At 45.3% G+C, this 72,089-nt stretch overlaps 1 pseudogene; it reads right to left on the bottom strand.

Annotated features, from left to right (window-relative positions):
• Nucleotides 1–59,120: 59,120 nt before the first annotated feature.
• On the bottom strand, nt 59,121–59,291 carry LOC126523115 (U2 spliceosomal RNA; annotated as a pseudogene).
• Nucleotides 59,292–72,089: the final 12,798 nt, after the last annotated feature.

Below are 72,089 nucleotides of genomic sequence, written 5' to 3'. Positions count from 1 at the left end.
CCGCGCCTGGGTCGACTGGCCACTGTGGTTCAGCACCAGGGACCGAATGAAAAAATACGAAATAACCAAGGCTTCCTGCCTGGCTCGCAGAACCCTCCCACCCCTTTCCCAGGTGAAAATTTGTAACTGGTATTTAACTGGTGTGCAACTGGTTCCAGTTCAACTGGTTTAAGGAACACATTCCCAGTCAGTAACTGGGACCAGTCGTGATCTGGGACTATTTGGGATCTGGGACCAGTTGGAATCTGGGACCAGTTGGGATCTGAAACCAGTTGCCACCCGAGACCAGTTTCCAGCTGGTCCTAGTCCCTAAACCAGCCCCCGTCTGTGCCAGAGTGTCCATGTAAAAAAATTATGGGGTTTTACGTGCCAAAACCACTTTCTGATTATGAGGCACGCGACTGTCCATGTACTCCGCTAGCTTAAATGATCTTGAACTTGCGAATAGTGGTCATCCTAGCACTTCAAACACTCTAAAGGATTCAATGTAGCAAAAATAAATTTATTAATATGACAATTAAATCACTAGGGCGTCGTTGCTCTCCCTTGAAGTAGCAACGTCGTCATGGTCTCAGGGTAACAAACCTCTCCGTCTTACTGCTTTGATAAATTTTTTTATCTTTTCTGACAGTATGTTAGTCAAGTTTCCAGCTGCCGCTGATGCATCAATGTCAGTTACCCGTGACCAATGGGACAGGGTTACGGCAAAATCACAAGTAATTGTTACATGCGTGTTTCATAATAGCCATATCAATTTATATGAGATATACACAGCAGGCAAACCTTCAACAATGTTGACTTTCTCGGGTGTCAAAGCAGGTTTTGGAAGCTCGCCAAGGTTCTTTTTTCTTGGAGCTACGCCACCTTTCACGCTGCGTGCCGCCAAAACTTTTTGCGACCATATGGCCTGGGCTGTTTTCTTGACCACTAAATGGGCTTCTTGTGATTCAGTATTCTTTTTGCCTGTATTGACGTCAGGCAAATGCCTATCTGAAGAAGAAACTGTAAAAATCAATGAAGAGTGAAGCAACATCTTTCTATGATACTGCTATTGGCAGACACTATGCAAAAAAAGTGCTACTTAGCACTAGTAACATAAAATTTAGCTATCCTTAAACTTTTTGCAAGTGCAGTTACACCAAGGTGTGTTCGCAATATGTCTAGCTACTAAAAATCATAGACGCAAGTATTTCAATACAAGCGGCCTGCACTCTCTCTACAAGCCATCATATTACATGCACTGTATAGCTGCATTTATTTTACAGCACATTTCACAGATTTATTAACATGTTAGCTTTTCTTAGCTTGTTTCTCAGTTTTGTGCCATTATCATTGGCAGCATGCTAAGATGCCGCACACCGATAAGTGATAGGAGCAGCTTAGAGCAGTTCTGCAGGCACCTGCTTTGACGAGGTTACTATACCTGTTTCATTGGCGAACAGGCATAGCACACAAAAATAATAGCACCTTGTCATTGAGATTAAACAAGTACTGTGACAAACAATGTGGTGTTAAGCTGGACGTAAAGAAGGTTTCGTAGAGTAGCAAGTGGCACATAACAACTAAATCCGCTTAACTGAACACATCTGCGAAAAATGATTTGCTCTCACACCACAGCTTATGCTTAAACAGTCACATTACAGATTAATAATTGCCCTGTGAACTTTTTTAACCATCTGGGCTCCTTCCACAATTGCTGGTGTTAGCAGATAACATGCTACTAATCCTACTGGCGTCTACAGATTGGATATTACAACATTTACTGTTTGCTCACTTGCATTCATTACTTTCAAGGAACATAACCTGCTTGTTTCGACCACAGGGCGCTAGAACTTCCCAGATTAGATGCAAAGTATATACTTACAGAGCCAGCACGCAAGTATGCGAAATCCTCCCCAGAAAAATATTTACAACATTTGTGAAGGGTGCAGTGTAATAACGTTCCTACAATTGAAACATGCAAACATTGCTACCTGTCACAGATGGGTCGTCCCCAGCTCCACTTCCTGTGTATGGTGCATACAGAAAGCGGAAAATTTCATGTTTTGCAACAAATGCTGCACATAAGCATTTCCAGTAACTCACAAGTTATCACTGAAGCTGATTCCTCTATGAGGGCTGTAACTCAATTATTCATATTGTTATTACACGTAAAAAATGCTACAAAAATGAAAACTTACCCTCAATGGGTCTTTTTGAGTGCAGACTGTCAGTAGCTGTAATTAGGTACGGAAATTCTAGAATTTAGCTCTCATACCCATAGCAACACATACATCCCTCAACTTACTTTGTGCCAAGGGTGTCGCACTTCGCATGGCCATTTCTTCATCTTTCTCCATGGGCAAATCAGCTCCAAGTGCAATATGAAGAAAATGGTGTAGCCTCTTTCAATTTCATTCACATGCAACATTCCACTCACTTCACATAAGCATGCAAAATTAAATAATATCTATTTGCAATACCCATGGTTTTCATACAAATTTGCAACTTTAAGATAGAGAATCCTTATTTTTTGCCACTAGTACTGCGAGAAAATAATAAAAAGCACCAAAAACTTGAATAAACCTTTTTCTTGATATTCATACCGGGTGCCTTTTCCTTACTACAAATAATTGCTAAAAATTACTTGTAACAGGTAACATTAAAATTAAATTATGGGGTTTTACGTGCCAAAACCACTTTCTGATTATGAGGCACGCCGTAGTGGAGGACTCCGGAAATTTTGACCACCTGGGGTTCTTTAACGTGCACCTAAATCTAAGTACACGGGTGTTTTCGCATTTCGCCCCCATCGAAATGCGGCCGCCGTGGCCGGGATTCGATCCCGCGACCTCGTGCTCAGCAGCCTAACACCATAGCCACTGAGCAACCACGCCGGGTACAGGTAACATAATTCTAGTGATTGAGTTGGACTAGTCAAAAAGTCTGAACATTTCTTGCATAAGAAATTGAAATGACAATTAACAATCAGCCAATTGACAAAAAGTTACCAATCAAATTGTCTAATTGATTACTATTATTATGCACATTGAAATTTACGAATTGCAGCTGGTAGATCCTAATATGCATCTCCTTGAAACAAATTTTCAGGATGGTGTCATTTTCGACATATTCACTCCCAAAGTGTGTGACAAAGTACATGGACACCCCAGTTACTTTTGCTTCATTGCGTAAAATGACATTTGTTAAGAAAGTGGAACAATAGTGCATTTTTATCACAAGTTTCATGGCACACACCTTGAAACGTGCGTGATCCTTACAATTTGTTCCAAGTGGATATGCTTTGCTAACTTACCGGCGACAATTATTAAATTGCTGTGTTTTGAAGTATCTTTTAAAAGTTAATGAGGTAATATTGTTAAGCAATGTATCATGCGCTTTGATTTCTCATGCAAGTAATGTCTGCCGCTTCAGGTAATCTAGCTCAAGGACTGAAATTACGTTAGCTACCTCAGGTGAGTGTCAATTCCGTAGAGTCTAAAAAAAGAACCCTCCATATGTATATATAGGCAAGAAAATCAACATGCACCGAGGTTCGTCTTGGCCCTCGTTGTCTTCTTATTGCTTGTACAGCTGAGGTTTCAGGCTGTCTGCTGTGCAGCAGGTCATCAACTGTTAAAATGTTTAACAAATATTCAACAGACATCCCACCTTCATGATTGGAATGAACAGACTGACAAAAACATATAAAGAACTTTCTGAGTTTATGTACTAATAAGGAAGACTATATATTAATGTACTTACATCTCCAAAATTTTGAATTGAGAAGCACTTGCTGCGATCTCACTTGTTCTTGAAGGAACATATTGTCTTCTCGGAGCTCCTTGCACCTTTCTTTCCAAAAATTTGTTTTTCTTCTTTTCTTCGTTTAATTCTGCCTAGGATACGAGGGAGTCATCTGAGCTTGATTACGACGAACTCACCCGCCTTTTCCGCTGCATAAAATATTTTTGTGCTTCACTGAAGCTTCAAAGGGGGAAAAAGTTTCAGTTACCAAGTATTCGCCAGTATGCTCACAATTTGTTCCGAGATTTTTGGGAAAGCCTGGTCCATCTGCTTCTCTAGTATCTGCTCATACCATTCTTTCTTTGCTGCAGTTCGTTCGACAATTGTTTTTTTGTTTCTTTCTCCCTGCTAATTTTAGAATACACATGCTCCAAATATTTAGACAATATCTATTTCATTAATCAGCAGTTAAAAGAAAAATACAATTAAGACGGGACAAACGCTTGTGATCGAACTCGTCCACGTACAGTGGTCTCTTTGGGCACAGATTCTTCATCATCGAAGTCTTTATCGATGATCCTTTTAGGGATCGGGATCCTTTTCGGTGCTTCCCGAGTTTCTTTCTCGGTAGCTGAAAGTGTAGGTGCGAATATTAGACTAACTCATCGATCAGGGCAGACGATTCCACTTACCTCCACGTCGAAGTATTTGCGCTCGGTAATCGCCAGTGTTGTCGCTGTCAACTTTGTCCTCTTAGTATACAACATACACTGCTTTCCTGCCGAAATCCGTCTTGTGCTCTGGATGAAAATCGCGGATGTCATCCACTCCTACGACATACCGGCGAGTGTCATGCGTATGGTCGTGATCGAGAAACCAAACTAAGGCATACATTGCAAAACAAATCGCAAGTATACAACAATCTAAAATGGGTGCTGCACGGACGACCGACTGGCAAGACTAGGACGGCGTGGATTGTGGATTGCTCAGCTCAGCCACGGACAGCCATCCAACCAAGCAGTCAAGTCAAGGTTTCCTGTTAAGACCTGAATTTGTTTACGCACAAACTGAATATACAGTGATAATATTATCAAAGAGTAGGCCTAAGTGAGTGAAAATTTTAACGTAGATTTGGTGCTGGGTATCAAACTAAAAACATATAATGCTGTTTAGTCGCTTTTGTTATTTAGCCGCTTCATAGCCGACGCAATCCAGATCTTAAGGCATTTGCGCTTATGTTTACACTTTGTGGCCTTAAATATTTTAGCTCAAGCGCACACGTCGTCTCTTTTTTTAATTAGTTCGCAATGTTTATATTGTAGTACGAATTGTAGCCTGTTCCGCCGTCATGTCTAAGCGGCGCAAGCTCTATTTAGAGCCATTCTTTGAAGGGAACGAGCTGCCGAGATCAACGCGGTACAGGGCGTCTCGCCCCGTGGCGAACACCAGCGAAGTGCAAAGCGTGATGTCGCACGGCGTTCCTGCTGCAGACGAACCCACTGGGAATTCAACAGTTTGCGTGAATGACTTGTCAAACGAGGAAGTCGACGAGTGCGAAGATTTTGGACCGAGCGTCCATGAGGAATGCCATGGGCAGAACGCAAATGAAAATCGTGAAGGTGAAGATAGCGGCTTCGAGTCATTTCCTAGTCTAAGCTCCGATTTCTCGGCAGAAGACATCGTGACCCTAGTCATGGACTTTGCGGTCAACTTTGATTTATAGTGGACACAAGTAGCGCACTTGGTGAAGCTAGTCAGTTTTTTACAGAAAGGAAACGATCTCCCAGACACAAAGTTCCTTTTCAAGAAGTTTGCGGGGATCTCGACTGAAAACATGCTCTTTCATTTCTACTGTCCTGGATGTGTATGCCTTCTTGGCGAATGTGACGGAGACCTCAAGAAAAAGAAAGAAATGAAAGCAACATGTGCACAATACAAACAGCTGTATACAGAACATACCCTTACGCCGCAAGGAAGTTTATTTGTCAGTCTTCCCAGGGGGAACAGATCGCTTCAATTCTATCATCTGAAAAAATTTCCAAGGCGCTGAAAAACTCTTTAGATGGACTGTCACATCGTTCAGAGGCTTCCTCCATGACAGAGATTACAGACAGAAGTTTGTATCGGCAGCAACGCAAGGATCTCGGTCTCGGTGCTATGGACTTGACCATGACGATAAACTCTGATGTAAGTCCGGTTTTCAACTCGTCAAAGTTTTCAATAGGGCCCGTTCAGACGATAGTTAATGAGTTGCCTCCAGGATTGCTGTTCAAAAATGTTACAGTTGACATGCTGTGGCACGGCCAATGCCATACAGATATGATATTGGTGCTGGAGGCATTTGCCAAGCAAAGGGACTCTCTCGCGGAGACTGGCATCAACTGGACGTGTGACAAAGAGACCTTTCCCTGAAAAGGAAGTAATTCCTTCTATTTGTTTTTGTAACTTTCAACCAGAAAATGTATAGGCACATTATCTGTCCCTACACACAATTACACAACCAAAAAGAAGAAGAAACACATTTAAGAAGTGTAAGGACAATGCGATTGATAATACTTATTGTTGCACTAGCTTTTTTTTCTTTTTGGGAGCGCCATTTGTGTAATCTGATTTTGGCTGCTGTATAACATGTCAAAAACTAACCAACTTACAAATGAACTTTTTATTTTTAAGTTCAGTCGCAACATTGAAAAACAATTCTTTTTTTACTTAGGTTATTCCAATGAATAATGTTATTGTTGTCAAAAGACCAATTGTCAACACAGTACCTTTTGAGCCACGTGTAATATACCAGTGTCACACGCCACTTGCAATTGTCATTGAGCACGATTCGGATAGAAATTCTGGACCACAGTTGGCACCCTCCCCGCAGCTTGCGCAAATGAGCCAATCTCGACCGAGAAATTCTATCCGATCTGGGCTCGATCGCAATTGAAAGTGCACCATTTGAAAACCATATGACACCATCCCACTTTTACATCAAAGACCTTGTTTTCCTTTTTCGGTCTTTACAAGTATACTGTTTCACAGATACGGCTGATGCCCCAGCCAGGGCTCTGATGCAGAACACGGTCCAGTATAATGGATACTTTGGGTGTGGCTGGTGTTTGCACCCTGTCAAGTGCATTGAAGGTAAGCCAACTCACTTTTATACAAAAACATCTAGTTGACTGCATTTTAATCTGTGTATGGGCTTTACCATCACTATTTTGCCACTGTAATTTGGTTTAAGCATTGATATTTCCTCTACACAAATTGGTGTTTTGAGCATTTTCCTTGCAAAGTAGTTTTGCTTCAAGTAAAAGTCAGTGTGCATTCATAAATACCAGCCTTTGTTTTTATTTTGCTTGCACAAACTTTTCGAAAGCTTAATGGAAACTTCACATCAGCATGCACTGACGCAGCTGTTGAGGGTGTCACATGTATGCCGGAATATTAATACAAGTTGGAGTATCCATTATTCATTGCAGCAAAGGTTTATTTGCCTAGCGGTTAGTTTCGTACTTTATTTCCTTTATATCTATTCGCAGGAACAGTCATGTATCCTGTCAGCGCCACAGCTCTGCCCAACAGGAATGATTGAAGACATGGCTGAAGCTCACAGAAATGGAATGAATGTTCGGGGAGTGAAGGGGCCATCCCCACTGATAAATTTGTTAGGATCTGATATTGTGTGGGGCTTCACCCCTGACTACATGCACTGTGTTTTGCTTGGAGTGACACGCCAGTTTATGGAGTTGTGGTTGTCTGGTGTGGGGGCTCCGTATTACACTGGATCATCTCAATGCGTTAGGACAATTGATAAACGGCTGTGTGCCGTAAAGCCATCACAGTGCATCACACGCCTTCCGAGATATGTTCAACTGAGAAAGTTGTGGAAGGCAAGTGAGTGGCAGTAGTGGCTTTTATATTTCAGCTGTGTTGATGGAATGTTGGCAGGTAAGTACATCAAGCACTTCAGCCTGCTGGTAAAAGCAATGTACCTTCTACCTGCAGATGCCGTCTCAGCTGAAGATATAAGGCAGAGCACTGAATGTCTTGTGCAATTTGTTGTTAACGTTCAATTCCTTTATTCCAATAAAGAAATGATATCAAATGTGCATTTATTGCTACACCTTGCAAAAAGCGTTACAATGCAAGGGCCACTTTGGGCACACTCTTGCTTTGTTTTTGAAGCAGGAATATGCAAGAATAAAACATTCATTACTTCTGGAAAGGGGGTGCCTCATCAGGTGATGAGCAGAGTGCTAATGGCCAATAAAGTTGGTGCATACAACGCAACTGCATGTCGCCAAGCTAAAGATTTTGTGTGCTGTGATATGAGCAAGGACGAATCACTAGCCCTTTTGGGCAAACCAAGGCTTGTCAGTGGGTCTCTTCGTAGAATATTCGAGGCACAGGTCCCTCAGCAGATCACTGGCCCTGTTGAGGAACATAACAGAGTTCGTATCTCTGGGCATGTGTTCCACAGTGAACAATACCAAAGGCCTGACAGAACCGACGGCACAGCTGTACGACTGCCAAACAATATGCATGCAAAGATATAGCATATTGTCTCAGTGAGCTGAAGCGACAGAAAGAGAATTTACTCCGCATCAAAGAGCTATGTTAGTTCTCTCTCTTTTGGCACAACACACATTTCAAGCGTCGTTCAAAAGTGGATAGTAGAGAAGGTCATGGACACTGACAATAAAACAGCTGCATACTTCGGATTGAACGTGATGGAATGCAATTTTTTGCAATCTCGTCAATCATTTCCAGTAATAAATTTTGTACTTAATTTTTGTTTACATTTTCCTTTTTATGAAATAACTCTATATATAAGCACAATTTGTGTGTATGATTGCTATGAGCTGTATACATATTGTTACCGAAAAAGATCGAAGTGCCCTTCCACTCTGTGAAGAAGGATGACCAGCGAAGCAGTGTATGCGGGTCCCTTAATGGCAAACGGCGCCTCCGCCGTGCGTCGGCCCGGCATTGCACTATCTTCAGAATCAACCCACATATGGAGAGGGCTTAATGCCTGCGTCACCTCCGCCGCGGGTCGGCGGAGGTGATGCTTCGAACATTTAATGTCATGATTTTCAGGCAATTCGTATTCAGCAAAGCTTAAACTAGCTACAACACCCCATTTAAAAGTTAAAATGTTTGCGTTGTTCAGTTCCTTAGTATAAATTGGTAAATGTTAATAACAAACGAGTGCTACTTCCTCTGGTATCTTTTAACGTTACTAATAAAAGTTTTTGAAAACATCCTTTAGTACAACGCTAAAGGCCACGCGGCTGGCGACTTCACAATGTAGCACCTTTCGGCATTGATGTCACCAACTTGATGAGTTCTGTGGCTCTGGGGCTTCCTGTGATGTCCCCCGAGCTCTGTTGCCGTTACCGATCGAGATGTTGGTGCATAGAGCATGACGGGAGACGATACCACTTCGTTGCCAGGCCGTTTGCCAGATGCAGTTACCAGGTGGCATGCTGAAGAGATTTCGCTTTTCACCTTTATTTCAGACATGTTACTGTGACTTATGAGGTCTCAACATAGAAAACTGAATAATAATTGGTGCGCTTACTGCCTACAACATGAATATGTCACTGACCATAAATCTGAAATAAAATTCTATCACTAGCATTAACCTAGAACAAGCTTGTAAAATCAGTGACATTAAAACCATGCTGCATGCTTAGGAAATGCATATAAATTTATATGCTTCGACTCTTTTCCTCGAGTATGCCACTGCGGCATGGAACTTGAAAACTAATAAACTATTTAACTGGAAGCTATTCAGAACCGCTTTCTTACTTGCAACCCGCCGTGGTTGCTCAGTGGCTATGGTGTTGGGCTGCTGAGCACGAGGTCGCGCGATCGAATCCCGGCCACGGCGGCCGCATTTCGATGGGGGCGAAATGCGAAAACACCCGTGTACTTAGATTTAGGTGCACGTTAAAGAACCCCAGGTGGTCGAAATTTCCGGAGTCCTCCACTACGGCGTGCCTCATAATCAGAAAGTGGTGTTGGCACGTAAAACCCAATAATTTAATTTTAATTTTTTTTTCTTACTTGCATGTAAAACAGTGTCTTATTGTCAGGACCATTTCAAAGGTCACTGTACTTTTTCCAGGGTAACTCTTCGATTGAATATTGTGTCAAAATACACGATTCCTGGTTGTGCTATATTATGTCCTCCTAGAGCTTGCATTCTCTGTTATTGTTTATTAATTTTTTTCTTCGTTTGTACAAGTCTACTTTATTTTGCATGATCACGTTTGCTTTGTTGGCATTATTTTGTGTTGTTTGTGTATTCACGGCGGTATTTTGCATTGTTTAATATTTCATGTATTATTGTTTCTTTTGTTTTTTGTTCCTGTCGTGGCCGTGTAATAATATAATTTGTGTTGTCTGCTACCTGAGAGGATGTCCCTCTAGAGCTTTATGCTCAAGGAACTTCTATATCTTCAATTTTATGACACATGTTAGTAGCTCAATAAAGCATCATTCTGATTCTGAAAAGTGAACATATCTAAAGCCACCCACATGCATTTCCTGGTAATGTCAGTGCTGTACATATTAACGATAGTTCTTTTTTCTCTCATAGGATAAACAAATAAAACAAACTTCTGAAGTGATGTTTGTGCCCCTAATAATCTTTTCCCTGAAGCATTCAGAAACCTCGTGCTGCAACCAGTGACATGAATATTTGTGGTAGAACAATCTAAAACACTTCTTGAACATTTTCTTTTTCTTTGCTTCCAAGTTTCTTTTTTGTCAGTGTTTGTTCTTTGTTATATTATGTTTGCATTGAACAAACAGTGTTTTGTTAATCTGTTCCTTATGTATGAACAGCCTTTAGGCACAGTCTCTATTGCATTGCATATTTTTGTATGGATTTATTCATGTAACCCCTGCTTATGTGACTTTGGATAAATGTAGTCATATAAATAAACATTTTTGGCTGTTCATCTAACACGTCACATGCTTTTTTCCTTTCAAACACAAAATAAAGAGCGTGAAGCATCTGATGTCAATGTGTAGACAGCTTCCATATAAACCTCACAAAATTATGCAATAAAAATGTTTCGCCAAATCACTGAAGGAGTAGCTATTTATGAATTGTACATATACATTGTAATTACTGTACTAATCAAAGATATGTTGGCACATATACAAGGACAGACATATAAGCGCATGTCTTGGCACGGGGCTGGCCCATTCTGAAATTTGACAGATACCTAGCCTTCGATTATACTGACAAAATATTTGCGCCCCCTGTACTACTATTTTGCTTGCTTCCGCAGAAGAAAAACTGCATACAGGGGCCTTGACAATGCGGGTTCCTCTGCAAATATTAGATATAACACCTGGCACCCTCTTACCCCTCTATTCAAGAACTCAACTTAAGTTGCAGCCCATGTTTGACTTGATTTAAATGATGCCCGTCGCGAATACACCAGCGGAAACGCAGTGACCGTCCTAAACACGTTTATGCCAGGCGACAAAGTCAAGCATGGGCTCCAACTTAAGTTGCATTCTTGAATGCGCGGTTTGTGTTTCACAACAAAATAATATGCACTTTTTCTCAATTCGAATATGCTGAGATCATTCAATGGCAACTTTCATAGTGCATGTGTCAGTTCCATGTAGATGCATGTAGAATACTACTTTCATTATAGGAACAAGAACTATATATTTTGAGATTCATAAACGGAAGTTACAGGTTAACTGCTTCATGTAAACTGTGATACGATACGCCCACTTGGCTCCCAACCTGGGACATTTACTGCGCACCTGGTCTGTACCTGAAAATTTCATGGCCAGTTGGTGTCCAACTGTCGAGCCAGTTGATTTCTACTGAGCCTCCAACTGGTACCAGTTGCTCACCAACTTGTCTGTACCTAGAAATAACACGCCGAGTTGGCTCATAGCTGGAACCAGTTCACTTCCACTTAGCCTGCAACTGGAACCCGTTGATTTCCACTCAGCCTCCAACTGGAGCCAGTTAGTTACCACTTTGCCTCCAACTGGGATCGCTTGCTTCCCAGAAGGCACCCAGTATAGTACCAGTTGTATTTTAACTGGGACCAGTTGATTGCCAGACGAAACCACTTAATACCAGTTGTAACCACTTGAGTTCCCAGTTCAGGATTTTCACTAGGGTTGCTCGGGGCTGAGTCGAGAGCAATCCGTTTTATTCAGACAGCTGCAGACGGGCTCACCCCCAGACCGTCGCTGATGCACAGAATGTATCCCGAGACGCACCCGACAGACAAGTGCAGAGGCTGGCGAAGGAAGACGGCCGGCTTCGCACACATGCTGTGGAATTGCACCAAGTACCAAGAAGAAGCCAAGTCTGGGAGGATCCCGCCTTGACTCGAAGCAGCCGCAGGGAGCGACAATAAAAAAGAACAGCTCTAGGCTGTCCAGCAGGTCATCGAGGCGCCGGCCGGGCAGGGACCCAGCAAGCCGGCAGCGGTGAGCGAGGACCCAGGTCGCGCAGTTAGCGCCCAGAGAATGACGTAGGCCCCGTCCGGAGCGCGTGCGCAGGCGAGTGCTTCACTGCAGGCTCAAATAAACGTCTCACCAATCCAATCCAATCATACTCGATAAGCACGGAGACTCGCTGTCAAAACGCTGGCAGAGAGAAAGAAATTGAGCAAGAGCGGACTTCCATAAAGCCTAGCGGCCGAATCGACTGTAACGCACCAAGCCGCCAGCATTAGACAGTTTTAGCAGAGCGTTTGCTTGCGCTCCGCTCCGCACACGTTTCACGCGCACCGGTGGCTGCACAGAATGCATTGATTTCGCTTATCTAACAAGAGCGTCTTCCAGAGATGCCACTGACGTGCTCTCAGCATGGCGGTAAAACGATTACGAAAGCAACTACACGCTCCCTGACGCAGCGCTAAATCAGTTTCCTAGCCGAACGTGGTCAGCGTCCCACGTTCCGCTGCCGCTACGTGTGCTGTGCGCACGCGCGTCAGTGTTCCCAGTAGCGTTTTGCTGAGCGGCTGCGTGCCAATTGTGATATTCCGGTCTGAGCGGAGCGGACCGTAAACGCTCTGCTAAAGCTCCCTAATAATGAACGAACCACACTTCCGGTTTCGGTTTAGGTCGCGCCCATTTATAACGGCAGGTGGAACGCGCTCACCTGCGTGGCATTTTTTTCCCCTTCTACTGCTGAACCGCGCGTGGTCGTGGTACGGAATCTTTTGTAAATTAGTAAAAACTGATCGCGAACGATCCCTACAAGCCTCCATCGAATTTGTGCCACCTGTAATTTCATAAAGCAAACGCAAGACGCCTTGTGAAATGAGGAAATGTTTATTTTGCTCTACATAAATACTTGTTCCTGGCTTTTTCTGCATTCATCCAACTTTGTGGCACCGCGTAATCAGAAGTAGTTCCCATACGAAGCTCCACCGGACGACATCCGCTGAAAAAAAGGTAAATCTCAAGCATGTGTCATTTTAGTATTTAGACCTTGCAGGAAGACGGCGTCTAGAGGCGAAACGTGTCAAAGTGGTGAATGGGCCGCATTACAAACAAAATCAATTCCCTTTAACATACGTGTCGTAGAAATTACCTGACTCATGCCAAACAATATCATAAATAAAACATTCCCGGACCTTATTTCCTGCGCTTTAAGAGCACAAATGCACGGGCGACTGTGCGTTTCCAAAACAACCTGGCCTCAGCTGACTCGATGGTACGCTACGTACACAGAAGTGACCACAACACAGGCTTTCAGCCAAAACATGCTAGACGCTCGCAGAATGCCTTCTACTTGAACTCAAGACAAATGCGTGGGTGCAAAGCCTGTTTTACGCCGGTCAGAAGACAAAATTTTGGTGTTGCTGGTTTTTGAGCTCCTCAGCGTTACCTTTCGCGCGTTCTGTCGGCGCAAGCAACTCACTCCCGAGTTATCACGCTTAGCAATCGCTCGTCCCGTTTTCAACAAGCATGAGTACCGAAAGAACGTATATGTTGTTGCGGGCCAAAAAGAGCATCACAAACATGTCTCATAGAGAAAGGAATTCGACAAAAGAGGACACTCGGCGAAAACTGGCAACAAGAAACACGACACGCCTACTTGTCACCCCATCCGTTACCTGACTCGGGCATCGGAAAAAACTAAGAATGTGAAATGAATTTACAGACAAGGTCCTATTTTTTTTTATTCTTTCTCGCTAAAACTAAAAAACGTTCTGCTTATAAATGAACTTATACTTCGCGACTTATTTTTTTTGCGTTACCTAGTAATAAGCCAGCGGCACGCCAGGCGCGCCAGATGCATGCCTCATGCGCCAGACACGCCACCGAAGTGAGCGAGGCCGGCTGCGCATCTGAAGTTCGCCTGTTCGTCCTAAATTGATTAAAATTCCTCGCCGACTGTCAAACAAAATTTCTCGCCTAGCCGTAGTCCAATAGTTCAGCGGTGCCGTGTCGAAGTGCAGAAAGAATGCGAGAATACGCAGAGAGCCCAACAAATCAGGCTGCATTCAAAAAAAGAGAAGAAGATAGGGGTCGCGAACACGAGAACTTCACATGTGCAGCCGGCCACGCTCGCTTCGGTGGCGAGTCTGCCGCATGACCAATGCGTCTGGCGCATCTTCGTGCCGTTAGCTTGTTGCTGAGTGACGCACGAAGAATAATTCGCAAAGTATTAGTTTATTTAAAGGCAATGTTTTTTTAGTTTTAGCCGATAAGAATAAGACAAAATAAAAGAAGCACCTCAACTTCATTTAACATTCCTTTTTTCAGATGCTCGCGTCCGCCAACGGACGGCATTAATACTTGCGTGGCGTATTTCTTGTTGCCAGTTTTCGCCGAACTCTTGTTGAATTTCTTTCTGTATGACGCTGGCGTGAGCAACGCGGCAGCAGCAGCGAACGAAGTGACCATCGTGCGGTCTACCGCTTCAACGCAAGGACAACGGGCCCACAGCGGGCACAAATGTATTGGCCGTCTGTAGATCATTTTCAAGATACGGCGTGCGCAGCAGCGCGCAGCCGTACAACGTACACACTATAAAAAATCGCCCCGCTCCCTCCCTCCCGCGCTTCCTCCCACTTGCCTCCACATATGGCACGCGAGATTGAGCCGCGATCATCAGTAGTTCCCCTTCCACCGGGTCGCGAACTGCGCTGTTGCTGCCGGACCACAACGCCGCCTCCCTCCCGGCCTTCCGCGCGACGGAAAACGAGGCGTTTTCTCTCCGCTTTCTCAGTTCGCGCTCGCCAGATTTAGCAGCGATCGTCTGCTTCCCTCGGGTTCTTTTACTTGCACGTTAACCATACGACGCGCAGCGACGGTGTTATCGCCCTTGGACTTTATGCGGAATACCGCGGTGGCGGCGATGGCAAAAAATGCACTTGGAGTGCTACACGCGTGTGATATTTGCATGTTTGAACGAGGTGCGTGGGCGCCATCACTCGAGAAAAGAGGAGCCAGAACAAACTGGGCTCGCGCTGTGAATCTAACCAGTCAGCGCTGCAACCGCTGTTGTAAATATAACCTGTAAATAGTTACTCGTCTTACTGACCCATCCTTCGCGTAACATTGTAGTGGAGGTGCTCCATGTCTAACTAGCGGTGAAGTTGAGGAGGTTAGAAAGGCTTTGCAAGACATGTACCGGACAAAAGCGGCAGCGAAGATTGAATAACAGCCGATTTCCTGAAAGATGGAGGGTATACTTGAAAAGCTTGCGGCTCTTAATACCCGTTGCCTCGCGATTGAAACTGCACTAGAGAGCTGGAAGAATGTCAATATTGTTAGTTAGTTCATATACACAATCATACACACTGATTCATTAATTACGTTGAAGACTTTTCACGTGAAAGCCGAGTGTGAACACCTGTAAAGTGATGATAAGGTTTAAACATGATAACATCAAGCAAATACGGCAGATCAATTAGGTTTTAGTGGGTACCAAGCCATGTTGGTATACCGGGTAATGGAGCAGCAGATAGATGTGCGTCAATGGCAGCGTACAAATACACAACAAACACAACGTTTCCATATAAAGATAGCATCACAGCGATTAGGAAGGCCTTGATGTGAAAATGGCAACAAGACTGGGACCATTGTATAAGCAGCAACCTGCATCTTACTAAACCCGTAATTGGTGAGTGGAAGTCGTGCACTCAGCAGCAGCGGTTCTATGAGGTGACCCTGTGTCGACTTCGGATCTGACACACATATCTAACACACAGTTTTCTCCTCCGAAAAAAAAAACCCGCCGACTTGCGAAAAGTGCAATGAACCTCTTACAGTAATTCATATCCTTATGACATGTCTACACTTTGAAACACAGAGACGGAAGCTTTTACACAACCTATACCTTTACGCCCTACCATATTACTGGCAGATGACCCACTAGTGCCATATACTAACTTCTTTGACTTAGAGACTATTGGTTATTTACATCAATTATAATGCAAGGCAGGTTTACCTGCTTTAACATTGCGTTGCGTTGCGAACTTGCGACTGGCGCAGCATGGCCTGAGTAGGCTTTGCGCCAATAAACCCCAACTGACTGACTAACAACATTGTTGTAATGCATAACAAGAGAGACGTTAAAGAATTGAAGAACTATAGGCCCATTTGAGCTTGCTTTCAGTATCGTACAATGTATTCGTCAAGGTAACTTCCAATAGAACTAGGGCGACACTTGACTTCAATCAAGCAAGGCAAGAAGGTGGCATCAAGGAGTATTCTGCAATGAATCACATTCACGTCGTCAATCAGGTAATTGAGAAATCGGCGGAATACAACCAGCCTCTCTATATGTCTTTCATAGAGTTCGAAAAATATTTGATTCGGTATAGATGCCAGCAGTCATGAGGTATTGCGTAATTAAGGAGTGGAGAAAACATACGTGAACGTCTTGGTAAATACTTACAAAGACTGCGCAGCTAGCTTAATTCTTTACCATATGAGCGGCGAAAATACCTTTCACGGAAGTGATGAGGCAAGGAGACACAATCTCCTCAGCGCTATTGGCTGGATGATTACGAGTGCAAGTCGACTATGCAAGGGTTACGAGTGATGATGTACAGCGAATATGTCAACAACCTTCGGTTTACAGATGGCATTGTCCTGTTCAGCAATGATGTGGACAAATTTTAACAAATGATTGAGGACTTTAGCCAAGAGGTACAAGAGTAGGGCTGAAACCTAATATTAGGACGTCTCTGTTGGAATGACGTTTATTTGGCACGCATACTGGGCATCGAACCAGCAAAGGCACACACCCGATGATGATGATGGTCCCACGGCACTGAAGACGAGGATGTATCAGCATAGGATGAGGATGATAATAGGTGGTGATCGCCATCGGTTGCGGCAGTGACGAGAGACGTGGCCGATGCGACAGCAGTGGAAGCAGATCGGCCGGTCATCAGGGGTACGCCACTCGGACGGGTTGCGGCGAGATGTCGCGGAAAAGGACTGCCGTGGACGAGGAGGGCCGCTAGAGAACTGGGGAGCGCTGGGCTGAGACGTGGAACACACGGAGTTCAGACCCATTGTCTCAAATTCCTGTCGGACGACGGCCTGAATCATCGCAATGGTGGTTGCTGGCGGATCAGGAGGCATCGTGGAGAAAGCTGGCTAACAGGCGGCCTCGAGTTCGCGGCGAACAATACGAGTGACGTCGTCACAGGTGTGGTCTGACGTGGTCGACCCTCACATGTCGACGTAGCAGCAGTGTTGGGTAGCCGCGCGATACGGTGTGTGATACGGCGGCTCGTAGCTTGTTCGAGGCGACGGCATTCTTTAATGATGGCGTCGATAGTCGAGACGTTGCCGAAAACAAGCAAATTGAAAGCGTCGTCGGCGATGCCTTTTAGAACATGTGACACTTTATCTCCTTCGGACATAGCATCGTCAGCTTTGCGGCATGGAGCCAAGACGTCGAGGATGTAGGAAACGTACGGCTACGTAGATGACTGAACACGAGACGCAAGAGCCTTTCTCGCTGCAGCCTTGCGCCCAATGGAGTCACCGAACAGTTCCCGTAGCTTCTCTTTGAAACTGTCCCAACTGGTTATCTCGTCGTCACGCATTTGATGCCACATGCGTGGGGTGCCGCTGAGATAAAAGATGACAATGGCGAGCATATTCGTTGGGTACCACCTGTTATTAGAACTGGCGTGTTCATAAAGCTTTATCCAGTCGTCAACATCCTGTCCCTCCAGGCCAGAGAACACACCTCGGTCGCGATGTGGGGCGACCGTGACGATTGGAGCAGTGGGACACGCCGAAGCCGTTGCAGAGGTAGGCGCATCACCGGGAGGCATGGTGACAAGCTCCGTGTGCCGACCACTTCGGAGTTCCGTAGTGAAGATGGGGATCGCTGACCTCCACCAGAATGCTGCGTGTGGAAAGACACAGACAGAACAGGCTATTTACAGGCTATTTACACTGGACTCAGGCAGCCAGGCCGACACTCGCTCGCGCCAAGCGCACCGACCAACTTCATCGTCGTTCTCCCGGCGGCTCGTCTCTTGAGCATAGCTCGATCATCATCATGATCATCAGCCTGGTTACGCCCACTGCAGGGCAAAAGCCTCTCCCATCACCAACAACCCCGGTCATGTACTAATTGTGGCCATGTTGTCCCTGCAAACGTCTTAATGTCATCTGCCCACCTAACTTTCTGCCGCCCCCTGCTACGCTTCCCTTTCTTGGAATCCAGTCCGCAACCCTTAATGACCATCGGTTATCTTCCCACCTCATTACATGTCCTGCCCATTTCTTTTTCTTGATTTCAACTAAGATGTCATTAACTCGCGTTTGTTCCCTCACCCAATCTGCTCTTTTCTTATCCCTTAACCTTAGACCCATCATTCTTCTTTCCATAGCTCGTTGCGTCGTCCTCAATTTAAGCAGAACCCTTTTCGTAAGGCTCCAGGTTTCTGCCCCATGGGTGAGTACTGGTAAGACACAGCTATTCTACCCTTTTCTCTTGAGGGATAATGGCAACGTGCTGTTCATGATCTGAGAATGCTTGCCAAACGCACCCCAGCCCATTCTTATTCTCCTGATTATTTCTGTCTCATGATCCGCATCCACCGTCACTACCTGCCCTAAGCCGATGACCATCATGAGTCCCTCACCACTTCGAGTGCCTCGCTACCTATTGTAAATTGCTGTTCTCTTCCGAGACTGTTAAACATTACCATAGTTTTCTGCAGATTAATTTTTAGACTAGGCATAGCTCGATGATATCGTAATAACATTCAGATGAATAATACGTGCGTATTAACGCCCACAATATGCAGAAGACAAAAGTAATGCTCAATAGTGTAGCTGGAGATCAAGAATTCATTACCCTCCGTCAGCCTCTAGAACAGCTACAGGAATACCTTCATCATAAAGGTACTCCTGAAATCCAGGTCAATTATTCATAGGAGACCCTGTTTGTGAGAAGGAAACTTAGAAAATAATAAATGTGTCTAGCAGCGCATACTGGCGGCTTTACCAAGTTATGACCGAGAGCTTACGTGTATTGTCGAAAAGAAAAGTGCGATCATTGCATTCTACCAGCAACATATGCGGCAGAAACTGGGAGGCTAAGAAGGTAGTTCGAAAAGCGCGAAGAGCGATACCTTTAGGCGTAGCGTTAAAAAGACACAAAAAGAGCGGTGTGGATTAGCGGGGGAACGGCGGTTGCCGATATTCTAGTTGATTTTCGGAGAAAAAATGGACCTGGGCAGGCCATGGTTAGAGCAAATACCCAGTGATACATTTGAGTTACAGAGTGGGTGCCAAGGTAAGGGAAGCGTAGACGAAGATAGCAGAAAATTAGGTAAGGTGAGGAAATTAGGAAATTCGTAGGCACAAGCTGAAATCAGCTACCACAGGACATGGTTAATTTTAGATCGCTGGAAGAAGCCTTCGCCCTGCAGTGGGCATAAAAATAGGCTGATGACGATGACGAAGTGACATCTGCAGTTCGCACTATGCCCATATATCAACTGCAAAAGGCTGAGGTCAGTCGAATACACATAACGCCAAACAAGTATATATTTGGCGCCGCTTCGTTTGCAATTGCGGAACACAGAGCCCATCATTAATATTGCAATTCACGGAAACATGGTGTTTATTATGTTGCCTCAATGTATACACGTTTATTGATTTTAGGAAACGTTCCGTGAGTTGCAGCCCCATCTCTGGTATTTGATTTCAGGTATTCAATGTGCAAACACCGCATCAGATACGCATCACCTTATTTCGGTGTACACGCGGTCAGTTCCCCGCGATGTCAAAAGTTATGTTGTAAATAGCAACGAAAGCATGCACGAAATAGCGAAGAACAAGGGAGGTATTCCGTAAGTGTCCACCTTGTGGACATGTTCATTTCGCCTGCTGCAGAAATGCTGGTTGGCTGGGAGCGTCTGTCTCCTCTGACGTGTACCCCAGCCCAGCCAATCAGAACTTCGGCAGCAGACGAAATGAGCTTGCCCACCACGGGGAGACTTACAGAGTATCCCCGCAGTTCTTAAGACCTGACATAAAAGCTGCTGTCGCACTTTCCAGCTGACTGCGGCTAACCGTGACCACCAATGGATTGTCATTTACGCGTCGGAATCCTGCCGGTAAGCGTACACTGTAGTCATTGCTACTGAGTCGCCTACCGAGCCCATATGTTGCTTCAGGAAGTTAAACACCACAATTTAAAACAAAGGCATACGTGCACATGACTTCACCCAGGGAAGCATGTGATGCACTACAAGAGAGAGAGAGAAGTCATAAGGAAAAGGTAGGGAAGTTAACCAGGCTCAGCACAGTAGGCTAACCTGCACTGAGAAAGGGGATTGAGAGAGGAGAAGGAAGTTCACAGTTTGCACTCTTACATACACAAGCGTTCATCGCTGAGTCAGTCGAAGGTGGTCATACAGGCTGGTGCATTTCAAGAAACGCACTAGCGCCTTTTGTGGCCTTGCATAGAGCAGACGCACTAGGCCACGTGACGAAGATCTTCTCCTCTTTCAAAGGCTGGCCATCTAAGTGCCCCAAAACTGCCCGAAGGGCACTCCTCTTATCTTGGGGCAGTCACAAAGGAGTTGTTTGGCCGTTTCTTCGACACCACATGTGCTACAGTTGCGACCGTCCATCATTCCAATTAGGAAGAAGTAGGCGTTCGTTAAGGAAACTCCTACTCGCAAGCGGCACAGTAACGTTTCTCCCAGTCTGTTATAAGCAGGTAAAAGTTGTAATGTCATATGTGGGTCCATGGTATATAGGGGCTGGTTGGTGAACTCCAGTGTGTTCCATTTCCTTAGAGTAATAATATAGGCAAGACTGCTGAGGTGCCACGCTACATCCATTCTCTACAATGCTATTGAGGTCCCTACATTCACTACGAGCCTCACGACAGCTTTGTTGGCACTTTCACTGCCAGTAATGTTGCAATGACCAGGTAGCCACTGAAATGCAATGTCGTGGCCTCTGTTTACCGCTTGATGGTTCGGTAATTGTACCTCTGCTACCAATTGTTCATGTGGGATGCGGCACAGAACTGATAAGAGCAGTTCTGCCTTTGAGTCACGGAATATATCCCAGTGATTTGGTGACGGTTGCTGCACATATATAACTACACTATGGAGGACTGAAAGTTCAGACCCTGGCGATGTTATCACGTGATTGATCTTGAACTTCTTGCAGACACACGTACATGGAAGGACTACCACACCAGTAGAGCTGGCTAGAGTCGATGAGCCATCTTATAAATGTGAACTTCATTGAGTACGAATCACGCAGCTGATGTGGCTTGACTCAGGGCAAAAGTTGGCAAGCCGGACTTCTTTCCAACTCCTGGAAAGGGCACCCGCATTTGTGGCTGCCGGAGACACCACAAAGGACAAGGTGATCTCGCTGTAGGCATGAAATCGGATGGAAGAGAGGATTGCAATTTGTTAGTTAAGGGCAATATGCTTAAGGAGGTGTTCACACGGCTGCCCAACCATGACTTAGTGAGTTAGAAGACGGCTGTTTTAAGTTGGTATTATTCATGACCCCGTTTAGCTCACTGCAATGGCTCAATGACAGAAAGCTCCGATTCGATGTGCTGTTATCACTTCGCAGGTTGATGATGGTGGGCTCCATCTTGTCACTAAACCCACGCATCTCCCAGAAGTATGTTTCGACGCCCTTCACATGCTGCATAGTCTTGATCCAGTTCTCCGGCGTGACTTTCACCACTTCAGCAAGGAGGAGGTTGTGCACATCCTTGGTCTTGAATGTAGTGTTCATCACTGCCACTACGTTCTTAATATGTGCCCCAATAAGTTCTATACGGTTAAACTCCCTGTGATATGGAGGGAGCCTGAGGACAACAAAGCCAGCCCTATCAGTAGCTTCGTCAACCCGGTACTACATAGTCTTGACGGTGGCCACAGTATCCAGCAGCTGTTTCTTTGTCATGGTGGCATGGCACGGGAACGCCTTCGAGGCCACCCAGTCTCGGATCTCTGCTTTCCGCCATGACATCGACGGAATTTCCTCCAGGTGCCTGGAGTGGTAGGACGCATTGTCCATGATAATGACGCTTCGTGGTGGCAACCTATCGATGACCGAACTGAACCACGTTTCAATACGGTTGCCGTCCATTTCCTCGTAGTAGTCACCTGTTTTCTTTCTCGGGAACACATCCAGGCAATCATCAACAAACGCGCCCTCACTACCGAAGTCAAAAACAGTCAGCCACTGTCCTTTTTCCGACGGTTGCTGAGCACCGTTCTTAAGCCGCGCAAGCACGCGTCGTGTGACCACCTGAATGTCCTAACAGCCCAGAACTTACTCCCTGTGTGGCCACAAGCGACCCACGTTTCATTAAGATAGAATATCTTGTGTCCTTCTTTCCTGTACCGAGAAATCTCGTAAAGATACTTGTGCTTCCACCGCAACAATCTTCGCGCTCGATGAGCAAGGAGCTTCTCCCATGTTTCTCGCTCTTGAAGCCGATGTCCAGGAGGAGACGGGGGATGGCTCACGGCTGAAGGGTCTGCAGATCTGTGTTCACGGATACTAATTCCACAGTGATCAATGGCATTCTGCATTGTTAGGATCTCGTTGCGGCGGAAAAAGCCATGAACGCAGTTTCTTAGTGCCATCAGTGTGAAGCTGTCATAATTATATATGCGCTTCTTACAGCCTTCACTTCTATGACGCTTCCGTGGAGGCGTCCATAGTTCTCCGCCCATGTTTTTGGCAGTGCGCCTAATATCAAAAACATTGCGCAAGCTCGCACCGGTTAGCTGACACCCCTATCGCAGATCTTCATGTTAAGTACATTCGGTCGCCCTTTTCATAGCTTCATATACACATTTGGCAAGGTTTCCTGAGCGCCACTGCAGAGGGTATTTGCACTGCTTTTTCTTCTGAACAACTGGCTCTGCGTCGTCGGAGTTGTCTGGCACTCCTGAGGCGCCCCTGATGAAGCGCTGTGGATGAAGGCGAGCTCGATGAAATAGGAACGGCAGATGCATAATCGTGCTCAGCCAGAAACGCTTCCGCAGGAGAGACGACTATGTTTGAAACTAGAGTATGCCTAAGCGCCGATTTGTTTTGTGCAGACTAATTTTCTTTATAATCCAGTAAACGATAGTGGTAATTATTGGATGTAAATGTTTATTGTAAAACGCTCAGTATTTGCAATCTTGTGCAAAACTTGGACCAATTGTGGGTTTTTCTGCATGCGAAGATGTGTGACACATGCCGGGCTTTTTGTTGCAAGCGTATTAGTTCAGTTCAATAAAGAATTAAGCTTTCACCGTTCCACTGCAGTAGATGAGTGAGAACGTATAAAATTAGGCGCTTGTCACTTTAGTTTTGTGGTTAGCGCATTATTTAGTTAACAGGCAAGGTATTTTAAGTACAAACTATTTGCAGCCTCGCGGAGGAACACATCTCAGTTATGAGGGCGTGGGTGGAGCTTCACTGTAGACTTAAGTTGCATTGGACTATAGCTAAAAGCAACAAATTTTACGGCGATCGACATCAACCTAAAAGGGCACCGAGGCCACAGCGAAGGCGCTTTTGTGCGTAACAGGATACATTTTAGCGATAGTGAAGCAACAGCGGTTGCAGGTCGATTCGCGGCACGGGCTCTAACTTGTTTAGCGGTGCTCCAGGCAATCAGGAAGGAAGATTAAGTATTGAATGTAGTGACGCATCAGTGAAGGGCAGCACTAGAACACAAGAAGTTACAAAAGGACGCACAGTGGATAAGAATAGACAAGTCAAGATGTTTTACAGAAACATTAAGAGCAGTCGCAAGCACGGAAAATGGCTGAAAATTAAAACGCAACTGAATGACGAAGCAGTTAGCGTGTACGCTTTGACCGAAACGCATGAGATTTCAAACAGCTGCCTGTTATTGTCAATGTTGTATGGGAACGGTGCAACAGTATGACTGGGTCAAGGAAAGGCGCAAGCGTAGGAATTGGGAAGCGTATAATTGGGCGAAGGGTGAGAAAGACATGTAAGGAGTGTTTATATATTAGCAGCACATGGCGAGGAAAAGATACATGGCTTGGAGTAGCCTACCTCTCGACAGGCAGTGATAGCAGATAATAGAATAAGGAATTTATTGATTGCATTAGAAGCAATATTAATTAGTTCAAGAATTTGGGCCACGTGATATTAGTCGGAGATATGAACGCGCACATGGATGAATTCGATGGATATACTGATTGCAACGGTTCTCTATTGCTGGATCTGTGCGATTAACAGAACCGTATTGTAGTTAACAGCGAGAACAAGTGTAATGGTACCGTGTCAGCGCGGAAATAGGCGGTCATGTATGGATTACGCCTTAGTCTCAGAAAACGTCTACGAATGACTAGACCAAATGATGATAGATGAACACGAAAAAGATAGCCTGGGTAGTGGTCATAAACATGCCGCCTTATAATTTGGAAGAGATACTACCGCAAAACACAAACCAATAGCACCAGATTTTCTAAAAAAAATAATGAAGAGCAAATACTATAGATTGCAAAACACAAACAAAATGGAGGCGTTTCCTACAACAGTCTGGCAATATAAGGAACTAGTATACGTTCTGCACAAGGAGATAAGACAGACAAGGAAAAAAACACTGTTGTATTGGAAAGAAGAAACCACGCAAGTGGTGAAACAAGGAAATAAAGCAAGCTGTAGAATAGCGTAAGCAGGCGTCTAGGGATCAAGGATGAGCTAACAGGTTGGGATAACATGAAGAGGTGCTCTTAAGATAGAACAAATACCGAGAAAAGAAAATGGTGGCGAGTGAGCTCGCGCAAGAGAAAATTAAATACCCAAGCGAACGTTGGGTCCATAACATTTGCAAAGGATACAAAGGCGCACTAAAATGATTCTGGAACCATGTATGAGCACTCGTAGCTCCAAATGAACATTTGCAGATGGCTATAAGGGATGAAGACGGTAACAACTTAGAAGGATGCGATGAGCTGCAGTACATCACAGATACTGTTAGGGCTAACATTGGCACAAAATAAAGCACTGGTTGAGACCCAAACAGATCCAGCGTGAACCTGAGAAGCCGGAGAGATCAAACTTTTACTGCAAGAAAGCAGCACAATATTTCCCTAATAACACCACCGCAAGACCATATAAACTACCGATAGAGCTCATCAAAAACCTCGTTCCAAAAAGCAAGGCACTGCTGACTGATGTCGCTGAACAAGTGATTAAAACTAAAAAAAGTCCAAATGAACAGCGTGAAAGCAAGATGAACCTTATCTACAAATGCAAAGGTGATAAGAATAGGACCAGCTCGTACAGGCCCGTTACAGTAACAGCGGTGCTATATAGAATGGAAACGCAAGCCATAAAATTAAAATTGTCGAGATGGGCGGAAACAAATGATGTACTTGGGGAGCTACATAATAGGTTCAGACAAGGCAGACGCTTAGAAGGATAATATTTTTGTTCGAACTCAGTGCATAGCGATTTCAGTAGCTCAAAATATACCTTTACGGATAGCATTTCTAGATATTAAGGGAACCTGCGACAGCGTATGGAGTGAGTTGTTATGGGATGTTCTCAAGCAAGAAGGTCTAGATGACGATTTCGTGGAATTTCTAGGAGGTATATAAAGACAACCAAATAAATATTGTATGGGAAAGCAGAAATTGCGATGATTAAGTGATGGAAATTATCCAAGGACTGAAGCAAGAATGCCCTGTGTCTCCATTGTTGTTTACACTTTATGTTAAGGGCATAGAAAGACAACTGGAAGACAGTCAATCAGGATTTAGTTTATCATACACGTGTACTGGACAAATTGCGCAACGGACTGATGTGTGTCCCCGGACGGATGTATGCGGACGACATCGCTACTAGTGGACAATGCAAAAAATTTACAGACATTGGCCAATATGTGTGGCAACACAACTACAAATATAGGCCTTATATTTAGCCCAGAGGATTCGGGAATTATGACCTTTAATGAAGAGTCGAGTAACTACGTTGTGTCGATTCAACAGCAAGTCACGGCCGTAGTCAAGCAATATAAATACATCGGCGTATACATAAACGAAGGAAAGATTTACTCAAGGGGCCACCAAGATAAACTGAAAATACAAGGAAAGAGCAATGCAACAACAATGAAACAATGGACACTTTGGGGCCTCAATAAATGTGAGGTGGTGCGTTTGATCTGCAAAGGAGTCATGGTGCCGGCGCTGATGTTCGCAAATATCATTCTGGGCCAAAAATTGGTTATATTGTATAGTCCGTCACTTAAAAAGCTTCTCTACACAACTTACATTCGTCCGTCACTTGAATGCGCATCATCTATCTGGGATCCCGGTGATACTACTCTGATAAACGAACTTGAAAGAGCGCAGAATCGTTCCGTTCGCTTCATCTTATCCGATTATGACCGCACAGCCAGCGTTACCATGATGAAGTCACTAAACATTCCAGAACTTACAATTCGGCGTAAAATAGCCCGGCTCGCTCTTTTTCATAAAATTTACTATCACAACAATAATCTCCGCAATCAGTTCATTAAATTCCCTCCTTTCATTTCATCTAGAATTGACCACCTCCAAAAAGTTGATGTTCCTCGTTGTAGAACTGTAACCTATTCACATGCATTTTTACCTAGAACCACCTCCGAATGGAATCGCCTGCCACAAGCAGCTACAGCTATCACGGATACAACGCGATTTAAGGATTTCTTGAATAACATGCTTAACATTGCTTAATTATTTGTATTGAATTTGTTCTTCTGTTTTTCGCTTATTGTTGTTTTAGCTGTAGATGTTCAAATTACTCTGCTTTAACTTGGATGCGACTGTTTCAGTTCATTTTTGTATTAAGTTTGATTGTTCATGCTTCTTATTGTGATTGTATCAACTGTTTTTCCAATTTTCGTCTGTAATATGCCCCTGCCCCCTGTAATGTGCAAACCCTGAGGGTAAAATAAATAAAAAAATAAGTAAATAAATAAATAAATAAATAAATAAATAAAGATCCCATGGATTTGGGGGAGCCCGCAGCAAAACCACAAACGAGGCAGTGCAACGGGACCTGGGTTGGGCCTCGTTTGAACTGAGAGAAGCGCAGGGCAAAATTAATTTTGTGGAAACATTCAGGAACATGGATCGAAATAAATGGGCGGCTAAAGTACACAAGTATCTGTACCTCAAATACGTGGAGACCGAATGGAAGAAGAGATCAAGAAAGTTTGAAACCAAGTACAGGTAGTTGAAGCTGTAAACAGACAACCAGGAGTGATCAGAAAGTCAGAGAAACAGAGACAGCGAATCGGATGCAAAGAATGGAAACGAAAGATACCATGGCGATTTTTAAGAATGGGGAAAAAAATGAGAAGAGAGAGTCTGTGCGATAACACGAAGGGAAGTGCCTTGCTGTTTGAGGCTCCAGTTGTTCGACTAAGGGCAAAATATGCCGGACAAAATATTCGCAATTATACGAGACATGTGTATGCTGCAGCGAAAATCCGTAAAACAACCAGCACACCCTAGTGTAATGCGAAGGAATTCATACAGCGAGACCAGTACGCAACGTACAACATCGAGACGCGCGTGGGTTTAATGTAAACGGGAGTATCGATCGGACAGCAGTCGACATAAGCAAGAGACGTTTAGAGTATTAGTGGAAAAAAAGCAGGGGTGAGATTGATGCGACTAGATCTATTACAGGCGTAGCCAGCGGTACAAGGCCGATAGAGAAGATCAAATAGATGTATACAAGAATACTGGAAGGAAAACCATTTATAGCATACCTTAATAACTCAGGCATGCTAGGTGACGATTTGTCCCCGCCCTGTTTCAAAGCTTGGTCAATAAATTGTCAACATTATTGCACGGTACACAGGTGCTTTTGCATTTCTCCCCCATCGAAATTCAGTCGCTGCGGCCGGGATTTCATCCCGCGACCTCGTGCTTAGGAGCGTAACACCATAGCCGCTAAGCCACCGCGCCGGGCCACGATCATGTGAATGCACAAATCAATAGCGTACATCAATACATAATCCGTTGCGCGGTACCTCCGCTGTGCTTGATGCCTCCAAAGTGTCTGTTCCATCCCTTTGCTGCTCTCAACTTTATAACACCTAGCTTTTGCATATTTATGGGCCTGATCACAACATGAAGTTCGTGCCGTAAAGTTAAGTATAATAATAAGGAAAAAAAAGAATATTAATGTTTACTTAAGACCCGTGAGATCTGCGTTAAAACGCGATCAGTTGTTTGCTTTCAGTGCATTCTCGGGGGTGAAATGTATACATGCAGCTTCGGCAGTGGTCAAAACATGCTAGGAGCTCATGTATAGTCATACATTTCATTTCATAGATTAGGCTCAAACGAAAGCTTTTATTTCTTTTTTTTTTCTACACACAGCGCAGATGGCACCGAGATACGTACGCTCACGAATCATAGCATCTCATTCATTCTGACCTGTTCGAAAATTACGGCCCCTCAAGTTATATCGGTGCCTGATCGCTACGACTGGCCTTATCACACACACGCGTCTATAGTCTCGCAAGCAAGGTGTACTGCTAATCGCGTAGTAAACCACAGAAACAGGCACAAACAATGGGGTCCCTTTCCCTAGAAAAAGGTGAGCCGACTACTTCGCTGTTTTTAGGCGCAAATCTTTATTACACCACAACAAACATGGCAGACTTCCATGGGAAAGCAGCTATTCTTCACAGCACACTTTGAATTCCGAAATTTTACGTTCCAAAACCACAATTCGATTATGAGCCGCGCCATATTTAGGGACTCTGGGTTAATTTTAATCACCAGGGGATCTTTAAAGTGCACCCAATGCATGAACACGGGCATTTTTGCATTTTTCCCCTGTCGAAATGCGGCTGTCGCGGCCGTGTTTGATCTCGCGTTTAGCAACGCAACACCATAGGCATCGCACAATCCATCAGAAATCACCACGTGGTTGACGTTCGCAACTAAAAAAGGGGCAGTGTGGCCAGATTTTTCTCACGCACTTTAACACACACCGATCTTTTCCGACACACGATACTTCTATCAGGCTGACAAGAAAATTATGGAGGGTCACATAAACAAAGAAAGCAAGCATCCACGTGGCGCTCACTTACACGAAACACTACGGGACTGTACCACGTAGATGTTTTGCCAACCAGGGTAACTGCACTTGCACCGGCGACGTCATGGTGTGACGACGCCGGCGCGGTGGGACGTTTCTAAGAGAGGTCTGTTAGTTGGGAAGCGAAAATGGGTAGACTCCAGTGCCGTTTTGCAGAAACTGTCCGAGACAGAGTAGTTTTCGCGGCAGGAACATCAAGACAGGTGAGCGTATGCACGCTATGCCTCCATTTACAGTGCGAAAAGAAATAAGAACATAAGAAAATTGACCGCCCTTACGCTACTGTGAAGAGGCGTGCAAGCGAAGCTCGGGATCCGCGGCTCTTTGTTGCCGTAACGCCTCGGCTTCGCGCTCCCTCGCAGCGAGGTCGGCACGTCAACAACGAGCTCTTTCTCGAGTGAGTTCCGGGCGGCATTCATCAAACGCCGCCTGTTCTTCGTCCAAACGCGCCACGCGCGACCCGCAGGCGTTCCTTCAACGCCAGCTTGCTCTTTGGCAAAACAAACCACACACGGCCTCCCCATCTGACTGCCGGGTGTGGACTGGTGGGAAACGGCGGGCGCGAGGCGAGCAAACACGCGTACACACCCTTTCCTTCCTTTAGAGAGAGGGGACGCCTGTGATTGGCTCGCGTTTTGGGCTGGGTCTACTTCTTTCATGCATATAAAACCGTGCTTTAAAGGCTGCCCGTGATGAACCGACAGTGGCTGAATCGGTTAGCGTGGTGATCGCGCAACCCGGGGTCGGTGGCTCGAATTCGCAGCCCTACATGTAAATTTTATTTTCGCGCGGATTAGGTTTTTTTCGTACGGCAACACTGACGCCAACCCGAGTGAGGCAATACAAGCTTCGCTTGAATATGTGATTATAAAAACGACTATAGGTACAACTTGAGCAAAGACAAGAGTAGACGCAATAGACAACAACATTTATTCTAAAAACGGTGCGCAGCATATTCATACACGTAATCACACCTGCAGGTCAAAATGCTGGCGCTACATCATGCATAATTCCACCAGACTCCATGTATGCACACAACCACGCCGATAAGTGGTCACTATAGCAACGAAACCTTCCATGGAATGGAATGTTTGCTGATAATTCCCATAACAGAAATTTAACCTCTATCAGATAAAGCTATATATAGGGTGCTTACACATACATCATCCAACTGCGCCAAGTTTACCGCCTCGATGAATTAACTTGTTGAGCGATCCCTGCGCTAGCTCGCAGCAGTGCACTCGTTAAACGTGGCGAGCATTTGCGTGATCTACAATGAACAGCTAGCAATCTTTCATGTGCGCGCTTGGCAATGCAATCATGCTCTCTCGATCTATCGCTGGCGCAGCCAGCCCGTATGTCCAACATAAAACTTTCCACGTATGAGGGCAATCTTATACACAGCATTATACAAAACATTATTGCACGTTGCAGTCCCCGAACGACTGGTGGGCACGCTTTGCTTCATCTTGTTTTGCTACTGGAAAAGCAGTAAAGAAACGGCCTTCGAGGTTTCCTGTACCTTGGAAGATTGCGATAGCTTGGCACAAGCCTTAATTCGCAACTTTGCACAAGCCTGTACTTCCAAAGTACTTATACAAAAATGGGAACGATACAGAGATTAGCATGGCACGAACCTACACGAATTTGCCGCACTCATAAAATTAAGCATTGAAATTTTATTAGCCTGTTGCTTCACGTGACTATACTTTGTATTGCGTTTTCAGGTGCCCGTTGCTGCTGACATAAAATTCAAGGACAATCAGATTCACGTTGAAGGAATCACGGAAGTCTTTTTCTCCGCCGTTAAAAATGCTCTTAACTGCACGTAAGTAATTCGATCACTATACTCACGGACAACTTTCTGTGGCTGGGAAGTGAAAGCTACGGGTGCGTGTTCGCTGCATATGTGTTACCACGCATAGTAGCTCGGCAATATCGACAGTTCTTTTGGTTGCTCGGAACAGACGCTGAATCGACGCAGCTTCCACGTGCGAATGTTTCACGTTTGACCAGACGCGGAAGGGAAACGGCGCAATATTTACCTGTTCTAAATATTTAACTGTTCTAAATATGGCACCTATATTTTCTCCTCCCCAGCCTAATCTAGCATGCATTAAAACGTGTAAGCCTCTTCAGAAGCGCTCTCACTTGTGCTCGCTTTGCATCCGTAGCTTTCGCTTCATAGCCACAGAAAGTTGTCCGCGAGTACAGCGCCAATTCTTACTGCGATTAATATTTCTTCACGGGGGCATCTCTATACTACCTAAAGACTTCTTCCTGAATCTGAAATGAGTAGGCGGCCTCGAGTTAGTAGCAAGAACCGAGGCCAGATAAGAAGTTTCGTTCCACTGTAACAGAATTCCTGCAATTCGCACGTCCAGTTCGTGACGCATCTTGCAGCAAGAAATATCATGTTCTATTCTCAGTGGCTTCGTTGGGCAACTTTTAGTACATTTTTCTTGTGGAAGCTGTCAACATCGCTGTGCAGCTATTGCTTAACTATCACTTTTTGTAGCTTATTGTGAGTTTCATATCGTGAAATCAGTAACTTGATTGCTCTGCATGAAAGCTTCAAAAGATTATTCACTTACAAACGCTGTGATTCTCATTTTTTTACAATTGAACTGGAGACGTAGGTGACGCCACCTCGCGGCGACAAGAAAAGTTGACAAAAGCACACATTATTGCTGTACTTTAGGTCTTTGCGCCTGCGAGCCTATGACAAACAAGAGAGAGAGAGAGAGAGAAAGGCAAAGGAAAGAGAGGGATGCTAACCAGAGATTATCTCCGGTTGGCTGCCCTGTACTGGGGGAGGAGCAAGGGGATGCGATAGGTGAGAGAGAGAAGGATAACAAAAGAAAGAAAGACTAAACACACACACGCACGCACACGTGAACTGTTTCTGTAGGCACTGTCAGGCAGCTCGCAAAGGCGTTCCTAGTCTTACACAGTGTCACCGTACAATCCTACGTCACACAGTGTACAGTCACAATCGGTCAGAAAGTCCCATATCTTTTAAGTACCGCAGCAGCGTCTTCATAGCGGATCGCGCTGATGTTCGCGTAGGCCAGTTCCGAAGGATCTTTTTTTTCTGTCATTGGGCGCTTGTCCCGTTTGTCTAGGGTGGCTGAGAGGACTGCTCTTTGCGGGTTGAAACGAGAGCACTGACAAAGAAAGTGCGCGATTGTTTTATTGCATCCGCAGAAGTCACAAAGTGGACTGTTGGCCATTCCGATTAGGAAAGAGTACGCATTTGAAAATGCTACTCCAAGCCATAGACGGACTAGAAGGGTGCAGTCACGTCGTGGAAGCTCGGGCGGAATACGGAGCTGTAAATTAGGGTCCAGGGTATGAAGGCGTGCACTTGTGAACTCAGATGAATTCCACTGAGCTAATGTCAGGCCACGCGCAAGTGCGGAAAGTCTTTTCGCTGCGTCGGCTCTCGAAAGAGGAATAGCAACGCAGTTGACGCCGTCATGATGACAAACAAGATGTGACTTACATTAAGGACATAGAAAAGCCTTACTACGTGTTCTTGTGCGCAAACTAGCTTCCTGTCGAGTTTTCAAGCGACCTGCTCGGAGCAAGCGCGGAGAAAAGAATCGTGCAGGAAAGCGGAGAGGAGGGTGCAGCGCAACGAGGAGGCGGAAAGCGAAGGAGGGCATGGTGAAAAGGGTGAGGAGGAAAGCGGAATGCCGGCACGTACCAGACATTCGGCCAGCGCGGAAACAAAGCTCTCGCATGGGCTTCGGACCCACTGCTTATGCACTACTTCGCCTGCGGCGCTGCCGCCGCTAGAGAATGCGCTCCGCGCGAGCCTCGGGTTCACGTGTCCCCGCTTTCTTTCTGAACAATGACCGACGCAACCGGTGGAAAGGCTTCCTCTGCTGCTCCTGCTAAACGAGCAGCCCGAGCAGAGACACAGCGCTGCCGCCGAGAGCACCTCGTGCTTCAGAATGAAATTCTTAGAAATAACATATCGCGAATTCGAAACACTTAAAAAGCTACGCTCGAAATTTTCATTAGGGAGTAGCGAAACCGTAGTTGAAATGTTTTAATCTACTTCCCTTCTCCAGCTACAGTTACCACCTGGCTTCAGTGCTTACTATCGGAAAGCCCTATCCGAATGGAACATGGAGTCCTGGGCTAATGGCCGACCTTCAGAATAACGTGAGAACCGATTTTCCCTAGAGCCTGGTTCCTGTATTGCACTTCCGAACTGATTTGGTACGTAGCGTGACCTTCACAGCTTACATTCAGAGCGTGCGATTAATAAACCTGCATTTCGATCTATTCCAAACTTCCTTATGTACCCTGTTTCTAATTTAGTTATGTGAACTGACTCAGTGTTTACTTTAGTGCACCCATGCGAGTGGAGTTTGAGTTGCTGCGTTTGGGTTCACTTTCACTTTTAGTGTGGCATTAGCGCGCTTATCCGTCTGGACTGTGTGTAAATTGATTTGGAGTTAACCTTTGCTTATAGCGCGTTTATGTTATTCTTATTTTATCCTTATTTATCTCGTATCTCTGCGTGAAAAGGAGTAGCCGGCACCGGTTAAAGGCGACAGCATCTCCTATGAACCATATAATAAAAGTAAAACTGCGTAACCTAAGATGGCGACGGAACGTTCTTGTGATCCGTCTGCCTTCAACCATTGCGTGTTAGCAATCCCTCGTACTCCGAAACAGCTGGTAGCTACAGGATTATCAGCAGAATGCGCGCCGGCGTCTGGCAGGACCGGTATTTGATAGTAACGCTTTATATTTATTTTACGTCTTATAATAGACCACTGCAGGTAAAAAAATGTGACTTTTTAGAAACCGGATTTTGGGAACGGCGGACGTCATTCCACAGGTTATGCGTTCCAGTTTTCTTTCCCATCTATTATATACAATAATTGTTCTATTTAATTACCCCAATCACGTGACTACTGACGATGTGAAGTTTGCAGCGACTGATGAAGTGATGTCATATCAGTTTTGAGATGTTTGAGATGTTGAAATATCAGTTTTGAGATGTCCTTCACCCAGGCTCTGCAACAGGGGAAGCTATCGCACTTTTTCTCTGGGAAATTGAAACTGGGCGCTTCGTCGTCTGTTATCTTATACCTCCCGGTCTGCCCCACACAAGCGGAAACGTATTTCTTATTTCGACGGGGTGGCCCAGCAAACTACCCTATTGTTTTAGAAAGATTGTAGGAATGACATGAGATAACCTCATAAGTAGCTACAAAGGTTACATCGACAGTAGCCACATAGCTGCCCTAATTAACTAACTTATATTTACTTCATTTAACTAATTTGCCAGAAAATTACAACACAAGCTGTTTCCTCACGTACGCCGTTCCGATAATTGGGCTTTTAATGCTGGCATTTTTATCTTGAGCGGCCAACTTTCTAGATTTTTTGTAACTAATTTAGTTGCGGGGTCTCGCGTGCTCAAACCACGATCTATTTATGAGGCACGCCGTAGTGGGAGACTCCGAATTATTTTTGGCCACCTGGTGTTCTTTGACAGGCCCCTAAATCTAAGTACACGGGTGATTCTTCATTTCACCCCTATCGAAATGCGGCCGCCCTGGCCGGGATTTGATCCCCCTACCTCGTACTGAGCAGTGCAACACCAAAGCCAATAAGCAACCACGGCGGGTGGAACTTTTGGCGGTGATTTGTCTTGCACGTACTCTCATACCCAAGCCGGCGGCACTCCGACGGATGGCCTTTAAAGGGGCTTTATGGCCCCCGCTTACTCGCGCCGTCAGTCTCAGAATGCACGCAACGTTCGTGAGTTTTCTCTCTCGTGTGAAAAACTGTTGATACACCTCTCATATTCTTCAACCGGGCCCGTCAAAAACTACTGCCCTGTAGTTAAGTTCCCTTAATTTGCTTGCTTGTTTTAAGACGAAAGCCTTAGACGACTCACGGGACAAAAAATTCCATGTCCGGCGTTATGGCACCAAAATTCATAGGGAGCCGAACCCTCTACTTTTGGTGGGAGTCGAACCCACTACCTGTGATGTCAATTAAAGCGAATTTAATTAAGATCCACGACCTTTGGTGGGAGTCAAACCCATGGCCTTTGTTGTTAATTATGGCTAATTATGCCATCAAATTCTTTATAAGAAAGCGTGAAGCCTAGGCGAACAATAAACGTCGGCACGGCCTGTGATGTTAATAAGGGAAAGTTAATTAAGGCGGACATAATTAAGGCACTGGAACCCAAGTTCTTTGGTGGGAGTTGAACCCATTGGAGATATGGGCAAACCGGCCGTACCTCCAAGTTGGATTCGAATTGACATTGTGAAGTTTGAGAGTGTAACCCACGACCTTTGGTGTTAATTAAGCCGAAGTTAATTAACGCGCTCGAACCAGTTGAACCGCCAGTCTGTGGGGTTAAATAAGGCAAAGTTAATTAGTGCAACTTTAATTAGGATATTTCATCAATGCTCCCTGGCACCGGAGGCGAGGACCACCAAGGAAGAGTGGGACCGAGCTATACGCAACTCGAACGTTGAATCACAGCTCTGGGCTGTCCATCGGGCGAGCGACGCGGCGGAAGGGCATGGCATCTCTGTCCCCCCGTGGGAGCGGCCCACTGCGCACAAATCGCGCGCACCGACGGACCCCATGAAAGTTATTCATCCATCCATCCATCAATGCACTCCTACGTACGACCTCTGGTGGGAGTCGAACCCTCGACCTTTGGCGGAAATCGAACCCACTTGGGGATGTAGGCGAACTAGCCTTATCTCCAAGTTGGATTCTAATTGACATCGTGTAGGTCAAGAGTGGAACCCGCTCCTTTCGGTGTTTATTGAGACGAAGTTGACTAAGGCATGGCTAATTAAGATAGAGTTAATTAAAGAACTCGAACCCACGACCTCTGGTGGGAGAAAACACTAGGAAATAACAACGCATTAGAATTAAGATGTCAAGTAATGTAATGAATGTCATGTGAGCGGGCGGGCTTTCACCTTCCTTCTCTATAACGTATGCAAAAGTTTACTGTCAACTGATTGTATAAGAAGTTATGCATGGCTAGCGAGCAGTTCATTTAGGGGCTGTCGATAACAGAAAAGGATATTTCCAGATTTCAAATTACGTAATTTCCAGCGCCAAGTACTCATTAAATAGTTGAAGTAGTGCCCGTGGTGTCGTCGTCTTTCTTGTGTGTGTTGTTTTTTGGCGTAAACTCTTTTCAGTACGCAAGATCACCAACTAGCCCAGCAGTTAACTCTTCCACGTTCTAAGTATTCTCAATCGCTGTCCAGCTGGTGAATATAACATATCCTGGCGTTGCCAGGAGTGTTGACCGCGACGCGCTGGCGGACCCAACATCGCCCATCATGGTCATGCCCGTGAAGATCCTCGCCGGACGGAATCGCACCCACGACACCAATGTTGCCGGATACCTGCTCACGTTCGATCCCCAAGTGAGTGGTAATCGTGGGCAGTGGAATAGTGAAGGCGACACAATATTTCCGCCGCGCTTAGGAATGTAGTCTAACAGGATAAACGGAACACTGGTACTCAACTGATCATGCTTCGAAAACTTAGAGCTGATGTGACGGCAGAAGAAGCTACTATCGGACCGCATGCCTATCGCTACTGATATAATCAAATTCTGGGATAATCCAATTCTTTATTTCACAATATTATAGACGGAACGAAAACAGAGCTATCACCTTTTTTTCATTGCAACATGCTACAACTAGCATCTTATATTTGTAATACTTATACTCCCCGGAAATTATAAGGTTCAAAAAGAAGTTCACGAGCATGTTTCGCGATTTTTCCGAAATGCACCGACCGTGCCAGCTGTCTGACCAACGTAACAAATGCCGCACGGCAGTGGTGTACTGTAAACTGGCTCTGTCTAACATGTGTACAGGTAGCTAGTGCATTTGTCTGAAACACACAGCATTATCATTGCTGTCACGAACCGCTCGGCATATTCGCGTTAGTTTGCTCCGCGCTGAAAACACACAGGCCACACCACATTTAGCAGACAATTTGGAAACTGGCGCGTAGCAGTCACAGTAACTTGGTGCTTCACTTGCCGAGGAGAAGCGTTGAAGCCAAACAGCACGTACGCTTTCCGGCGCGCGAAAGCTCCCGCACGCGTGCCTTACGTTTGCCGCGCCTCGCGAGGAATGGCGGTTTGAAACTCCACAAAACCCGAGCCCGCGCGCACCCACTTAGTTCACTATTTTCGACTCGGTAAATATTGTTTCGTACTTTTGTGAGGCAGCCAGAGCACCGACGTTTGTCTGGAGCAGGCATCTGGGCCAACATCGCGCTTCGGCGCGTACGATCGGGCTCGCACCATCTGCGCATGCGTTGGTGCGCCGGCGTGAGCTTTCGCGCGCCGGCAAGCGTATGCGTGTAGTCTGGCTTTTGTTTCCCCAGCCCACCTGAATTGACCTCTCTCACAAGTCACTATATGTATGCCACAATTTCTAACGGGAAGCCTGCCTATCTTGGGTGAAAATCTTGCCCTTGGAGGCAAGTTGCCAGCCAGTGCTCACAGAACGTACTGAGGGCCGCGCGCGGGAAGTTGATGGCGATCCCACTCTCACAACAATAATAGAGTGAGCCAAATCATACAGTAACATACATTTTTTGTATAAGCTTGGTACATCTAGTGAGTGGATTCATCGTAAGGCTGCAATTTAACCTGTGCGAGATACGCGAAAAGATCGCGGCTCTAAAAGCGAGAGGAATTGATCCACGTCTTGAGTGGTGCCCGGATGATAGGCTACTTGGGCACTCTGCCTTGCTAATGTGCATTCACGAATACTGCAGCCGCGCTGAAAGCCATCGCTGCTCGGCTGCTGCATTGTAGTTTCTGAGTTAGTCGCCGAGTACGAACATCGACTTAAACACTAAGGCACCACTTTATAGCCCAGCTCTTGTGCGCCCCCACAATATTCCTGGGACATTATTTGTGGCTCGCGTAATTCACGAACCCGCGAATCTCGCAACAACAGGTGCAGCGAAATGTGAATACCAGATGAACGAGGGACGAGCGCCTCGGACTGCACGTGCAGCTAAGATGAAGGCATCGCGCCTCGGTGAAACGCCCAGATATGTTGCGCAAGGTGACCCCGATGGCACACCATCGATGTTTGTAAGACAGGTCGTTCGCAGCACAGGTCTGCATTGCGGCACTGCGGCCATAGTAAACTTATTAGATTTCTAGGCTTTGACAGATCTTCGTGATCCATGTGAAGTTCGCTGCGAAGTGCAGCAAGCTCCGCAGCAGTCGACGTTGTCCGGTGAGAGAGGTTTTAAACTGAATGGAAATCTGCTACGAAGATGGAGTACACTTAGCGATTCGAAGGCAGACCTGCATTGTCAGCTATCCGCTCTACGTCGTGGACCCCAAGACCGACTTGAGCTAGAAATAAGGCAGCTATATCACTAACTAGCAGAAAAATGACAAGACATCACTTTTCAGTTGCTCCTGCAGGCCACTGTGGCATCATCGGCAACGAACATGCCGATGAAGCTGCTAGGAGAACCCACGAAAAAGGGGGTAAGGTACCCATCCCGCTATCAAGAACCGTTGCAGCAACAAAGCTTCGTGTACTCGCCCGTGATGTCACATCATCCAAGTGGAACACGCCATGTTCCCCTCATACTCGACTGCACCGCCTGGATCCATTCCGCCGACTACGTATTCCATCTAGACTATCCCGAATCGAGACAACTGTTCTCTTCCGACTGTGGCGTGAAGCATATTTTACGACTGCATTTGCCTGCCACATTGAAATGGCTGAAGTGCGGCCTGTGATAGTTGCAGCAGGGAGGAAACAATCGAGCATATCCTTTGTCATTGTCCCCACTACAGCTTCCAGAGACATTCGCTCGTGACGGGGTTGGCAGGCCACAACGACCGGCCGCTTTCTGAGCAGACGATGCTAGAGTGCCGGTTGATGCGGTCTTCAAACCAGAAGACTACGAAGGTGCTACTGAAGTTCCTCCGGTCAAGTAACCTGTTTCAACCACGGTGACACCCCTGCGTTTCAGACCGTCTGTCTGTCTACATGTGTGTGTGTGTGTGTGTGTGTGTGCGTGCGTGTGTGCGCGCGTGTGTGTGTGCGTGTGTGTGTGTGTGTGTGTGTGTGTGTGTGTGTGTGTGTGTGTGTGCGTGCGTACGTGCATACGTGCGTGCGTGCGTGCGTGCGTGCGTGTGTGCGTGTGCGTGTGTGTGTGTTTGTGTGTGTGTGTGCCCTTCCCCAGCGCAGGGTAGCAAACTGGATATCTATCTTCCAGTTGACATCCCTGCCTTTCGCATCTCATTTATCTCCCGCTAGGCTTTGACAACCATGATGATTGGTTTGATCCCACCCGTACATACTCAGGCATATATTTACTGCACAAAGTACAGTAAACATAGTTCTACTGTACAAAGTACAGTAGAACTATATTGTTTTGAATACCCGAGTTCGTTCATGCATCCGTATGGTTGCGCTGCATGTAACGCTCATATACAAACTACGTAGCTCTCGTCAGCAGGCTTAGAGAGATACAAAGACAAGACTATGCAGAGGCAGAGTAGAAAAAGAGAAAGTGTGTTTTCAAAATTAGGAGGTTCCCGGATAATTATAAGTCATAATAAATTTATAAACATCAGATACTTTGGTGCCTAGAGAAGCGCGATCGTTCGCAACGTAGGTCTCAGTGCAGCAATCAATCTCGGCGTTGCTCTCACAAAAGCAACCATCTGCTTTCAATTCTTACCAGGCAGCCGTTGGCTGTGTTAGATGTCAGTGAACGAATTATCGTTATCGCTATCAACGTTGCTGCCGTCTCATGCCATCGTCGTCTCATCACAGTCATTGTCGTGCCACCGTCTTTGTCGTTGTCGCGTTGTCGTGGCGGTCCTTCGGCTATCGTCACCGTTATTATCACATAGTCGTTGCCTCGGCGGCGCCACTGCTTACGGGCCAGCGATTCAACGAGAGCTTCTTTCTTGTGTTTGCCCGACCCAAAAAAGTCCACAGAGAGAAATCTGGGGACTTTTGCTGGGGACTTCTGCTTCTCGAAATCTGTCTTTGCTAGTCACTACAGGGGACAACGCACTTTGCTCCCCCCGTTTAACCGCCGCTTAAGCTTCCGTTTAAACGGGATCATAGCGGCCCATACAGAGTACGTAATGGCAAAGCGGCAGTTATTTGTCCTCAGCGGTTTTCCCGTGTCATTGGGGCGCCTGTAACGTAAGGTTTGCCGCTCCGGTGCGCCTTCGGCACTCTGCTAGTGTCCAAGTCGTCGACGATGGGAGGCAATCTTTACAACACGTGCCACATAAACTCACGCTTCTGCGTACGCACTACCCAGCCATGAACGTGCACCTCAGTATAATCTACAAATAAACATTTTTATATTAAAACCAATTCGCCGTAAGAACGTGTCGTTAATCGTTGGTCTACGGCCGCGAAAGCGGTATCTACCTAACCAAACCCTACCTCCCCCACTCCCAACCCTTTTGCGCTGCGCGCCGGGTCTCTCAGATCCTCTTAAGTGGCAAAAACTCTTCATGTCATGCCTGGTAGTAGGAAAAGATGAGATGTCCTAGAAAAACACACGCACATAGGAAAAAATAACACGTACTGCAGAAGTTACTGGGGGAAATCGTATGATATTGCAGCAAGATTTCAAAGAAAAAAAATATTATATCGAACACACAAGTCGAATCGACGACGTCGCACTCATGAGCGTAATGCTTTTGTGCGCCGCCGCGAAAAATTAACGCAGAGCTAACTTATTCCCGAGTACTTACCCGTCTAGTGTAGAGCAGTTGGGCTAGGGACAAATGGAGCAAAGCGCGTCCTCTACCGCAGTACCTAGGGACCGACAGATTACGAGAACCTAAGTTCCCGGGTCACCCCAGATGTCTGGTACGCATGCGTACCATAGTCGGTCAAATACGAAAAAGAAGCTGTCGTATCGATCCACCATGCCACCGCCGCCGCCGTTGTTGCCGAGCCGTCGTCATATTCATGACGCCTTCGTTGTCGTCGTCGTTGTGCCGTCGTTGAGATTATCCTCAATGACACGCCTGCGCCGTTGTTGACGAGCTGCTCCGCGCAGTAAATCACCTACAGTCGGGTACAACTTTAGAAAAAAGGGGGCATTTACTCCTCCAAGGCGGATTCACACGAGCCTCCACCAATGGACGCGCACTCTACTGAAGTCACGAGCCGGACGGCCCGTCACCCGTGACACTTGGCGATTTAAAATATTCAGCAACTATTGAAAAAATATTCTTATTTATGAATAGTGACTAATCCATTCGAAGAATGAATCGTATGGGCAATAGTCGATTCGCTATATGAAACTTTCGAACATTCACACCCCTAGTGTTATTGTTTCGAAAAAACACAGGCGAAGGCATGACAAGACATCGAGAATATTTAATTAGGTCAAGGCAAGGCCACAGAGAGCGGTAGGCCGTTGCAGGTGCAGTCTGCTCAAGCCCTAGTGACGCTGCTCTGAAAAAAAAAGAAGAGAAAAATAAATCACCACACCCATGTTTTGGAACCTAATGAGACATGTTGAGTCATGTTGACACCTACTGAGCCACATGTTGAGGCCCACAAAATTCTTCACCCAAGTTGCACTCCCCCTCGGCCCAAAAAATCGAATGGCAATGCCGCCTCACGGCTGAACCAGTTACTGCGCTTGAACACAGCCTTTCTCGGTGTATGCTCGAATACATTGTAACCACGGCATAATTTATCATCTCAACTCTACGTAGCAAGAATCATGGAGGGTCATTATTGAATTGCAGCGCCTTGTTGAGCCAGTTGGCAGGGCTGGACTATCCTGCTATAGGAGGAGAAATTTGTAGGTGACAACGCATGCGTAATTTGTTGAAGTAGCGCAGAAACTATCGGGCATATTCCGTTAGCAACAGCACAATATCCCCCCACAGGTCAATGAGGACATAGAAACCCTGCGCGAATGTTTCGCCTTTAAAGATAATTCTTTAAACTGGAGTATAGTAAAAGACGGCTCGAATGTTGGTGGCTGAAAAGTGGAAGAATAACGAAAATATTTTAGAGCAATAAATGACTGTCTGGATCGATGGTTTCTTAACACGAGCCGTGGTCCACAACGACCGATAAGAAGAGGAGACGAAAGATAAGGCTGGCAGGCTTGGTGAAGCATGCAACTACCGCGTTTCAGAGTATTTTCACGTGATGGTGACGTTGAAGAACACAGTAGCAATACTGTGAAAGACAAAACTAACTTTTATTGGGCGAACCTGTGCCCACAAAAACAGGCTACACTTAAAGCACAACAATAGCGGCGAACATGGTCGGCGATCGTCGAAAATCTGATGAGCGGGTCAAGCGCGTCGGCTTTTATACATCAGCCATCGAATGTTCCAGAGTAATCGCTGGGACCCGCGTGCTTTCCACAAAGTTCTACGTTATTCGCGTGGCGCACACATGCAATCGTATTACACAAGGTTCGGTCACAGACAGCGGATAGAACCATCGATATCATTCCAGAAATGTCCGATACATGCAGGCGCATCCTGCGCTGTGCGATAACATTTGTTAGTCGGTGAAACGTGTCGCCCGATAAAGACAAGTACACGCGTCAGTATGATAAAAATATCCATCCAACCATCCATTCATGGAATCCTAGAAAGGTTTCGAGTAGAAGGCCGTTTGTTTACCCTTCTTACGCTGCGTCGTTTCGTGCCTCAACCAAAACGTTACAAACGAATGAACGAACAAACGAACAGATAGGATCGACAGGTCTTGCTAGTTCACAGCTGTTCGCAGAAAAAAAGAAAGGCCGTCTTTCCGTGCACATTCTTTCTTTTCTCATTGTCATAAGAAACAGCATCTTCCACGCACGTGCATTTCGGTAATTCTGCTTGTGCCTATCGTAATAGAATGTTCACGCGCGTACATAGTTTATCTTTTTTTTTCGCCGACTGCTTTTCTACCTGCCAGCAACTGTTCAAGTTACCGCTCTGCACAAGGCGCGCCCGTGCCTGTTGCAGCACTCTCGACTGTTGCGGCCGATTCCATCTGTGGTCGTTGTTGTCGCAGAACCTTGTAATTAGATTGCACGCGCGACGCGAAGAGCGTTGTATATTCTGGAAGCACCAGTGATTACGCTGGAATTATTGACAAGTCGTGTGCAAATAGCCGGCGCGTTTGATCTGTAGATTAGATTTCAACAATCGACGCATGTGCTCGAGACTATATCGCTCGGCCCGAGTGTAACTTGCCTTTTGTGGGGGCAGAGGTTCGCATCATAATGAGTTCATTTTGTGACTCGCCGTTGTGCCACAGTGTAATTCTTCGCCGTCATCCGTCACATATTACTTTGATGCGAGTAAGGAAAGCACTATAGAGGTTCTCAAACGTTGCGTTTTTATAACACAGCTGCCTCTTATACAGCATCAAGATATTTACTTATTTCGTTACAAACTGCAGTTGCTTTTTTTTTCACTGTCTGTACTTTACTGACTATCGTTCCAAGCTGAGTGCGTGCCCTGGTAATGTAAAGAGGGCTTCAACTATACTCTAACCCACATCAGCCTTCCTTGCTTGTCATTGACCTCGTGATGACCTTTTCATCGCTTGAATCTTTCAATACCCTGATTCCAACTCCATCCCTCCGCCCCAATGTGAGAAGTTCCTGTGAGGAGGCTTTGATTATCATAAAAGATTACGAAATAAATTCCGCCACTTCAGTCGAACACTTACTCTAATATCCTGCAGGAAGCCTCGTTGTTGGGCTAGTTCCTGTTTGCTTAACGATATTTTGTAGCGAGAAGGCACAATCACAAACAAGGCACGGGCCTGCGACGTTAGACTATGTGTCTTTACGTTATTGTATGTTCGCGCTATGATATATCCTTTTCTAATGCCCTGTTTGCACTTATTGGATGGAAAATAGTTATTATAATAAAATATAGAAACACGTTACTTTTTTTAGTTTGCCACCATGAATGCTATTAACATCGTTGTGTTGTCACTTACATGATAGCATTAGCGCATATTTGCCTCCATATTGTGCATGAATAGTCCGCAAAAATGCTTTGAGTGAAATATAAGCTCTTCTATAAGCAAATAATTTGTAGTCCCACGAAGGCATTGCCAAACTCTGTGACATCATCGGTGACGTGAAAATTATCCCGCGAGTCATTCGACTAAACCTCTGCTTACACCAAGAGCAGCTTATATCTGCAATTTGAGAGTTTAGCTTACCAATCTAACTCAGTACTTCTTTCGAATTAAATTATGGGGTTTTATGTGCCAAAACCACGATATGATTATGAGGAATGCCGTAATGGCGGAGTCCGGAAATTTGGACCGTCTGGGGTTCTTTAACGTGCCCCTAAATCTACGTACACGCGTGTGTTCGCATTTCGCCCCCATCGGAATGCGGCCGCCTTGGCCGGGATTCAATCCCGCGATCTTGAGTTTAGCAAATTATATACGTCTTTTTATGAACGGTTTCGAAGAAATACGAAGGAAGGCTATTGAGCCCAGCTACATTGCCATGTAACATTTTTTTTTATTATTTATTCAGTCAATTTCAAAGAAGACAATAAAGTGATGTGCCTGAAAACGAAACAGCTTTGAAAAAGCCATTTTTGTAGAACAGCTTCCTTTGACGTTTCAAAATGTGTCGATGGCATCGGGCTTGGACTTATACTTTTTCAATTATTCGCCAACAAAATTACCCTTTCAAGGAACAAAGAAATTACAAACTAGCACCTAAGCGAAATGCATTTTATCTAGAATGCATGATCATTTGACCCAGCAGTCTATGTTCTTTCTATATATAAAACAGCGCACATAAAAACCGGGACGGATAGGTAGAACGACAGACACCACCAGCGCTTGCAGTGTGCGTCGTTCTATCTATTCGTTCTGGTTTTACCGTGCGCTGTCTTATACCAAAATTAAAAATTACCAACTAACCCAATTCGCAGTTTCATTTCAGCCTATTCTTCTCAGTAAGTACTGAAAACATGCATCCCCAAAAAGAATTGTTGGCTCGATTGGCTTATTTTCTCACATTAAGCGGGGATGGGGCTTTTGAAAGTTCTTTTGTGGAATGAGCCAAATTAAATTTGAGCACCATGCTATTACTAACACGTAGCCAAAGGGTAAGAATTTTTTGTGCGGTTCTGAATAAAGTTTATTCCCTGACTTTCGTCTTTCCGCATTCATCTCCAATATAAATGCTGCCTCCACGGCCATGATTCGAACTCATGACCATGTCCTAAGCAACGTAAGGCCATAGGACTTGAGCCACTTCTGCGTGCCTGACAAAAGACCCCCCAGTTTATTTTTTCCGACGCAGGAGTTCTTTTTCTGCGACTGCTCTGTAGGAGTAGTTGAGAAAATTGGTGACTGACGGTGCACTTGAGATCGCCAGTGTCGGACAGACTAGCTGTGGTCATTTGGAGTAATAGAATGTGCGCTATGGCCACGGTATAAAAAACAGTCGGAGGCAAATAACGACTAGATTTAGTGATTAAATTAATAAACATTCAGCGCAGGTTACGTTCAGGCTCAAGCAGCACTAAGGCAACCGGACATAGGTATATCTGGCAAGTGCTTTCGTTTTAGGTGGACTTGAATGACGGTGGCGATGACGGCGACCCGCGCTTCTTACAACAAATTTTGTTTTCTGTTTGCAAACATGCTTTTCTCACAGGTTTGGGCGCTGCTTCTATTTTTCCTGGCTTTCCTCAGCGTCGTTCTCGCTTTTCTGGATCTGATCTCCCGACATCTGCGAAACGAACGAGCAGCGCCACTCGTGGTTTGGGACCACCACTTCTGGAGGCTCTTCGAGAACATGTTCTGCGAAGGTGAGTGCCCTCGAGTACCTGAGAGCACATTTTCCTTTCGAAAGGCAGCGTTACAAGCAGTAATACTACCGAAGAAACGGCAAAATTTGCTAGGAAGGAGGGGCGTTCAGACTTCATACTTCTCTCATATCCGCTTACAGAAGGAGCACGTAAGCATTTTTTTATGAACTATCTGCAGATAATTTGGTCCATCATCGTGTAGAGGTATTGCCAAGTAACGAGCTTTGTACGTAGATCACGTGGTCAGGATCATGTTTGCAAAATATTGCACCTATGTACGCAGCCAAACACGCTGTAATTTGAAACGAACTGCGGCGCGCTCCTTCATTCTCTGAGCGGTCACTCCAGCCAACAAGACGTGACTGCTGCCGGTCGCGTATTATACCACGTGACGTGTGTCTGCTGTAGCGTGGGAGCAGTCAGTAGCAACCCGAAGAATGCGAGTACTCCGGCAAAGCTCGGAGCACACGAAACCACCACGATTGCATGATGCACTGTGCAGGAAGAAAGAGAAGAAAAATGGTGAACGTGGGTTTCAGGTCGATGGTGGGGGGAGAATGGTGTAGTGGCAACGCTACCTAGAACAGGCTTCAAGGCTGCAGCACTATCCTATCTGGAGTCTGCCCCGCTGCATCATCAACTGCAGGCAACCGAAAGAACGCTTCTGTCCCTGGACGTCACGCTCGCCCGCGCTGGTACGCGAGCACATTGCTCGCGTACCACCGATCGTCCGAGCGTGTGCGAAAACTGTCGTCGCTTTACCGAAATCGCCCGCATCTGTCCGAAAGGAGTGAGCAAGAAACAGCACTTCGATTAAAGGAGGTGCTCACTTATTCGTAAAGTAATTTGAACCATAATATAAATAATCTAATAATAAGGTTTATTCAGGAGTTACTTTTTAAATAGATGTGAACGAAGCAATGGTTTCTGTCCGCAATAACTGCACCAGTAATAAAGAAGGTTTGTTGCACGTCACAGTAAAGCACTGCCAACCTAATTAAATACATACACATGCAAACACGCATACGCGCATGCGCGCACACGCAAGCACACGCAAAAACACGCACGCATCCGCAAACACGTCCAAGCGCGCACACGTGAACGCGAGCGCACGAACACGTGGACACAAACGTGCACAAACGCAAAAACACGAGCCCACGGAAGCAGATATTCACGCACCTAAATATATAGACTCCCTTGATGACGCTTTACGACGTCCGATGGAAGACGATATAGATTCCGGCGGGGCATGGTGAGGAGGCCTTTAGGTCAATGTTTGATTGACTTATATCCGCTTAGCACGTAACACAGCACACTTTCTCCTTTTGAAGCTAAGATGGCGCTGGTAGGGTCAGGCGTTTTCTTTCATGGTGGACGATTTGAACCCTACATGCCGTTTACCGAGCCCTTAAATCTGAGCACATGAGCGCTGCCTTTGTCAGTTGCTCGCTTGCTTGTACGTTTTAGCCTTAGCCCAATCTGAATGGTGTCGTTGTTAATAAGAAGCAATCCTGCGACCTGACGTGCAGCAAACGACAACCACATCCACCCAGTCACCACGGCGAGTACATACCGGGATGTAGAGTTTAATGGGAACAGTCAGAACAACGATTATCTATCGTCGGCTAGAATACAGCTTTATGAGGCAGGCACTACTTGAAAAAGATATCGCAAAGGGATGTTTGCTCATTAGCAAAACTTCACCTGCCAACTTTGTAATTTAGGAATTTATAACACATACTTCCCAACCACGGAATCGGAACATATCAGTGTTGGATTATTACCCATCCCGCATAACTATTGTACTTAGCGCTATAGCATCGAGAAATACATACTAAAAATAGCCGCGAAATGTACTGACGTGCGTTTGTGACTTATCAGCGCTCAATTTTCCGCACTGCTCCTAAATTTTAAGTGAAAAAATCAATACATTTCGCCCTAGATTGTAAAGATGCATTCCTCTTAACTGATTCTAAGGACAATGTTTCTGCGAAGCTCACATTACGTCATACGTACGAACGAGCGAAATATGCCTTATGCAAAACTCCGCTAGCGGGTTTCTCTTTTCCAATTAATAAAGTAATCCTAACAAAGGTGGAGGACATCCGGTTTGTGTTACTCTGAAATTGAAGAATCATATGGAAGAAGCGGCCTGCAGGAAGGAAGGCATCGACTTCCATAATCATGCCGCATTGTGTTTTTTTTTTTCTTGCGACATGGTGTCCACCATTTTCTTTTGTTTATTGGAGCCACATGAGAAACACAAATGCCGTGTTTGTTCTTGCACAGTATCTGTATCTACAGGGCAATTCCGGCAAAATTCCATCACGTCAGTCAAGTGGTTATTTTACGTAGTTCTCTTCCTTTTGCGCAAAATGCCATTGTGATGAAAAACACAAACTCCTGCAACATCAGCAACGCCAACGCTTTTCGAATAGCTGACGCTCAAGTTTAGATATGGTGCGATGTCATAAACATCCACTCTAGCTGTTTATAAATAATGAAGTGATAAAAACAAACACATTGAAAGCTGCATCGGAAAGACTTGGGAGCTGCTTCTTGGTACTTCAGTAGAGGCATAGAACTAGTGTGGTCTAAAGAACCGCTAGAAAATCTTGAGAAATTTTGTTCAACAACGCGTAGTTCTGAACCTTCTCGTGTTGCACTATGCAACTTGTCCAAAATAAATCTGACTGCTAGAAACCCTAGGGTGCCGCCGGAACCTTTACACCACAAATCAGTAGAACATAGCAACAGAGATCATGGCAACATAGTTCAAAGTTTTATTAAAGGTTGTTTTGAGCGATATCATCGCCAGAGCTACCGTCTGCTGTTGACCTCTTCAGTGGGAAGCACAGCGTGGCCAGTTGAAACCGCCCGCTTGAAAGTGTGGATGGGGATTTTGCGTGCGAGTGTTTAAAATTGCAACGGTGCCTTATTGGCACACACGAGCAAAGCGCGCACGAATTTCACTAAAATCCGCGTGCCCTAAATATAAGAATATTGCCCACATTTACCGTTTCCAACATTCGACGCCCGAGAAGAACATTTGATGCCCGCCCTTTGCAGCGTCGGCCACACTGCCAAAGAGGACAGCTCTGCGAATCGTTGGCGCAGTCTGGTTGCTTGCCATCGTGGTGCTGATGAACGCGTTTGCCGGCCAGATGCGCGCCTGCATTATGGTCAAGTCCGAGCTTCAGAAGGTCAACAGCCTGGCCGACATCGCGGCGAGACCTCACCTCAAGGCCTACGTTCTGAAAAACTCCCTGGTTACCCGATCACTCGAGGTAGGATGCAAGTCGTTGCACTGTTCTCGCGCCTCATTGTCGTGGTTTTGTGCACACTTGCGTAATTGAAGATAGCGTGAGAAATAAAGTGAATAATGTTGCTTTCCTACAGTTAAAGGTTACATCGGATGATAAGCAGGTTCAAAGCGTGAACTCGGCCAATGCAGGAGAGAAATAGCATGATCATTTAGGCTGTTTTGTACGCATTGCCCAATAGCTGCTTTACACAACGTGAAACAGGGCACAGCAAAAGAAGAAGACAGAGCGCTGTCCTTTGGTTATCTTTCTATATTTGTGTCACGCTGTTTACCCAGGAGGGAAAAAAGCATGTAGAAGGATTTTTCTACACAGTACGGGCGTAACTTTTCACTAACAAAGTGAAACGAGTCACTAGAGTGTGTATGTTTTAATCTTCGGAAAATACTGATAAGGCCATGACGTAAAAGAGGTACTCAACGTAATCAGCAAGTACTATGGAATGTTTTCTGCTGTCTGTCGCCTACATCTCCAGAATACATCTCTCGCTGTCACCCCGTTTTCTTATTCTCGTTACACAGTATTCGCAAGGAGCAGCGGAGCGACAAGTGTGGAGCATGGTTCGGCGTGACCAGAGTGACGTGTATGGCCTCCTGCACTTTTCGTACGAGATGCTCAACGAGATCGTCGGCGAGAAAGCCGTCGTCATTCACGTCTCCATGGTAGCCCAAAACGAGGTATGTGCGTAGCCTGCAGTCGATTCACGGGATGGTGGTAGGAGGACAAGGGGCCGTGCACTCTTAGAGCTAGCTAGTTTCTTTCCTGGTCAGTTATAGTAGAGTTCACCTAGTCTATATTGTGGTCAGTCGTTGCTTCGTGGTCTGTCAAAGCATTTTCCGCCACTCTTTTCTTATTCACATTCTTCTGATGTTGGTGCAGGCGCTATTTAATGTTGCCCGTCTCCTCGATGTAGACGCTATCAGAATCCGCACAGGGAATCTTTTAAACAACGCTAAGAAAGGCTTATTTCGGCAGGTTGTTTCCTTTCCACTCACGAGTACATGCCTCATTTAGCGCACAGGAACGTGAGCTACCTCTACGTCATATTTACGTAGCATGCGTGATAAGGTCTCGCTTATCCCGGACACTAAAAGAATGGGAGCGCGTTTTTTCCGATGGGTACTGAAAGGCTGGAAAGCGTTGGACAAACTTGTTTTTCACAGCACTCATGAAGGCAGGGGTGTAACCACTTGTCGTAAAATCCTTCCGCATTTTCTGCACATCGCAATTCAGGTTTTCAGGCTTTGTGCAAATGCGGATCGCATAGCCCAATAAGGAGGCCACTACTGACATCTTGTGAGTGTCAGGATGAACAGACATGAATTTCAGGTATCGGTCAGTGTGCGTACTCCTGTAAACGTTGAAAGAAAGCGCACCGTTGCTCTTTTTTACCAACACATCCAAAAAAGGCAGTTTCTGGTCCGCCTCCATCTCCACCGTGAACTGAGTGTAATCCACTTGACTGTTTAGTTGCATGGTGAAAGCTTACAAAGCACAGCACTTGAACACGCAAAAGCAATCGCAAAGGCATGCTAAAACTTCTTGGTGTCGGGCTGAAAGAAGTGAGGACGCAAGCTTTTCAGCCACTCTATCGTCAGATTCGCAGCGGTCACCGAGACAGAGAAACCCATTGTTGTGCTGTGGACTTGTTTGCTTGTAGATCAGCTTATCAAAACACAAATAGGTGTTGCTCAGACGAAAACTGAGGAGCCTCAAGTCAGGGACGTGAATTGGCGACCTTTTCGTTAGAGCCGGATCAATCTAGAGAGCGGCAGCACACACTTCCATGGCCATGTCTGTGGGAATTGAAGTAAACAGAGAAATAACGCCAGACGAAACCATCACCTTTCCCTCGTCATCACTTCATGCCCCATTTGTGACCAAGGCTCCCGCATAGAAGCCGAAAGGTCTTGCATTTTAAAGTTTTACTAGGTCGATGTACGTGCTTCTTTTATTACGACCGCGTGTGTGCATTTAGCCACTGGGATGTAATTTCTCAACCACGAACGTGAATTCATTGACTGGAGCTCTTTTAAATGGCAGATTCGACAGATTTTTGCCATCATCACTGTCAACTCAGTGGTCGCGAGACAGAAGTTTGCTGAGCGTGTTGAGCAGACCGGTGAGTCCCAAACTTCCTTTATAGAAGATGTCGTTGCCCTCTGCCGCCGTGCCAACAGTCCCATTTACTCAAATGCCTTGGGACTATTGCATTCAATGTCCTTGACGTGAGGAACCACATACTATAGCCGACATCATGACTACATGTCAGCGCCTCCATGAGTTTTATTCGATGCGCGATCAGACGCCTAGCGCCTATGACCACAGAGCAACTAATGATAAACAGCTGCGTGAAATGACCTGCACCATTAGTCGCCAGGAATTGCACGAACAAGCTTCATCGTGTGCTTTCGACGTCCACAAAACGTCTCCTGGTGGTGGTCTATACGTAACATTGTGAAGGAAGAACTATCTTAATTGAAGTGCGCGCAACGACTAAGCCCTCTGTCTCTACCAACGGCCACTTACGCTGAGATTGCAGATATAGCTATAGCTATAGCCGTCCAACTACGTCCAACGCCTCCGGAGCACCCGTCTAATACATTGTTGGTCACGTTGAAGCTGTACAGATTGAACCCTTCGTTGACACCGGTGCTTCGCTTTCACATATTAGTGTCGATTTGTGTTCCCGTTTGTGAAGAGTAAAGATGCCCAACAATGGCCCACCAATTCGTTGGGCATGGGCTTTTTTAGCATGGGACTTGGTCTCCTCCGAATGAGCTTTTCTCTCTTGGCGTCAACGTGTAATTCGTATCAGAAACACTGAATGTTCATCTGAAGTGAAGGCATACAGCCTGCGTTTCGTCGGAGCTGTCGACTGTTTAATTCCACGTATGTTACCAGACAAGATGGAATACCTCACTGCCAATCTCCGGCTACGGGGACCAAATCTAGGCTGTCCAGAGAGCACACGATGTGGTGGCCAGGCTCGGCCTGCCCATCCCAACGTGGGAGCGGCCCGCTGCGCGATAATCGCGTATCTCAGGACTCACAATAAAGTTTTTCCATCCATCAATAAGCGTATTCCTACATTGACTTCGAATACCGTCGTTAATGGTGATGTGTTCCTTGCACCCTTCGATCGATACATGTCTAGCGGGCTCACCATTGCTTCAAGCCTGACAAGGTTTCAGGACAAAAAAGCGCTAGTTACGAGATTTAACACGACTTCTTGGCCAGTTGTGTTGCCACAACACACGGAGGGGACTTGCTGTACAGACACCAAACCTTTTATGCTTGGTCCCCTTCACCTGGAACCACGACCTTTGTCTTTGATGATGCTACTGAAAACCATCGTGTTACGTGATGAAGCGCCTCACGTTCTGTTAAGCGACCGTGGCTAGACTTTTCGGCGACAATCTTCGAAGGAACACTCAGAACTTGTCGCACAATTTATAAGATACCGTCAGCTTACGACCCTCAAACAAATGTCTTCACAGAGAGACTTTATCGCACATTAGCTGACATGACTCTATGCATATCAGACCAGACCACAACAATAAGGACACAATTCTTCCACTTGTGACGTTTGCTCACAGGACAGGCGCCCCATGTTTTACCTGTTCACCCTTTTCTGCCTCATTTACGCCACTCGCTGACATTTACCTTCGACGCCTCTTTATGCAATGGTCCTACTCTATCCTAGGCCTCTGCGTCAGAACAGTCTGTCTCATGACTTCATGAATGTCGACAACGTGCTCGACTCAGTAAAGAAGCCAGCCAGAAAAACGGCAAGCAGCGTTACGACAGCTCTCCCCGCGACGTTTCCTTTCGTCCCGGATATGACGTGCTGCTCTGGACAACCCGTTCAAACACCTGCCTTGTATGAGAAGTTCCTCTCGCGATTTATAGGCCCTGCGTGGTCACTACAGAGCGAACCTCTCTTGTGAACTACCGTTTCACTCCCGTTGAAGTTTCTTGCAACCATGGTTACCATGATTCCGAAGTTGTTCACCTATCGCGTCTCAAACCGTTCGTTCGTCATTTCTGGTCCGTGTAAGTTGCGGTCGGGATAGCAGTTTCCGTGTGCGGAGGAAATTAGTGTGAGCGCTGTGCGTGCATTTCCTCTCCCTCATGCGCGCATGCTCAGCATCACCGCTCCACGCCGCAATAGTGCGTGGCTCGCTCAATGAAATAAAAAGAAACCCTGCGGCCTAAGCATTGTCTCATAATATTATTAAATTGTGGAGTGTAACGTCCCGAGTGGCACAGTGCACTACGAGGGACGTTTATTGTAGGGCTTCTGAATAAGTTTGACTATCTGGGCTTTATTCTCAGCGTGCGCGCAACATAAATGATACATCCGACAAAGTTTAAACGCTGTTTTCCACTATACAGAAAGAAAAGAGGCTGATACGACGACAAGTGTTGATAGCGAATGATAAAATAAATATGGCAACCTCTCCTGCCATACTGAACTTGTTAGAATCTGTTTGAAACAAATGAAGTGCTCTTTGTACGATTGGACGGTCTTGCACCATTGCCGGCTGAACTGTTAAAGGGCCCTTACACCTCTACTGACATTTTGATTACGTTTCAAGTTAAACAGACAGATCCTGTACAGAATGCCGCGATGATCACCTTAGGCGAACGTGACAGGGCTACGTGCCGCGAGAAAGCCACAAGTCCAAAAAATCAATCCCGTGCTTTCCTCCGGGCTATTCAAGTCCCGTCTTCACACGCCGGGAGGCCAGCAGAATCATGCGTGTGATGTCACCAGTGTCAAAGCTGTCGATTGGTCTGTCTATGAGGAATGAGACAACGGACGAGAGCTTGAACTCCACGCTCGGTACTGACGTAGTGGCCACGTGTCTACTAAAGTGCGCGACGAGGACGAGAGAGCGCCCTTGGGAAGGGGAGGTAGCGAAGGCTATCGAGAAACCACGGTGGTCGCGTAGTCCTTCATCGAACGCCTGTACCTATTAATTGCGGCATGTTGTCACAGCATTCTTGTGACTGTATATTCAATCAGAGATGCCGCTATATCACAATTTTTTGCGCATTAGAGCGGTTTAGGGGACCTTCATGCTAGGGCAACTCGGGTCACTTTTTAGGTGTGCGGATCTAAACAAATTGTATGTCGTGCGTTCTCCTATATAAGCACTTTTTTTCGTGTGCAGTAAACGTCTCAAAGAAAAGTTGCGTAATTTTACCCGCAAATGGTTTCCAAATATTGGCCTGCGTGGTCGTAATCCCAGTCATCTAATGAGTGTTCTACACTGACGATTTTCTGTTTGACGCTAGTGACGTATGCGGCACCAAGCACCAGAGCAGCTGTCGAAATTTTGCACAGTTGTCTTCATATAACAGGCAGTTTAAATCAGGCAGTTTCCCAAAGGAAGTTAAACAAGGCAAGATAACCCCAATCTTTAGGAAAGGTGACCGTTCTTTATTTTCCGATTATCACCGCATCTACGTATTACCTTATTTTATCAAGGTAATTGAAAAGCTTACAAAAGAACGGTCAACTAATTACCTTACAAAATTTAACATTCTCTCACCATTCCAATACGGCTTTCACTCAGGTTACTCGACCGAAGTTGCTCTTGTTTCTCTAACCGATCAACTAAAACTCGCTATCGATGAAGGCAATTATGCAGCTTCAGTATTTGTAGATTTAAGCCAGAGCGTTTGAGAAAATAAATCACACCTTATTTCATAAGCTTGAATCATTAGCAATTACCGGCCCAGCACTTTTGTTGCTACCAAATTACTTAACAGACAGAATGCAGGTAGTAACTATTTCACGCGTTGATTCTAAAACCATGTTCACTAATGCTGGCGTGCCCCAGGGTACCATATTGGGTCCGCTTTTATTTTTATTATATGTCAATGATCTGCCTAACTGCCTCTCTTCATCAAAATGTACACTTTATGCAGATGATACTACTATCATAAACTCCGATAAATGTCTTACAACCTTAGTATCTAACCTTAATGGCGATTTAGACAGTCTGCTGGAGCGGTGCCATACTAACCAGCTGCAGATAAACCCGTCAAAAACAAAATTTATTGTATTCACTTCCCACCAACGAACACTTCACTCCAATCCTCCTATTTTTCTTGGCGCGAGTCCTACCCCTGCAAGTTTCTCATGTGATTATCTTGGTATAGAAGCAGACAGAAATTTTAAATTTAACGAACACTTAACCAAAGTAAAACAGAAGATTACCTACGGGAATAGGATACTTCTAAAAGCACGAAACATATTTATTCATTAAATATTACTATGATTATACTTTTCATTTATTCATTCCCACATTACCTACTTCGTCACTTGCTGGGGAAACACTTACGTAACCCATTTAAACTCATTGCAAATCCTACAGAATCAGGCTATTAGGGTAATTACATTTAGCCCACATAACCACAACACCTCATATCTTTTACGAACTAATCACATTCTTTCAGTCACACAGCTCGTTAAATATAACCTAGGTACCTTTTGTTCCGTCAAATCAATTACACACGGTGAGATAGCTTGATACCACAATCGTCTCTAATAAATACTAATAGTACCAGGTTTGAAATAAATAGGAACTTCATTTTACCCAAAATACATACTAATTATGGCAAACAGAGCATCCATTTTTCATCTATCGCATTCTGGAACACGCTACCATTAGATACAAAAACACTTTAAATTCACGAATTCAAGAAACAACTAAAAGATTAGATTCTGTCGAATACTGATGCCTAGTTCATACTCCCAACCATTTTTTCAGGGTGCCTTCATTTCATTTTCATTGTCATATCATTAGGTTTCTGTTTCTGCCTTACATATACATTCGAGTAAGCAAATTATACTGTGTTCATTCGTCACGTCACTTGCGCTGTTCCTTTATTAATTGTCAACGAGATTATATTACAGTGCTTCTTTTTCATGACATTGATGCACATGTAATTCTTCTGACATGTTATTCATACTACAACCTGTAGTCCTTCCATGTTAACGATTTGTTGAAACTGCTGTAATTTGTGTTTTATTACGTTTACATTGTAAAGGAGGTCCCATTCCAGTCTCTGGCTTCGGAACCTCCTTCTGTATATTAACATCTTGTAATATTTCTAATCATCTAAATAAAAACCCATTATGATTCTTATTCTGATTCTGAATCATAAGCGCCAGTGCTGAAATTATCGGTTGTCAAATGTTTCCGCAGCAATCCAACCGTCATAAAGAACTTTTTTTATATTTTCATGTTTCTCTTTCTGTTTTTCTTCCTTTCTTTCGTTCTTTCTTTGCTTGCTTGCTTCTTTGTTTGTTGGCTTGCTTGTTTCTTTTGTTTTTTTACGCAAGAAGAGTCGTCCGGCATCAGAACTTCAAGGGAACCAAGTACCGCGTAGCGATTAAAGAATAAAGAGGCTTCACAAATCTGTGAATATTGCAGTTCACGTACAATTCTGCACTTTATCAAATCAACAAATACGGTAATTCGCTTCTGCGGAACTTGACCATACTCTTTCTTGCAAAAATTACTACAGGGAATTCTGAGACCAGTGTCAATAGGAGCTGCAAAAATGGTGGTTCCGCCAGCATGTCCATGATGGTTAATACGTGTACATATTTCCCTGAACTTCATCCATCTGGCTTCGGACGGCTTTGTCACTTTGAAAATTCACCATTTTCGACAAAATATCGCTTTCTGTAAATGCAAAAAAAAAGAAAATATGAGCAACGGATATGCGTGTACTCCGATTCTTTTTATTGACTTATACGTTTGGAAAAGTAGGACTAATACTTCAAAATTTCGGCCAGTAAAGGCAGGTAAGGCATAGTAGAAAAGCCAGAGGAAACGCCTCAAACAACAGTCCCTAAGTTAGGACAAATTTATTTCCTAACTTCATGTCATCGCTACTACGGTAGCTGAACGGACTCAGTGTCCGAGTTCCCTTTAGTAATTTTAGTAAGAAACTGTGATGGTCCAACTCCGTACAAGGGCTTACTCTGGGACCAAGCGTCTACATAGAGAGACGAGGCAGGGCGTCTTGCTCTGGTTCTGAAGCCAGCTTTTGCGTAATTTTGTTGAATTATGGCGCTATACTGGAATTCGATCTCCCCTACCCCCAAAAAAGGCATAAAAGCAAGGGTACTAAGCAATAAAAGACAAGTACGTAGCGGTTTCTATGCTTAGTGCACTTGTTTCTCTTGCACTTTCAAAAATCAATGCACTCCGACTTGCAGCGATACTACCAGAACTTTCCTTACTGCCAGTTTTAAAGCCTATAATGTTATCTCCTATCTTCTACAACAAGCGATGAACGCTGACCTTGCGCCTAAGACGATTTAACTTTAGATATTGCACATCTGACATAAACCTAGAATATAAAATCATAGTATACATAAATGACCAATACTGAATGATTATTTAAAGGCCTTGGCAGCAGCGCAGTAGGGCACACACGAAGCATGAAAATAGAAAAGTAAAGGTAAAACTATCAGCTCAAGCACTGCGTATAGATGGTTAACCAGCGCAGCTGGAACATGCGGCCCCGGTGTTTATCACTGGGTAAATCCCGATGGTTCATGAAAGTCTTTCTCAATTACGGATTACGGCTTTGTGTTTCTCAATTAATGAACTAATTATTAATTACATAATCACGATGACGAACGCGGCAGCAGTGGCGCGACCGCGTTCGCGCGTTGGCGCCGGGGGGCGCCAACGAGCCAGCTGTGGAAGACGCTCGAGCCATTGCTGATGATGATAGTTTTTGTGTACACGCAGACACTATATTTGGTACAGTATCCCTTAATAGCTTCGCTGTAAAAAGAGCACATTCTTCTGATAAAATACTTCAAGAAAAAAAAAGCTGCTGAAATCGTTAACGCTAAGTTTTTGGTGCGCCAACTTTACATCGATGCAACAACGAACGGCAATTGCAGGAAGTCCTGTCGTGCGGCAAGATAGGCGACGGATAGAATAAACTCGTCAGAGGACGTATTGGTTTTCAGTTATGAAACTCGGAACTCTGACCACACCAGTAACTCGGAACAATCAATTAACCCATGTCGCGCGATGAGGAATCTTGCAAAGAAGTCATTCGCAAGTAAAGTACCCACTACAGGTTTAATTGAACAATTATAATATCAGTACTTGCAATATGTCTGTCATAGTAAGAGTGAACAATTCCACGCTGGATGTCTTCTGTTAAGTTACTTTGCTAGCACTATAAGAATTCCACATAGCTAGTCGATGCAAATTCAAGTTGAGGACTAACCAGCGCACAAGAAATTGGTTTAGACATTCACGTTACCGAGAAAGTTGACCGACATACTGTAAACAAGACTGATGGCCGTCCGACATGATATTGTGTTGATGCAGTCCGATATGTTTAGACTGTTACTGCTTTGTGAGTTCTCGTCCCTTGGGCTTCGGTTTCACAACAACCACTATTGAATGAATAAATGAATTAGTTAATATCAGTGCATAATCAAGTCAATAAATTTCCCTTCATGATTTTTACAGTGAAGCTGTATATGACTAGGTTCTCATGAAGAATGTGTCCGTCGCCAAGAGGCATCTAGATCGAGAATTTCTGCCCATATGTGGGCCGATCACGAATACAGCGCAATACCGGCCAAACCGAGGCGGAGGTGAAGCAGGCTATAAGCACTCCGCCAACTTGAAAAAAATAAGTTTAATATCTTACGTCCAAATACAACCCGTATGAGATAGTAAGCTCATAAGAACACTTTGACCAGCGTCGGCCATGTCTACGTTCGCACCACCATCTCTTCGTCAACGTTCCAAGGGCTTGCCTATCTCCTTTCCTTCCGCTCTCCGGCGGTGGCGGTCCCGTAAGCGTGCTGCCCGCCGGGACTGCGATGCGGAAAGAAATGCGAAGCGTCCCTGTGGCCCCGATCCCACAAACTTTGAAGGTTTCACCGGAGCAATGGCCAGATTTCAAAAAGGGTTTGTGGAGAACCAGCTTTGTGTTGCCTGTGTTGTCTGTGACAGCCTGTGGTTTTTGATCGACCTCACAAGATGACCTCACAATGCGGGACATCGACCGACGCACGGTCACATTGGCTACGGTGAAGCAGTGTGTGCCTTCGGAATGAGATGAGGTGCAGGGTTGTACTAGGTGCCGGGATTGGTTAGTAAAAGGTGTCGTGTCGCGTTTTGCAAAAATACATGGGTATGTATACCCCCAGTGCCTCATTATCTTCCGAGGCTCAATATCGTAGAGGAGCGACTAGTCACGCCTCGCCTTCCATTTTTGGGCACACGGTGTTTGACGCACGGCAATGGCCAGTTCGCCATTATGGGACCGACATACACAGCTTCGCTGGTCATCCAGCTTCACAGAGTGGAATGGCACTGAATTGTTTTTTTTTTTTACTTTTTATTTCCAAGGAAAACGTCTCTTTCGAATTCTCCATTTTGTTCAATGCCCTCGTACCTCCACGTCCACGTCACTCGTGCGACAGGTGTGCCCACAATGCGACTTGCCCCCACACTTCTTCGCTCTGTCGCCTTTATCATTTTCATCACAATGCCCCTTGTGGTTATGATTTGTAGCAGCAACAACACCAATTTTGGCGTGCCGTAAGCAAGAATTATTTGACGTCAATAGCCTCGGAGGCATTCAAGCTAACAACACAGTCTTTACCTAGCGTAAGTGTAACAAAGTGCCGGTGGATGAAACAAATCGACCATTTGTTGCCCCTCTGGCATCATGGCCCGTACACATATCCGTAGACATCCATAGACATCCGTAGACAACCGAGATCTGCAGACATCAAATCCGTATATGTATCATACTTATGCTGTACACTTGATCGGCTACTACAAGTATCGGACGTCGTCATGCCGCCGTAAGCATGCGACACGAACACGGCCTAAACACATGGTTGAGCATCACCTCATATCACAGATCTTACATATATTACATCTGGGAGGACGATTTGGTCTCCCTGCTGCGCATAGGAAAGCGTGGTGATATTTTCGCCTCATCTCCTGCGAGGCCTTAAGGCCATTCGCTCAATAACCACGCTTTAATATTCTTACTTGTTCCCATAAGAGCCACCAGATCCAAGTGCCGGAGAGTGGCTAACCCTGTCGCTAATAAACAGACTTCCCCGGCTGAAGTTCTTATTATCTGAAATCACAATAAGCTGCGACTGACTGCAAAAGCTGTTTGTAGCTTTCTGGAATCGAAAGAGACTGTTTTCTTTAAGTGTGATCGCAACGTGTCTGTTTCACAGCTCGTGAAAGATAACGCTATGATAGAGTTACAAACCACACGGAAATTAGAATGAACTCGCACTTGACGTGCATTATCTGATAAGTTGTCCCCCTATTGACTTGAAAAACCCGTCACTCATATTATCATCAGATTGCCTTGTTGGGCTAGTTGGTAGATGCTTATGCTCGGCGAATGCCAGCAAACTTCAAAAAGGGAAAAAATTGAGAGGCAGTCACAGGCAAAGCGACATGAAGGTGGCTGGTGATCCATCCACCTTCCTGTCGCTTTTCCTATGTCTAACTCTCGTGTTTTCTCCCTTTTTTCAAGTTTGCGGGCATTCTCCAGCATAATCATATTTTCCTTAATCCCATATTTTTCTAGGACAATATTGTCTAAGTATTCTTTGCTTCCCCGTACAATTTCTAACTGCAACAGTTTTCCTCAACATTGCTTCCGATCTGTAGAAGAAATCGATGCTATTTCACCTGACCGTTGTAGCCTAACTGCGGTGTATAAGGTTGCACACATTGTTTTTAGCACTTTTGCACTTTGTGTTCTGTGCTTTTGTATTTTTGTTAGCCGGAAACGTTAAATCTGTCACTGTACTTGTACTTATTTTCCCTTCTACTTGGCCCTTGTGGCCTGCAGTATTGAATAAATAAATTAATTAATTAAAGTTATGTTTCAAGATGGCGCTTCTGTATAGTGTTAGGCGGCATCTCTCACTTCTAAAGTTTCTTTTTTTCAATCGTTTCTTCTTCACTCAGTGCTTATGCATCAGTGTAGTTTGCAATACGAGAAATTTATGTATATGTTTGTAAAAGCTCGTTTGTTTTCTTTAATACGGCTCCAGCTTCTTTCTTTCTGCCACAATGTCTGACTTACTAATCATGTCCTTCAGTTTTAGGCAACCGTGTTTTGTGAAATTCAGACGTACCTATTACACAATAAAACTCTTGGGGTGTTCATCTTTTATCCGCATGTTTCTGTGACGTCTGTCTCAAATTATTAGCAATAGTGAATTCAAATTAAAATACATTTTCTTTCCAAGCTCTATGCGAGTGATTGACGCATTGGTGCCATAATCGCCGCTAAGCTTATGAAGAAAATCCTAGTAATCATATTTTTCAATAATAATCTTGAGGAGCATGTAGTTACTGCAAAATTTACGTCTTATAGAATTCTGAGCTTCGCCTAATTCCAAGGCATAAGAAACCAAAATGTGCCATCAAATGCATTGCTACCCTTGTTGACATTTCTCCGCACTGCATTGTCCAATGATGAAACATATTAATTAGGACAGCAATACATTCATTTCACTACAAACTCTGTGTTTGTATTTCTTCAAACTGGTGCAAGTCAGAGTTTCTCACATGAGGTTGAATATCGACTTCAATTGTGCAATTAGCGCTAAAAGGCCTAGGACCAGAACGAGAAACACACGAGACGGTGACGTCGTGCGCTATTAGCTAATTCAACCTGCCCCTAAGAACAGTGATTAAAACCTTTATTAAATATTTTGTTATTAACGATGGGAAGAAAGGGGGTTTACCAAGGGGCCCGATGTTTTATTAGTCATATAAGAGGCCAACAAACAGTGACACCGAGGACAACATACGGGAAATCACTTGTGCTTAATAAATGAAATAAAGATATGATAAATTAAGGGAAATGAAAGTGGATGAAAAAACAACTTGCCGCAGGTGCGGAACGATCCCACAACATTATTTATTTCATTTATTAAGCACAAGTAATTTCCCCTATGTTGTACCCGGTGTCAGTGTTTGTTGGCCTCTTATGATATGTTATTAACGATGGGTAGCTTTAATTTCTTAAGTTTGCATTGGGATAGGCGGCTCCGTTATTGACTTCTCGTTGTTCAACGGTTTTTAAACGACAACGTATTGGTGGTCGTCGCATAAATTCTGATGCCCGCCGCTGCTCTGGAGAAGGGTCACTAAAATTGTCCTATTGTTTCTAATATCTCATTTCGAACATTCTTATACATTTTTTTGGCTGGAACACGCGGTATACACCCCGACCATTTCGCATATTCAGATTTTCTGTGCACCTTTCAGTGTTTCAGTATTACACTTCTGCACATGGCGTGTGAATCAGCCGATTGAGTAGCCAGTTTTCCGCCTTGGTGCTAAATTAAACTGCGACTCAATAGTAATCGCTTCCCGCATTTTCAAACTTACAGGCGGGCAAATTCTGCGCGCGTGGCGAAGTGGGAGAATTCTATTTCGGAACGGAGTCAATGTGCAGTGTGATTTTCGGAACCTACATGAGCCGACAAATGAACGTGGACCTTCGACGACGAATTAAAAAAATGTGAGTTCTTCTTTTGTTCATTTCGTATTCCCAGCTTTCATCATAAGCTAAAGCGCTTGACGAGATTTCTATTTAGCGATCGAAGTGCTAACACGTTCTTGACAAACAAGCTTGCTGAGAAACCCGGTACTCAACCGCCCGTTTATTAACATTGCCCAAACCGACTCAGAGGATGAATTCCGGCCGAGAGAAGCAAGCGCGTATTAGTCCCGGCGAAATGAAAGGGGAAGCTGCAATTTCGTCTTTCTATATTAATGACAGTAGCGATGAACTCAAATTCCAGCATTGTATGTAGATTGGACGTCTTGTGGACGCAACCTAACAAATCGCATGTTGCGGTACTATTCCCTGACACCAAAATCAGTGTACTGATCTTTGATGCGAAATTCACGCTTCACAAGGCTCAAATATCTCAGACGTCAAATTTCGAGAATGGAGGATCACAATGCTAACTATAAGTGGGTAGTAAATCAGAGCAAGTTATTTCATGGGCTTGTTGGTGGTTATTATATCAAAGCTATACTGTTCAAATCACGAATACATGGAAGGGACATATGATACTGCAGAACGGACCACATACTTCCTATTTAATTGATCGAATCAACATCAACTGAATATACTGACGTATCATACGTAATGTATTGTACGTATTGTACGTCACCCTGTGGCAAGTGTCACGTCGCCTAAATCGGCAGATACGTTAATGACCGTTTGAGGGAGCACAGAGCATCTGAGCAGGCCTTCGCTGCGGGAGCTCACTTGGCTAACCTTTTCAAAAGGTGTCTGTGCACTCCAGCGTTCACTGACACATGTATACTTGTAAGTTTTAAGGCTCCGAAAGAGAGACAATCGTTTGAGGCATAATGCATAAAAAGGAAAGAACATTGCATTATCACTGCGTCACTTAATTTCTCAAGAAAAAGAAGAGGTACCCCTGCACATAAAGCTGTGAGGTTCGCGTGCATGAGATCTCGTCATGGCGTTTTTACAAAGTGTGCCTTTAATCTCGGGCTGCTCCGTAGTGATGTATGAGATGGATGACCTTGTGCTGTGATTGCGCTGATGAAGTTTCCGCGCAGTAACGACAGCCCATGCATTGCTTTCCGCAGTAAAGCTCAGTTGAAGATCGGCGATTGGTCCTCCGTGCGTTCTTTATCCCGTCCTTACACACGCCGATTTAACCATGTTTCATCAAGCCAGCAACCAACTAGCCCATCTACATCTCTTAATTGCTACCCAAAGTGACCTATATTTCGTTATTGCTGCATTCCGCTTCCCCTTTACTTTGAGGTTGTCTTGGAGGGTGGTTGAGTAAATCTCTCCATCGTCTATGTATACGCCAAGGTGTTTATATTGTTTATATTGCTTGACTGTGGATAGCGCGGATGCGCGGAGGCGAGAGCCATCTGGTGGTGATACTAGAAAGCCAGCCGCGCCCGGCGCGGATACTCAGTCCGCTGTGAGTGCTTGGCCTATTCGACAATAGAAAAGTGAGGCCGCAGCCACGGTCATGATACGCAGCGATGTTAGCAAAGAAGAGCCTCGCCTTTAAAGAAGGACTAGAAACCTGAGCGAGTTTCTAAGGGCTCACGGGTTCAAGTGTTAGACGTTGAAGGTACGGACACAAGCGAAACGACTTTTCAGCGTCAAAGCGCGTTTCTATTTTTTTTTCTGCTTTATTGTCATTGTTAAGTTTTTCGGTTGCTCTGTGATATTAGGCACATTTTCCATGAGGGCTAATTACTTGTTCCGGACGATAGCCAAGATCGTGGGTGCGCTGAGTTTAGCTTCGTTTCCTTTTCTTACCTCTTCAGCCCACCTCCGATGGAGGATAGCAGATCAGGGGCAACCTGACTAACGTCCCTGCCTCCATTTTATCCCTCTCTCTCGCTCTCTCTCTTCGCGCTGTACGCACTCTGTGCTTGTTCTGTGTACAGATAGTCTTGTATAGTCCTGTAACATTGTACGCAAATTCTTCCCGTAGTTTTATGCGTCTCTTCTTTGTCTTCGTGCTTTCGTGCAGTAGCTTTTAGGTCACGTGTTTGGTGTTCGTTGCGGTCAGATAGTGCAAAGCAGACTGTCCCTTACGCCCATGTAGGTTTGAGGAATATGTGGCGACAAAGGCGCCCAACGAAATGTCCCTGCGCTCTTGCATGGAGTTGATAGCGGCTGCAGTATGGCGCACCTCGAGACCTCGCTACAAACGCTATATTAGTTTACACCCAACAGTGTGCCAATAAACGGCCGTAGTCAATGCGCCTCTGCCGCTGCTTCCATGCGTCGTTTTCCAGTTCCCAGCATGAATCTATGAAAGTAGCGACAATTTACGTGCAAAGGAGCACAATTTCAAGCAGAAGGCTGCTCGCGCAGTGGAATTGGCGGAAAGTCATGTAGCAGTTGACTGCTCTGGATTTTTTTATTATAAAATTATTGTGACGATATTTCTATCTGAAATGTCTGAAATATTGTCCCGCTGACAGAATTACGGTACAATTTATGACGCGGAACTTTGTGATAAAGTTTGTCATATGCTTTTTTGGACATTTATAGGAACACACGGTCAATTTGTGATCAATTGTCTTGTGCGCGTGCAAGTCGAAAGTGAAAGAGAACGAGACCCGCCTGTGTGCTTCAGTGGCTTTGGCGTTGCTCTCGTGAACATAAGCTCGCTGGTTCTATTCCTGACTTCGGCGACCGCATGCCTAGATGGGAACATTACAGAGAGGCTCACGTTGAAGCAAATCCAGATGGCGGAAATTAATCTGGAGCCCCCGCTACGCCATCTGTCGTTGTCTGCGCGCTGCTTCGGGAAGTTAAGCCCCATAATTCTATCTCAATTGATTTCTGAAATAAATTTTGTTTGGCACGAAAACGAGTTTTGGAAACGGCGCTGTGCTGACGCGAAAAACAAGTGAAATTCGAAGAAGTTTACAAGGCTGCCGAGTGCGATAAGCTAGAATAACTTGGATCAAACAGTAGTTCATCCTGTGCCGTGTATTGACAACTAGCCATCAGCAGTTTGGTGGCCTATCACTCATTGGAAATTTGCAAGCTACCAGAGCTGAGCAGATTTCAAACAGCCTTTTGTGAATTGAAGCAAATAAATGAAATTTCGATGGCACTTCTTTTTCCTTCTGTGTTTCTTTTAGAAGCAGACACATATTCGGCATCCGGTTCGCCATTCGAAGCCCGTACTTCTCGAACATTCGTACCTACTTGCTCGAAAGGTCGAACAGGATTCTTGCCTACATAGACAGAGAAATAAATAAAAGAAAGGAGGAAGGCAGGAAGGTAAACCAGAGCATAAAATCCAGTTTTACCCTACACTGGGAGACAGGGGAAGTAGAAAGATAGGAAAGTGTAGAGAGAAAGAGAGAGAGAGGGGGAGCACAAACACGCTATCGGAGCCGGCTACTATTGCCGCATACTATCGCTGCACAGAGTCACTCGCAGCGCACTGTAAACATCAATTACGGCTAAAGCCGGCTGTCTTTGTGTCTACAATTACGCAAATAAAGGTCACGGCATCAAAGCGTCCCGAGCGCTGTGACTTGTCATCCCTCTTTTGTCGCCAGAAACACAAGGCTGATGGAGAGCGGCATCGTTTTCCACAAGTACAACATGGCCATTCCTTCGCTCGACCGATGCGCTGCCGCCCGTGAAGAAGAGAAGCTCAAGCTGCGAGACGTGGCATCCGTTTTCTACGTGTACGCTGCTTTCTCCCTCCTCAGCGTTCTTGTCTTCGTGGCCGAGATGGTCGCCGGCCGTTACGTATCCCACAGAGGCTGAGGATGGCGCTTCTGCCAATTGAAAACTTTGGTTCTTACCTACGGGGCACTCCGTGCACCTCTAAGAAGCAGTTGCAAGAAAATTTGAGTGACGCTGCGTTTACCGATTGCGCTTCTGGAATTTGCGAAGAGTCTCCTGGGTATAGAGAAAGCAGAAACGGTCACTGAAATTCCAAATTGGAGGCCAAAAGCTCAAAATTAAGGTCAGCTGGGTCACTTGATGCGATGGCAAGATTAAAATGTTGCGAAAGACGAAGGCAAAGGAAGCAACTAACGCGATGGAGCGCTGATCTTTAACTTGAGTTTCTCTAGAAAACGTTTAAATTGAAAAGCACCGCAAAAACTCCAGTTCACTCTGTGTGAAGTGGTAGAGATTGTACGTTTACTATTTATGTTGTTTAACTTTCTGATAATGTTCAATTAAGATTCGGCACTCCTCCTTGATTATGCTTTCTGCGCTGTGACTTCGGCTTTCGTGATGGTTTAATCAAATCAAAGTACAAATGTCGTGCACAAGTGGCACGATTTAGACAAGATGTGGTGAACAATGTCCGCTCCGACCGTCTGCACAACTTCACAGATAGATAGATAGATAGATAGATAGATAGATAGATAGATAGATAGATAGATAGATAGATAGATAGATAGATAGATAGATAGATAGATAGATAGATAGATAGATAGATAGATAGATAGATAGACAGACAGACAGACAGACAGACAGACAGACAGACAGACAGACAGACAGACAGACAGACAGACAGACACAGACAGACAGACAGACAGACAGACAGACAGACAGACAGACAGACAGATAGACAGATAGACAGATAGATAGATAGATAGATAGATAGATAGATAGATAGATAGATAGATAGATAGATAGATAGATAGATAGATAGATAGATAGATAGATAGATAGATAGATAGATAGATAGATAGATAGATGGGAGAAGATCCAAAGCGAATATCGCTTATCAGGCTAGTGGTTAGTAGTAGCACAGCGCTCTGATCCTTCTTTTGGCCGGCTCGGCTTTCCTTGTTGCCCTTTGCAAGTTTGAGGTTAGTACTAAATCGTGCGTCAGCGGTGCTCAAAGACAGTTCGTAGACAGACAGACAGACGTTCGTCCGTCCATCCGTCCAAGGATGGAATTCAAAAAATTGGATGCTATATGCAGCAGTGCGAAAGAACACGCATATAAAACGCAGCTTTAAATGATGTTTCCAAAGGGATACCGAACACGCAATAAATGTTCACACTGCATTTAGGATGTTTGTCTTCTTAAACTGCTGTACACACACAGACATGTTCACTGGCATATTCTCTTGCGTACTCTTACGTCGAAAATCTTTTTAAAAGCCTACAAAATTTACTTGAATTAGGTTACTTCAGATTATTTACTTGATCACGAGGAACTCATTTGAAATAACAAATGAATTCTTTCACTAATTAAACTAAATACATAAATTGATTTGTCATTGCGAACGTTGCAGCACATCTTTAAAAATTGGATGTTGAATTAATCATGTTAATAGTCTGGCTCCGCGTTTCTACAATACTATGTGGTTATGTATCTCAAATTCAATGTGGCCATGTAGACCGAAATAAGTGTCGCCAAATTATTCGTTCGCGGCACCGCGAAGCGCGACTAGCGGTGCAACTTCCTGTGTGACGTAGTGCGGCGGCGTAAAAATAAATCTTACTACACCGCGTCATAAAGCGGCCTGTCTGGCCTCTGGGACTAAGGTGACTGTTCGTCCAACTGAGATTTACGCAAGGCGCCAATCTGAATAAGCTCGTGAAAAAAAATGGCAGTGGCATAGCTCGGCTATGCCAGGATATACTTAGCGAAAGCTAAGGCATAGCATGGTTAGCCTTGGTTAATCCTGACTGCAAGTCCAGGTGAGCCTGGTTGTCTAGCTATGTTGCGGCGTTTAACCAGTCGTTCGGCGCGCTGTTCGTCTGTTTCCTGGGCGATTCGTTTCCTCTTCATCTCGTTCCGATGTCGATACCAGGCCTGCTGCTTATTAGAATTGTCACCGTCCATAATGCCACCTCAACTGTGGTTGCGGCGAACGCAAGCTCTCCTTTCAATCATCCGACATGTTATCAGGCATGCGACGCAGCTGGCGAAGCGAGCGGAGGCGAGCGCAACGACGAGGAACGCTGTGTGACGTCGTACCAAATGGCGTAGAAGGAAAGGCGCGGCACAGTGGCGGAACACCTGTGGCTCGGTGCTACTAGTGGCGCATGCGCAGTAGTGACTAGGGAGCTAGAGAGAGAGAGAGAAATATCCGCGGCGAGGCGTGGGTTGTGACGTCATGTGCCTCCTCGGGGCAAGTTCGCGGCCAGTAAAGCTTTCGCTTTAAAAGGAAGTGCGACGGCAGGCCCTTCGTCGCAGTACACACCACGCTGTCTCGTCACGCAAGTGGCCAGACAGAAAGCCGCGCTTTGCGGTGCCGCTCCTATAATCGAACAAACCAAGCGAAAAATTTGACGTTGCAGTTATCTCGGTCTATGCGAGCTTCTTGAAATGTAGAAACAGGGAACTAGACTTTTAGAACGACCACCGTCAACGTTGCATTTTAAACATGCACCGTATGTATTCATTAGGAAGTCAGTTATTTTATTTTATTTGTGAATGGAATGGAGTATCTTTTTTCTTTTTGTTTTCTTGGAAGTGATGTCCGCCTCTGTAGGCAATTCATCTGTATAGTATAACTACGCTTCAAATATAAGTAAGTACGCTTTTTTTAAAGCGTTCGATATAAAAAATACACCCGTTTTCTATGAGCAAAATGAGAACAAGGTGAAAGCAGGAGCCAACGTTTCGACAAGTGGACCTGACGAAACGCTAGCTCCTGCTTTCACCTCGTTCTTGTTTTGCTCATGTTCTTGAATTGCCATCTCCCGCCTTCCCCGTGTTTACTCGTTTTCGATGTGTATGTGTGCGTGCGTGCGTCTGTGTTCGAAAAGAGACGTTTCCTTCTAGCGAAAGTGATCGCGGTGCTTCTGACGATGTGATCGTGATTACAATAGCTAACTAAACTCGAAGTATGAAAATTGTAATTATTAACGCGACAGCGTTAAGGAGCTCGTGTCACAGAAAAACCGGTGTCGTCGGCGTTGGCGGCGTTGGCCGTGAGCAATAAATCCCAGAAGGCACTTCATAAATAAAAAAAAACATCTTGCAACATCGGCTGGTGGGAATCAAACCAGGGTCTCCAGAGTGTGAGACGGAGACGCTACCACTCAGCCACGAGTTCGTTCCTTCAAAAAGGGACAAAATCGCCCCTTGTGAATGCGGTGTTGCCTTAAAAACTTTCCGTAGAAAGTTATACTGCGGTGTATATCCGCAATGATGACCATGTAACTTACAGAAGTCGCAGTTTCATGAGTAGCGAAGTACGTTTCCGCTAAATTTCTTCTGCGCTCTGCGCACACGCAGAGCCATCTTGCGGCAAACACAAAAGACCCCCTCCTCGCAATGTACGGCGCTGCCCCGACACGTGGCGCGCCACTCGCCCCATGACCGCGTCCGCCTTCATGGCGCGTCGGGGCCCGGCTATCTGTGCCGATCGCGACGTTTGGCTGGCGTAGCGCGTTTGAGTAGGCGGTGCGAACGGGGTGCGATAACGCTATCGCGTTCCACTCTTGAAGGCGAAGCTTAAGCGTCCTCCAATTTTTATGTGGGGGCGTCAACTTGTAATTGAAAAATTTAAGCGAGCTGTCCCGTAAATGTCATACGAACGTTTAGACTTCAGAAAAGGCGATTTCCTTCAGTGCTGCGGCACGACGAATGGCGCCTAACTGGGTGGACGAAAGCGAAACTGGGAGGCTGCTAAGCGAGGCGACATACACACACCCCCAGACAAAGAGAGGCGCATCTTCTAGGGCGCGTATATTTGACACAATTCCTCTCACTGTTGGCACGTCCATTGTCTAGCTCGCCCGATAACAGCGCCGTGATCCTAGCCAAAATGTACATGTGTATAGTAAATGCGGTTGCCAATGAATCCCGGAGCCGCGTAGACAGGCATTCTGGTGGGCCCATTTCAAGCATATATTAACACCATGAGCGTCGAAAGCATAAAGTATTTGGACACTCCGCTGCACGATAGCCTAAAATGCACATGAAACAGCTTTTGCATATCTAGAGTTTACTAAATAGAATTGCAAGCTCTTGCAAGTTATTTCGAGGCAAGGAATGATACAGCAGGCGCGAAAGAAATAGATTAACGTAAGTGACGCACGCATGCCCTGAATTACAACTCCACTTCACTTTCGTGCTGTGTGTACGGACATACAACTGCGAACGTAAAAATCAAATGACGAAAAACAAGGCAGAACAGCACAAACAAAATATCAGATGATATCACGTAATCCGGAACGTAAATCTGGATAATCTTGCGCTGTCAAGAATGCGGCACTGGTTGCCGTGAAAAGCGATGCACGGCGCGCTCACGCACGTGTCACCTAACTTCGATGCGTGAACGCTGTACTGCGCGAAACGCGGCCACGCGCTGGCGCGTTCACACTATAGGCGGGCTTGGTGCACACACTCATAACACGGATGTCAGCCGAACTCACTTGGGATCTGTATTGCTACAGTGGACATTGCCGCGGGCTTTACTGCCAGCCAAATTTTCAGTAGACGATCATCATCTAACGGTCGAAAGATACGGGAGAAGTGGAACTAATCGAAGCCTTTACGATGCGTCAGATCGGTGCTGAGATGTGCGCCAGTACGCCATCGATTCTACTCGCTGAGGATCACATTTATTCTGGGGAATAGGCGATAGGAGGCATCGATAAACGTGCGTAGGTAGAGACGTCCAATGCATCTTTTCCCGTCTTTTTTTTTTCTTGTGTTTGTGGCCTTGTAGCTATTTTTCACACGTGCCATGTTTTGACTGGCTGATATCAGCGCACATGTGCGTACTCATTGATCGTGTGGAATAAACAGTTCTTCGTTCACGCTTATGCAGTGAGTGTGTTGGTGGTATGCTACGTATTTCAAACTAGAGCGCTGCTATAGTACACTATAGATAGGTGCACAGCGCGCAACGATTACAATAGCTTGAGGTTTGCCGATTCAGAAGCACACTGTGGAGCCTCATAGTATGAGTCTGTAGCTACCCATGTGGGCTGTACCCTAATACCAGCCGCATTTTTGCGCCAAGGGTTTCCCTTTGCTT

This window comes from Dermacentor andersoni, chromosome 6, assembly GCF_023375885.2.
Source record: "Dermacentor andersoni chromosome 6, qqDerAnde1_hic_scaffold, whole genome shotgun sequence".
Taxonomy (NCBI): Eukaryota; Metazoa; Arthropoda; class Arachnida; order Ixodida; family Ixodidae; genus Dermacentor; species Dermacentor andersoni.
This window is presented reverse-complemented; position numbering and strand designations above follow the sequence as displayed.